The sequence below is a fragment of the Bubalus bubalis genome, chromosome 4 (assembly GCF_019923935.1).
Source record: "Bubalus bubalis isolate 160015118507 breed Murrah chromosome 4, NDDB_SH_1, whole genome shotgun sequence".
NCBI lineage: Eukaryota > Metazoa > Chordata > Mammalia > Artiodactyla > Bovidae > Bubalus > Bubalus bubalis.
In genome coordinates, this window is record NC_059160.1 from 112221774 (window position 1) to 112292323 (window position 70550).

A 70550-nucleotide genomic window follows, 5' to 3' on the forward strand; every position below is an offset into this window, starting at 1 on the left:
AAAAGCTGGCTTATACAACATACAAAAAACTGAGATCATGGCATCGGGCACCATCACTTCATGGCAAATAGATGGGGAAAAAAATGGAAAGTGTTTGATTTTATTTTCTTGGGCTTCAAAATCACTGCAGGCATTGATTGCAGCCACAAAATTTAAAGATGTTCACTCCTTAGAAGAAAAGCTATGACAAACCTAGACAGCATGCTAAAAAGCAGGGACATCACTTTGCCAACAAAGGTCTGTATAGACAAAGCTATGGCTTTTCTAATTGTCATGTACAGATATGAAAGTTTTACTTTAAAGAAGGCTAAGTGCCAAATAATTAATGCTTTCAAATTGTGACGCTGAAGAAGATTCTTAAGAGTCCCCTGGAGAGCAAGGAGATCAAACCAGTCAATCCTAAAGGAAATCAACCCTGAATATTCATTGGAAGGACTGATACTGAAGCTGAAGTTCCAATACTTTGACCACCTGATGATGCAAAGAGCTGACTCATTGGAAAAGATTCTGATTCTGGGAAAGATTGAAGGCAGGAGGAGAAGGGGACGACCAAGAATGAGATGGTTGGATGACATCACCAACTCAATGGACATGAGTTTTAGCAATCTCTGAGAGATTGTAAAGGACAGGTAGATCTGGCATGCTGCAGTCCGTGGGGTCACAAAGAGTTGGACATGATTTAGCAACTGAAAAACAACAGCGATATATATATATCCCTTCTCTAACCTTGATGGCTATCAATTACACTGGCTTACATGGATTATCTCAACTAGTTATGAGTTAAGTTGAAATTTATATGCCTACAAAATTATAGATTCCAAGTCCTGAAATGATTTTCTAAAGAACAAAGCAATAGACATAATAAGTCTCTTGAGAGAATAAACAGGTGATTATTACTTCAGAATATATATTGCTGCCACCTTTCATTTTACTTGGCTTCTGGTTACAGCTTCTTGAAAAACTTTTTCACAAAAGAGAAAATTCACCTTTTTAGTTACCAAAATTTAATAAAATGAAAGGATACATGCCAGAACATTTTGACGATCCATAAAACTTTAGGACACAATGGAACACTTCCAGATCAACAAAAAGTATAACACAAGTTGGGTTTATTCCATGCCAAATAAAACCTGTCACTTGCCATCTGCCCCTCTAAGGATTAGCTCACCGGCCACTGCAGTCACTGACCTTCAACAGCCCCCTAAAGGAGTTCAGGGTGGATATCAGGTATGAGGCACTTTTTGCTCAGGGAAAAACTGGCAGAATGGGCCTTCAGATAGTTAAATATCTGGAGAAGATTTCATGAGTCCAAATTCCTGAATCTACTCCTATCTAGAAAAGCACTAAATCATTAATGGAGACACGACTCACAGCAAGCCTCTGCCAAAAGGTGTGCTTGACCACATGTAAGCCCCTTCACTAAACTCAGATATATTACTGACCTTTCCCTTGCCTCTTCTGAGCAGTTCCTCAAAGCGATCTCTTCATTTTGACTCAAATAAATCTTAACTCTCAACTCTCACATTGTGCATTTTACTTTTCAGTTGACACCCAGAAATACAAGGTTAGCTTAGCATTGGGGAATCAATTAATGTTATTTACCATATTTACAGAATAGAAGGGAAAAAACTATGACCATCTCAATCAGTGTAGAAAAAACACTTGAAAATTTAATACTAATTCATGATTAAAATTTCCCACTAAGAGTAGAAGATAATCCCTTTAAATTGATAGAGTATTTAAAAAAAAATTAGACCTAGCATCTTGCTTAATAAGGAAAAACAAAAAATATTTTTCCCCAAGGTGGGAACACCAGAAGACAAGAACAGCCACTTACTACTGCATTAATCTTTGTACTGAAAGTCCTAGCGAGTGCAGTAAACCAAGAAAAAAATATGTACTAAAAAGAAAAAAGTAAATTATCTTTTCCTAGAGGATATTTTTGTACTTATAGAACATCCTTAGGAATCTACAAAAAGCTACTAGAACGAATAAATTATTTTAGTAGGTAGCAGGTAAAAAATGAGTTTTTTGTTTGTATAAATCAGCAATATTTGGAAAATGAAATTTTAAAATTACCATTGACACATATACAAGCAGCCCATGCAGCTCAATACCAGAAAAATAAACGACCCAATCAAAAATTGGGCCAGAGAACTAAACAGACAGTTCTCCAAAGAAGACATACAGATGGCTAACAAACACATGAAAAGATGTGCTCAACATCACTCATTATCAGAGAAATGCAAATCAAAACCACAATGAGGTACCATCTCACTCCAGTCAGAATGGCTGTTATCCAAAAGTCTACAAGCAATAAATGCTGGAGAGGCTGTGGAGAAAAGGGAACCCTCTTACACTGTTGGTGGGAATGCAAACTGGTACAGCCACTATGGAGAACAGTGTGGAGATTCCTTAAAAAACTGTAAATAGAACTGCCACACGACCCAGCAATCCCACTGCTGGGCATACACACCAAGGAAAACAGAATTGAAAGAGACACGTGTACCCCAATGTTCATCGCAGCACTGTTTATAATAGCCAGGACATGGAAGCAACCTAGATGTCCATCAGCAGATGAATGGATAAGAAAGCAGTGGAACATATACACAATGGAATATTACTCAACTATTAAAAAGAATGCATTTTAATCAGTTGTAATGAAGTGGATGAAACTGAAGCCTATTATACAGAGTGAAGTAAGTCAGAAAGAAAAACACCAATACAGTATATTGATACATATATATGGAATTTAGAAAGATGGTGATGATGACCCTACTTGCAAGACAGCAAAAGAGACACAGATATAGAGAACAGACTTTTGGACTCTGTGGGAGAAGGTGAAGGTGGGATGAGTTGAGAGAATAGCATTGAAACATGTAAATTACCATATATGAAACAGATCACCAGTCCAGGTTCAAGACATGAAACAGGGCACTCAAAGCTGGTACACTGGGACAACCCAGAGGGATGGGATGGGGAGGGGGCTTCGGGATAGGGGACACTTGTACACCTATGGCTGATTCATGTCAATGTATGGCAAAAACCACCACAATATTGTAAAGTAATTAGCCTCCAATTAAAATAAATAAATTTTTTTAAAAACTTACAGTAAAAAAAAATACCAATGTCAAAGCACCCAAAATATTAAATACCAAGGGGAACATTTAACAAATTATGTGAGGGGGATACACATTAATAAATACAAAGCATCGGTGACAGAACTAGAGAAGACCTAAGTAAACAGAGGGAGGGGCTTCCCTGGTGACTCAGTGATAAGGAATCTGCCTATTAAGCAAGAGACGTGGTTTCGATCCCTGGGTCAGGAAGATCCCCTGGAAAAGGAAGTGGCAACCCACTCCAGTATCCTTACCTGGAAAATCCCATGGACAGAGCAGCCTGGACTATAGTCCACAGAATTGCAAAGAGTTGAACACAACTGAAGCGACTTAGAAGATAAAGAGCCAAAAACATGTTAAAGTCTGGCCAGAATTAGAAGACTTATATTACTAATTTTCAAAACTTACTGTAGAGCTAAAGTTCTCAAGACTGAGTGGTGTTCATGTAAAGAAGATGTGTAGATGATCAACAAAGAGGTCAGAAATAGAAAGGCACAAATACTCTACTGAGGATGAAAAGTAATTCAGTGAGTCTTCTTTCAACACGTTATGAAGAAGAGTTATATATTCACAAGGAAAAAAATGACCATTAACCATAATTTCAACTCGTACACAAAAATTAACTGAAATGGGTTATAGATTAAAAAAAAAACTATAACTATAAAATTATCAGAAGGAAACATAAAAAAATATTTGCAACCTAGAAGATAAATAAATATTTCTAAGGATACAAAAGCACTTCCTACAAAGAAAACAAAGCAAAAAAATAAAATAAAATAAACAGTCTCATGAATAACAAACTGTTAGAACTTGTACTCAAACTTACTCTGACTCCCAAAATTAAGTCTGCAATATTATACACATTTTCTCTGGTTTTTCTCTTTCTTATTCTTTTTTTCTGTTTCACATGAACTTCAGGACATGCAGAAGACAGGCTATTCTTCATTAGAATAAATAATGACAAAATTTTTTCACTTCTCAAAAAGCCTTCTGATTTCTTTGGATTTCTAGTGAAGGTTTATTTTTATTTGAGTTTCCCATAAATGCTGAACACAGAATTGTTGCCAAATATTTGTGTAAAATAAAATCAGCTTCTCATAATGAGAACTACTTACGAGGACTTACTGTCTACATTCCAAGTGCAATTCCATATGTTCTCTGGGTATTAACTCACTTAAATCCATGAGTTTAGATGTTTTTAACACCTCATTTTTACAGATGAGAAAACATGGAGTACAGAGTGGTAATTTACCCAAGCAGGTTCACAATTTAATGAGACTCCCCAACAGAATTTGAATTCAGGCATTCTAAAACCCACAGTCATACACTCAACCATCCACAGTGCACAGCGTATGTATTTTACAGCCCATTGTTCCCCACACTTAAACAAACAAAACAATAATCAGGAAGTCTTGTTAAAACACATCTTTTGGCCCACCACCAGAGACATTTTAGCTCAGGGAATTTGCATTTCTCACAAAAAAAAAAAAAAAAAAAAAAGAGTTTCAGGTGGAGCTGATCCTTCTAATCTTCATGCCAAACAATAAACAATGTTTGAGGGCAGGGGTGCAGTTAAAATCATTTCACTAAAGATCTTTGCATTTCCCTGGTGGCTCAGATGGTAAAGAATCCGCCTGCAAATGCAGGAGTCCTGGGTTTGATCCCAGGGTTGGGAACATCACTGGGTGAAGGGAAAAAGCTACATCAGTCCAGTGTGGTACCTTCAGTTCATTTGCTCAGTCGTGTCTGACTCTTTGACCCCATGGGCTGCAGCACGCCAGGCTTCCCTGTCTATCACCAACTCCCGGAGATTCTCAAACTCATATCCATCAAGTCGCTAATGCCATCCAACCATCTCATCCTCTGTCATCCCCTTCTCCTCCCACCTTCAATCTTTCCCAGTATCAGGGTCTTTTCCAGTGAGTCAGTTCTTCATATCAGGTGGCCAAAGTATTGGAGTTTCAGCTTCAGCATCAGTCCTTCGAATAAATATTCAGGACTGATCTCCTTTAGGATGGACTTGTTGGATCTCCCTGCAGTCCAAGGGACACTCAAGAGTGATAAATAAAATGGAGCTGTAATACTGAAAGAAAAAAAAGTGATATTCAAAAGCATCAGTTCTTTGGCACTTAGCTTTCTTTATGGTCCAACTCTCACATCCATACATGACTACTGAAAAAACCACAGCTTTGACTAGACAGACCATTATCAGCAAAGTAATGTCTCTGCTTTTTAATATGCTGTCTAGGTTGGTTATAACTTTTCTTCCAAGGAGTAAGCGTCTTTTAATTTCAGGGCTGCCGTCATTATCTGCAGTGATTTTGGAGCCCAGAAGAATAAAGTCTGTCACTGTTTCCACTGTTTCTGCATCCATTTGCCATGAAGTGATGGGACTGGATGCCATGATCTTCATTTTCTGAATGTTGAGCTTTAAGCCAACTTTTTCACTCTCCTCTTTCACTTTCATCAAGAGGTTCTTTAGTTTTTTGTCACTTTCTGCCATAAGGGTGGTGTCATCTGCATATCTGAGGTTATTTATATTTCTCCTGGAAATCTTGATTCCACCTTGTGCTTTGTCCAGCCCAGCATTTCTCATGATGTACTCTGTGTATAAGTTAAATAAGCAGGGTGACAATGTACAGCCTTGACATACTTCTTTTCCTATTTGTAATCAGTCTGTTGTTCCATGTCCAGTTCGAACTGTTGCTTCCTGACCTGCATACAGATTTCTCAGGAGGCAGGCCAGGTGGTCTGGTATTTCCATCTCTTGAAGAATTTTCTACAGTTTATTGTTATCCACACATCCAAAGGCTTTGGCATAGTCAAAAAAGCAGAAACAGGTGTTTTTCTGGAACTCTCTTGCTTTTGCGATGATCCAGCAGATGTTGGCAATTTGATCTCTGGTTCCTCTGCCTTTTCTAAAACCAGCTTGAACATCTGGAAGTTCATGGTTCACGTATTGCTGAAGCCTGGTTTGGAGAATTTGGGGCATTACTTTACTAGTGTCTGAGATGAGTGCAATCATGTGGTAGTTTGAACAATCTTTGGCATTGCCTTTCTTTGAGATTGGAATGAAAACTGACCTTTTCCAGTCCTGTGACTGTTCCTGAGTTTTCCAAATTTGCTGACATATTGAGTGCAGCACTTTCACAGCATCAACTTTTAGGATTTGAAGTGGCTCAATTGGAATTCCATCACCTCCACTAGCTTTGTTCAAATGTGTATATCTTTCCTTTTCCCCTTTGCCTTTAGCCTCTCTTCTTTTCTGAGCTATTTGTAAGCCCTCCTCAGCCAATCACTTTGTCTTTTTGCATTTCTATTTCTTGGGGATGTTCTTGATCACTGCCTCCTGTACAAAGTCACAAACCTCTGTGCATAGTTCTTCAGGCACTCTCTCTTTTAAATCTAATCCTTTGAATCTATTTGTCACTTCCACTATATAATCATAAGGGATTTGATTTAGGTCATACCTGAATGGTCTAGTGAGTGGTGTAAGATGGTGGAGTAGAAGGAGGTACGCTCATTTTCTCCTGCAAGAACTCCAAAACTGCAAGTCACTGCTGAACTACCATCGACTGGAGAATGTTGGATCCCACAAACAAAAAGATACCCCATGTTCATGGGCAAAGGAGACACCCCAGGAGGATGGAATAAGGGGTGAAACCATGTTTGGAATCAAACCCCATACCTGCCAGAGATGCTCAGAGGGCTCAAACAAACCTTGTGCACACCAGGACCCAGAGACCCCACAGAGACTGAGCCAGAACTGTGTTTGAGTGTCTCCTGTGGCGCTATGGGTCAGCAGTGGACTGCTGCAGGGGCAGGGGCTCTGAGTGCAGTACACGTAGGTATGGCATAAGCCCTCTTAGAGGAGGTTGCCATTAACCCACTATAGAGCCACCAGAACTTACACAGGACTGGGGAAACAGACTCTTGAAGGGCACAAACAACCTTGTGCACCAGGACCCAGGAGCAAGGAGCAGTGACCCCACAAGAGCCTGACCCAGACTTGCCCATTAGTGTCCAGGAGTCTCTGGCAGAGGAGTGGATTGGCAGTGGCCTGCTGCAGAGTTGGGGCACTGAGTCCGGCAGTGTGAGCATGGAGCTTTTGAAGGAGATCTCTTTTATCCTCATTACTTCCACCATATTTTGGCCTCAGATCAAACAACAGAGAGAGAACACTGCCCCCATCTATCAACAGAAAATTGGATTAATGATTTACCGAGCATTTCCTAGCCCATTAGAACAAGACCCAGTTTCCCCTGAGTCAGGCTCTCCCATCAGGAAGCTTCTGTAAGCCTTTTATCCTTCTCCAGCAGAGGGCAGACAGAATGAAAACCACAATCACAGAAAACTAACCAATCAGATCACATGGACCACATCCTTGTCTAACTAAAAGAAACTATGAGCCATGCCATGCAGGGCCACCCAAGATGGACGGGTCATGGTGGAGATTTCTGACAAAATGTGGTCCACTGGAGAAGGGAATGGCAAACCACTTCAGTATTCTTGCCTTGAGAAACCCATGAACAGCATGAAAAGGCAAAAAGACAGGACACTGAAAGATGAATTCCCCAGGTCAGTAGGTGCCCAATATGCTACTGGAGATCATTGAAGAAATAACTCCAGAAAGAATGAAGAGACGGAGCCAAAGCAAAAACAACACCCAGTTGTGGATGTGACTGGTGATGGAAGAAAGATCCAATGCTGTAAAGAGCAATATTGCATAGGAACCTGGAATGTTAGGTCCATGAATCAAGGTAAATTGGAAGTGGTCAAACAGGAGATGGCAAGAGTGAACATCAACATTTTAGGAATCAGTGAACTAAAATGGCCTGGAATGGGTGAATTTAACTCAGATGACCATTGCATCTACTAATTTGGGCAAGAATCCCTTGGAAAAAGTGGAGCAGCCATCATAGTCAACAATAGAGTCCGAAATGCAGTATTTGGATACAATCTCAAAAATGATAGAATGATCTCTGTTCATTTCCAAGGCAAACCATTCAACATCACAGTAATCCAAGTCTATGCAGTAGATGCTGAAGAAGCTGAAGTTGAACGGTTCTATCAAGACCTATGAGACCTTCTAGAACTAACACCCAAAAAAGATGTCCTTTTCATTACAGGGGACTGAAATGCAAAAGTAGGAAGTCAAGAGATAACCTGGAGTAACATGCAAATTTGGCCTTGAAATACAAAACAAAGCAGGTCAAAGTTTAATGGAGTTTTGCCGGAGAATGCACTGGTCACAGCAAACACCCTCTTCCAACAACACAAGAGGAGACACTATACATCTACATCAGCAGATGGTCAATACGGAAATCAGATTGATTATATTCTTTGCAGCCAAAGATGGAGAACCTCTATACAGTCAGCAAAAACAAGACCAGGAGCTGACTGTGGCTCAGACCATGAACTCCTCATTGCAAAATGCAGTCCAGTGCAGTACACTGTCACCTCTTCAAGACAGTAAGATGGAATGAACCCCTTTAAATGTTATGGTTTGATGAAAATCTTTGCGCAATCAACATGGTTTAACACTTAGAGACAACCAAAACACGGTTTATGTAGTAACTTAAAAAGCATTTGTTGCCTTTCAAAATGCAGAGAAAAACTGCATAATAGGATGACGTTGCTCATGACCATTCCACAGTGAAAAGGAAGGTAAGAAGACAGTAAGCATCCACGCTTCTGAAATCTGTTGGGCTTGGGGCTAAATTCTGTCCCCCATTAGCTTGAGATATAAACTTATGAACTAATATTTCAGTCAGGACTTAATTCAGTTCAGGAAACAAGAAGAGCATTTTATCTTAGAAGCTTCTCACGCATACTTCTGTTTCTAAAAGGGGAAGTTAATTTGGGAGAAGCATGCAAATCTTAGCTCCCAGGATAGAGTGGGAGAGACTGCTCAGAACAAAAGCCTGAGCATTCCATTAAGTGAGGTTCTCAGACCCAGGCTATCTGCGAAAAGACAGTTGCTTGAACTTAAGCACCAGTTAAAGATGTTACAGGCTTTAGTCACTTTTCTTTCCCAATAACATTCTACTTGTGTATTTAAAAAGTAGATCAACTGAATATTTTATATAAGGGGGCAGGGAGAAAGTATATGCTTTGGGTCCTTTAACTTAAAAAGCAAATATTGGGGGAAATAATTTTCAAATAACCTCTTTACCAAGTCTCAGCTGCATTTGTCCTAAAATGGTCAACTGTCAGACTCCCTGCTGTAAACTATTCTTGAGAACTTAAAGGGTCATGCCTTAAAGATATAATTTTCTGGTATCTTTTGTCTTTTTCTTACTGCCATGTCTTGGCACATAGTAATTTCTTAGAAGTTTAAAAGTTTGTTCATTGCTATTTCCATCTTGAGGAAGAACTTCACTCGAGACCCATATTTCCCATATTTGCAGGTACAGTGAAAAATATTTGTTGATGTTTCTCTGGTTAAAATTAAACAAAAAATGGGGGGCTGAGAAAAGAACACACAAGCATTAATCCATGCCAGTCATACCATATTTCTAGTATGAATTATTAAAATATTGTTAGTTATTAAACCTGAGGAATAGGCTCTTGCTCTGGAAAACACAATGTAGGCATATACCAAATGCTCATAAGTTATATTAATGAATATTCATTAATACAAGTGCATATCTTATAAGAAGCCTATGGAAAAGTTCATGATAATAGTCAAAGGAACTTAGTGCAGCTCTGGACCTAGAGGCTGTCTGCCAAAGGTCTTCTTCCACTTGATAGCTTAGACAATTCAGAATGTGCCCAGATGAGTCCTTCCACAATCCACTGCCAAGCCCAGGAGTTGCTGTAACACTTCTAGGTTAAATCTGTTTTATTTGTCTCCTGTTACCTAGCGTGGAAGCACTAATTGCAAAGGAGAATAAGCCTACTTAGGAAATTATTTGTGCTTACCACTATGTCTTAATCGTCTTCAAACTGCTATACTAGAAGATGCATTTTGAATCTTTACATCTAGGACTCCAGCAAATATTTGTTTTGAGGACTCCTGCAATATTCAGCACAAACTCTTATGGGGAATTCACTGAAGAGGTTTATATCAAAGTGGGAAAGGTTTTAATATGGATTTTGGAGGCCTCCCTGCTTTAAACCATGGTTTAAAACATAAATAAATAAACAGCCACATTGGTCTATCCATAGGGTTTCCCTGGTGGCTCAGGAGTGAAGAATCTGCCGGCAATGGAGGAGACATGGGTTCCATCCCTGAGTCAGGAAGATCCCCTGCAGAAGGAAATGGCAACACATTCCAGAATCCTTGCCTGGGAAATCTCATGGACAGAGGAGCCTGGGGTCTATAGTCCCCGAGATCACAAAGACACAGACATGACTTATCAACTAAACAACAACAACAATCTATTCAATAAATTTCAAAAATGACTTAAATGAGTATTTCTTGCATAAGTGTCAGAGAAGAAAATGATAAGAAGTATCTAGAGGTGTTGAAGAAACACATCTTACCTGTTCAAGACAGAAGGTTTTTCTCAGGAATCAACTATTAATCTCAGTCTTTCTAAATTACTGTGGATGAGCTAAGGGGGAGACAGGTGGAAAAGATAAAGCAGTAGTAATCCAGCCATATTGCCTGGATTATAATCCAGTCTTTGATTGTAAAGATCAGGGAGAAAGATGCAGTATAAAGAGTTTGAGAAATGGGATAAAAGTCCGTGACTAATGTGGAAAAAGCAAAGGAAGAGAAAAGCATGAGAGGAGGCTGATAGACACTGGAGCGGGCAGAGCTTTGTCAGAGATACCGAGGATTTCAGACGATACTCTAAGAGATAGGGGATCATTGAGGGTTTTAAGCAAGGCAATGCTATTACAGCATCTACCTCTTTAAGAAAATCTCCCTCCATGCTGTATGGAGAATTGGTTGGAGGGGCAAGGGAGGAAGCAGAGACCAGGAAAGAGACTCTTCCTTAGTCCAGGGAGAAGATAATGGAACTGTGCACCAATTTAGTGGGAGTGGAAATGTACAAAAACATTTATTTGTAGAGGAAAAATAGATGGAATTGGAGAATAAGGAAGAATGAGATTTCAAGGATAATTCCTGTATTTCTGGCTTAAAAAGCAGTGAGTCAGAGAAGTAATAACCTGGACCAAGCCTAGGGTTTATGCATTTATTCAACAAATACATATTGAATACTTGCTATATGCCAAGCACCATTCTAGGTGATTGGATCTGAAATAGAGACATGTATCTGGAATAATAATGCCTGATACTTATGACTCTTTAATGTGTCCCAAGCAGTGTAAAAAGGCAAAATGTCTGTCTGAGGAGGCCGCGCAAATAACTGTGAAAAGAAGAGAAGTGAAAAGCAAAGGAGAGAAGGGAAGATATAAGCATCTGAATGCAGAGTTCCAAAGAATAGCAAGGAGAGATAAGAAAGCCTTCCTTAGCGATCAATGCAAAGAAATAGAGGAAAACAACAGAATGGGAAAGACTAGAGATCTCCTCAAGATAATTAGAGATACAAAGGGAATATTTCATGCAAAGATGAACCCAATAAAGGACAGAAATGATATGGACCTAACAGAAGCAGAAGATATTAAGAAGAGGTGGCAAGAATACACAGAAGAACTGTACAAAAAAAGATCTTCATGACCCAGATAATCACTCACCTATAGCCAGACATCCTGGCATATGAAGTCAAGTGGGCCTTAGTAAGCATCACTATAACAAAGCTAGTGCAGTTGATGGAAATCCAATTTAGCTATTTCAAATCCTAAAAGATGATGCCATGAAAGTGCTGCAATCAACATGCCAGCAAATTTGGAAAACTCAGCAGTGGCCACAGGACTGGAAAAGGTTAGTTTTCATTCCAATCCCAAAGAAAGGCAATGCCAAAGAATGCTCAAACTACCACACAATTGCACTCATCTCACATGCTAGTAAAGTAATGCTCAAAATTCTCCAAGCCAGGCTTCAGCAATATGTGAACCAAGAACTTCCAGCTGTTCAAGCTGCTTTTATTTTTTTTTTTCTTTTTTTCTTTTTTTAAATTTTATTTTATTTCTAAACTTTACATAATTGTATTAGTTTTGCCAAATATCAAAATGAATCCACCACAGGTATACATGTGTTCAAGCTGCTTTTAGAAAAGGCAGAGGAACCAGAGATCAAATTGCCGACGACTGCTGGATCATTGAAAAAGCAAGAGAGTTCCAGAAAAACATCTGTTTCTGCTTTATTGACTATGCCAAAGCGTAGTCAATAAAGCATATTGTGACTGTGTGGATCACAATAAACTGGAAAATTCTTCAAGAGATGCGAATACCAGACCGCCTGACCTGCCTCTTGATAAACCTGTATGCAGGTCAGGAAGCAACAGTTAGAACTGGACATGGAAAATCAGACTGGTTCCAAATAGGAAAAGGAGTACATCAAGGCTGTATATTGTCACCCTGCTAATTTAACTTATATGCAGAGTACATCATGAAAAATGTAGGGCTGGAAGAAACACAAACTGGAATCAAGATCGCCAGGAGAAATATCAATAATCTCAGATATGCAGCTGACACCACCCTTATGGCAGAAAGTGAAGAAGAACTAAAGAGCCTCTTGATGAAAGTGAAAGAGGAGAGTGAAAAATTTGGCTTAAAGCTCAACATTCAGAAAACTAAGATCATGGCATTTGGTAACATCACTTCATGGCAAATAGATGGGGAAACAGTGGAAACAGTGGCTGAATTTATTTGGGGGGGCTCCAAAATCACTGCAGATGGTGATTGCAGCCATGAAATTAAAAGACGCTTACTCCTTGGAAGAAAAGTTATGACCAACCTAGACAGCATATTAAAAGCAGAGACATTACTTTGTCAGCAGAGGTCCATTTAGTCAAGGCTATGGTTTTTCCAGTAGTCATGTATGGATGTAAGAGTGGGACTATAAAGAAAGCTGAGCACAGAAGAGTCGATGCTTTTGAACTATGGTGTTGGAGAAGACTCTTGAGAGTCTCTTGGACTGCAAGGAGATCCATCCAGTCCATCCTAAGGGAGATCAGTCCTGGGTGTTCATTGGAAGGACTGATGTTGAAGCTAAAACTCCAACACTTTAGCCACCTGATGTAAAGAGCTGACTCATTGGAAAAGACCCTGATGCTGGGAAAGATTGAGGGCAGGAGGAAAAGGTGACGACAGAGGACGAGATGGTTGGATGGCATCACTGACTCAAGACATGAGTTTGGGTGAACTCTAGGAGTTGGTGATGGACAGGGAGGTCTGACGTGCTGAGGTTCATGGGGTCGCAAAGAGTTGGACAAAACTGAGCGGCTGAACTGAACTGAAGCACTGTAATTATTGATAGTGTGTGTGTGTGTGTGTGTGTGTGTGTGTGTGTGTATGTGCCATTGCTCAGTTTTGTCCGACTCTTTTTGATCCCATGGACTGTAGCCCACCAGGCTCCTCTGTCCATGGGATTCTCCAGGCAGGAATACTGGAGTGGGTTGCCATTTTCTTCTCCAGGCAGTCTTCCCAACCTAGAGACTGAACCCATGTCTCCTGCATTGTCAGGTGGGGTCTTTACCACTGAGCCATCAGGGAAGCCTATATATATTTACAAACACACACACACACCCACACACATGATTATAAATTCACTTAACCCTTAATAAGTGTTATATAATAGAAACTATTTTGCAGGTGAGAAAAATGAGACATAAAAAACTTAAGAAACACGTAGTAAGTAGTAAAATCAGAACGCTACCTAAGCACTCTGGCTCCAGTGTACACACCTTAAACGCTGCACTATACCACAGGACAGAACGTACCAGCACACACGTATGTTTTGAGCCATTAGATGTGGCAAACACTGTTCTGTGCTCTCCAGGTCTAGGTCAAGTAGGAAGAGTTAGTAAGTGTCACGGTTGACACACCTATGGAGACACACTTGCATAACCTCTCAACAATAATGGAATTTCATTAGGCAAATATTTAACTTTTGTAATTTCACTGTATATGATTGACACTAAAAGAGAGGGAGGAAAAACAATACCAAATTCAATAGTGTGGAAGATTTTGGCGCTGTTCCCATCAGTAGAGATTATCCCTGGGGATAGAATGAAGCGAGAATGATGCATCTCCTGGAAACTCAGTCTCGGTTCCCAACTGCCTTCCCCAAATGTGCACCTCTCCCCTAAGACAGTGTGACTCTTGTGTTAAAACCCATGTTCCCTCTCCTCAAAAACAACCACCTCATCAGTTGCACATATAGAGGGACCAAGGCTGCTTACATGACCTCTATACTAAGTAATCATATGTATATTAGCACTATGACACCTCCTTAAGTGACAAGTTGCCAGATTTTATTGTTGCTCCTATTTGTATGGCAGATTTTAATCTTTTTCTTGTTATTTTCTACACTTGGAATGGTAGCATTATGTGCATCCCCCGCTCCCCCCACCCCACCCACTGCCACCTTGCATGTATCTTTCTTTCCTGGTGGAAGACATGTAATATCTTCTACTGGCATCAACTTGATGCTTGGCCATGTGACTTGCTTGGGCCAGTGGAACATGAGCAGGAGGGAAAGTTTCCTTAACTGAACAGAAACTTAAAGAGCCATCAGTTTTCCCTTTGCACCTCACTATCTACAGCAAAATGAGCTACCTCAATGGCTTAGCGGATAAAGAATCTGCCTGCAACGCAGGAGACACAGGAGATACAGGTTCAATTCCTGGGTCAGGAAGATCCCCTGGAGGAGTAAATGGCAACCCACTCCAGTATTCTTGCCTGAAATATCCCCAGGACAGAGGAGCCTGGTGGGCAACAGTCCATGGGGTCACAAAGAGTTGGACACGACTGAGTGACTAAGCACAGTCTACAGCAAGAATCGGACGTCCTGAGAGGAGCACCCACGCAGGCTGGATTGCAGAATGAAGAGGGCATGTGCAGCAAACCTGCAAGTAAATCTAGCCAATGAACACAAGAAAGAAACAAATCTTGAGTTTAAGCTCCTAAAACTTAGGGACTGGTTATTACTGCAGGGCAACATAGTCCAGGTTGATTAATACTAAAATCCATGACTACTATTGCCTGAATTGGAATATGTGAGAATTCCCCTTGAAATTCTACCTTTAGAACCTAATCTACACAAAGTACAACTCCAGGTACTCATCAGAGTTTCTATTATCCCTCTTAACTACGGATGGTTTCAGATCTCGTGACTTAGATGACTAATGGAAGACCTATCATTTGATTACCAGCTCCAGTCATTTGTACTTCCTTCCCCCTTCCTGATCTTCTGCCTAGAGAGCCAGCAGCTTTTTAAGTTTTACTGTGAAACGTTTTCTGAGGAAAAGGAAAGAGCAGCAATTACACACACACACACACACACACACACACACACACACTTCTTGTCCATTTGTTCTCCCTGATCTTCAAGATATCTTCATGAATATCCTGTTCTCACTTTTATAGACAAATGCCTGGCTGCTTACCAGATTTCTTAGATTGGAAATCTGATTTATGCTTGTATTTTGCCAGGGGTAATGGATGTTTTCTTCATGAAGCCTGTGCTAATACACCACAGACACCTTCATAAACTCAAGGTTCTTACAGAAACTGCTGGGATTTGCTAAGTTTTAGTCTTAGTTAGTGTTAGACACTCAGTCATGTCTGACTCTTTGAGACCCAATGGACTGTAGCCTACCAGGCCCCTCTGTCCATGGGATTCTCCAGGCAAGATACTGGAGTAGATAGCCATTCCCTTTTCCGGGGGATCTTCCCAACCCAGGGATTGAATCTGGGTCTCCTGAACTGCAGGTGGATTCTTTATGGTCTGAGCCACCAGGGAAGCACAACTTTTAGCTTTAACACTAACTTCAGCCTTTGTCACTAACTAAATCTCTCTCTCTCTCTCTCTCTCTCTCTCACACACACACACAAACACACACACACACACACACACACACACAAAGCAAGTCCACAGGCCACTTAACATTCAATATTTCTAAATGTTCTCCTTTGTATATGATGTCTAGTGGTCAACTCCAGTGGAGCATGGGTGGACGAATTCAGACCGTAGCACCTGACAGAAGGTGCTGACAGAAGGTGTTGACAGACGTGCGATCAGGGCAGCCCCCAGAGAGCCTTGGTCCACACCCAGTCAGCGTGAACAGCCTGAGGCATGAGAAGAGCACGACAGAGTGAAGAGACCGCGGGATCTTTTTCCTGGTGACTTATAACGTACTGTAACAAGATGGCGAGTTGATGGGGCTGGGCACCAATAGTCTCCTCAGCCCTCGATTTTCCTACCACACATCAAGTCACGTGAAGAAACAGCCCAGTAGGTTTACCTAAGGAAGGAGGGAATATATCCCTAACAGTACTTATGATCTGAAATTTAAGAACCAGTCCTAGGGAAATAATCCCAAATGAAATTTTATCATTTGACGTGAGCTCTGACAAACAGATTTTTGTTCATCACTTTTCTGGATATTGAAGGGAAAGAAAAGCGACTCTTTTCCTTAGCACTTTTCCCTGTATTTGTATGCCAATCTTGCTCATGAGCTGGGTTTTTTTTTCCCCTTAAAATTTAAACACTCTTTTCCTCCTACCCAGCGGATAGAATGCCAAGTGCTATTCTCCGATCAGCTATTGATGTGGTGCCATCTGCTACCTATGAAGCACGATTTCAAGGAAAGCAATGGTGTGGCATTTCTTAGCTTAAATTGTTCCAGGCAACCCTTTCTTCCAAAGTGCTAGACACAAACCTGTTTGTTCCCTGTCTGCCACCAGAACTTGTTTATGATTTTGTATTATTTATAATTTATACTTAAATGAATTCATAAAATGTAATGGAAATTTGCATTTGAGTTGATAGCTTGCACAGAAGGTTTTTAAACCATTATTTTCCCCAATAAGGAGGTTCTCATGGACATGCCAGTCAACCAAATGAGCTTTCTATAAAACATCACTCCCCGTAAGTTTTCTCTTCTTATTTAAGCAATGTTAACCCCTTATAGCAAAGAGTTGACTCATTGGAAAAGACCCTGATGCTGGGAGGGATTGGGGGCAGGAGAAGAAGGGGATGACAGAGGATGAGATGGCTGGATGGCATCACTGACTCGATGGACATGAGTTTGAGTGAACTCTGCGAGTTGGTGATGGACAGGGAGGCCTGGCATGCTGTGATTCATGGGGTCTCAAAGAGTCGGACATGACTGAGCAACTGAACTGAACTGAACCCCTTATACCCTCCTTGGGTTAAAAAAAAAAAAAGAAGACGACGTCAGTGAAGAAAATCTACATAATTCTTCAATTTGAACTTTACCATTATTAAACTGCTGGTCAAATAGAAGTTTGATGTAATGGTATCACAAGAATCATAATTACACTCATTTTAAACATAGAGCAATAAATTAACTGAACATGTGCTGTTTTTTCACATGATGCAATGTTTGAATTTCTACTTTCCTACATCTATGGCTTTTCCCTTCTCTGTTTACATAACCATGCATTAAATATACGTTCTCTAATTACATATTCTTTTGTTTTCAAGAAATATAAATGTATGAAGCTAAATAAAGAAAATATGGAGTTATTTTTATCATCATGAGCATTGTAGTTTATTAGTCACTCAGAAATTAAAATCAGTGTACCACTGTATATAATTAGGACCAGGACAAGGAAGTCAAGGATTAAGATGACTCTTTCTTTCTCTCGGGTCATAGTGTCTACCACACGTATATATTGAGTAACCTCTATGATCCAGGCACTGTCTAGGCAGCAGAAATGAGAAATTGTCTTTGCCCTCTTGACACAGTTTCTTGGAGGTCACGGACATTAATTAATTATTTAAAATATTTTTTAAATAGTAATATTGTACAAAGAAGAAATATTAGATGCAGAAACCAGCTGATTTTGAGAGGATAGCAAAAACTTCTTAGAAGTGAAGTTGAGATTGAAATTTTAAGAAAAAACAGAAGGCAACCAAATAAGTTGATGCTATGAAGTTTCAATTAGTATAATTGTGTATTATCTAAACCCATTCTCTTTATACATCTGCTTTATCCTTCTGTCTATGCAATTTATTTTGCCTATGTATAAGTTTTGCAGAGACCCAAAATATAGATGATTTCAAATCCAGTAATTACATAACCCTTAGGCTGTTACATGGAGAAGGCAATGGCACCCCACTCCAGCACTCTTGCCTGGAAAATCCCATGGATGGAGGAACCTGGTGGGCCGCAGTCCATGGGGTCGCTAAGAGTCAGACAAGACTCAGCGACTTCACTTTTACTTTTCACTTTCATGCATTGGAGAAGGAAATGGCAACCCACTCCAGTGTTCTTGCCTGGAGAATCCCAGGGATGGGGAAGCCTCGTGGGCTGCCGTCTATGGGGTCGCACAGAGTTGGACACAACTGAAGGGACTTAGCAGCAGCAGCAGTAGGCTGTTACAGGTAGCCTATGGTCTCTGTTGTTAAACTGGAGAATCGGACTGACGTAGCCTCATCCATGGAGGGTTTGGATAACATTTGGTGCTCCCACTGGTGGAGTCAGCCTCTGGAGGGGGAATAAAGCAAAGAGTGTCAGGTCTTGAAGTAAATGGCTGTGGTTGTGGTCAGAAAGGATATGCAAGAAGGAAAGTAGAGTGTTGCAGGTAAACTAATTGCCAGGTCTGGAATACAAACACTTTTATGTGCATATGCATATGCCCTGCTTCACGGGTGTACTCTCTGCTGTTTCTCACTGCTGGTAATCAGCTGTACACACCCTAATCCGGCTTCCTGTATGATGGCTGTATAGCAGGGGCAGGAGCTGAGGAGTAGCCAGAGTCAGTAGCCAATTGTTGAAATGAATCTGACTTCCTTGGGAAAGGAATTCATGACCTTGACTTGCTGTGGTCTCTTCTCCTCTATGAATTACTATTTCTGCTTTTAAAAATTGTTGAATGCAATATGACTTGGATTTTCACAGTAAAAATTTCTCTATCAATAGTAAATTTTTGAGTTCTAGAATCAGGCCCCAATTTGAATCCAATTACTAAAGTTACATAACGTGGCTAAACCATAGGATTCTTCATTCATAAAATTGAGATAATACCTGTGTACCAACTAAGAGTTCTGGGGAATAGTATTAAATAGACTATCCAAAATACAGTGACTTAAATGATATTTGGCAAAACCAATACAATTATGTAAAGTTTAAAAATAAAATAAAATTTAAAAAAAGAAAAAAAAAAAGAGGGAAAAAAAAAAAAAACACATATGGGGAGAAGGCAATGGCAACTCACTCCAGTACTCTTGCCTGGAAAATCCTATGGGCAGAGGAGCCTGGTAATGCTGCAGTCCATGGGGTCGCTAAGAGTTGGACACGACTGAGCGACTTCACTTTCACTTTTCACTTTCATGCATTGGAAAAGGAAATGGCAACCCACTCCAGAGTTCTTGCCTGGAGAATCCCAGGGACGGGGGAGCCTGGTGGGCTGCCATCTATGGGGTTGCACAGAGTCGGACATGACTGAAGTGACTTAGCAGCAGCAGCAGCAAACACATATGGATTAATCTATCTCATTAAAAAGGTACAGATGCAAGAATTACAAACTTATGGTAGGGGGAGCTTCAGGAAGTTATCTAGAACCTAAGACCTTTCTGGCTTTTTGCTCCCCCTTGCTCAGCACAGGCTTCCTTCCTCAAGCTCCCATAGTCCATGCTGGCTGCTGAGTCATTAGGCATCACACCTGTGTTCCAGAAAGTAAAAAAGGCAAGGTGAAGGTAGAGGGTGGGCTCAAAAGGAAGCTCCTGACAGCCTAATATCCACACGATAGTTTTGTGCACCTCTCACTGGACAGAACTCAGTCCAAGGGCCTTGTGAAGCTACCATGTGGGCTTGGAAATGGAATCTTTTAGCAAACACTTTATCACTTCAGCTAAAGTTTGGGTAGAAGAGAGGAAAAGAAAAATTAGACTGGTAAGTAACCCACAGTCTCTGCCACGATGTCCCACACAGGATCATAGACAAATTCCATGAGTTAACCCATGTTAACTTCTTAGCACTGAGTCTGATCCACTGTCAGCATCCAGAAGCTACCATTATTACTATTAGTCAATTACTAGGGACATTGGATTCTACTATTTAAAATTCATTACAAAGGAAATTACCTATAATTCTGGAGTATGTAGATTCCTTTATTCTATTTGGTACTGATAGAATTTTAAAGGAAATGAGTTTTAAAAGTCATAAACAAAATGTATAGAAAAAGCAGTTCAAGCCAGTAGTTAAAAATTATACCTTGAAAAGCTTATATGTCAACAAAAATTTATTAAATTGAAGATCCCAACCTGAGACACTGAAGAAAGTTAAATACATGGGGGAAGAAAATGGTTTCCTTGAATTCAAGAATAATTTTCATAAAAAACTGAAAAGAAACAATAATGGACTGTGGGCTCCTTCTCATGCTTCACAGATTTTCACACAGTTCAGCACAAGGGCTTGTGTGGGTGGAGAACGAGGGGAAGCAGCCATGCTCCTGTTCTTCTCAGATGCCTCTAGTCTCTGCTAGCTGGCTTTTTTTTTTCCTGTTTTCGCCAGCTTTTCCTTTTTTCTCTCACTACATCTCCATTTCTTTTCTCCTTTTCTCTGCATTTTCCTCTAGGACTCTTCTGTCCTGCAACTTGGCAATGTGTTTGCAGTTTGATGCAAATCATAACCGATAAACTTGATTCCTTTTTAGAGGCTGCATCATCCTGAATCACTGTTCCAGGCAAAAGATATTGCCAGGTTGTCCCAATGCTAATTTTCTCTTCTCAGTGCTCTCTCATAACTAAAATGGAAACATTCTGCGAGGAGCACAGTAGCAAAATGACTTCAATATCACATCGGCCAAGGCAGGTGCCACCTTACAGGAAGTGGGCTAGCTGCCATCAGCCTCAACTTCCCTACAACTGGTATAATAATGGTATATGTTACATAGGGACTTCTTTAAGGGTTAAACATGGTAATGTATGTAACTTAATAGCCCAATAAGAAAGGTGGAGCCAATGTTAGCTCTGATAATGACAATAATGAAACTAGATACAGAAAAGCCACAGCCAAGCTTCCAGTATCTATAAAATATTGTTGTTAAATAATTATCTTACTATCTTATTTTTCCAGTTGAGCTATTTCAAATCCTAAAAGATGATGCTGTTAAAGAGCTGCACTCAGTATGCCAACGAATTTGGAAAACTCAGCACTGGCCACAGGACTGGAAAAGGTCAGTTTCCATTCCAGTTCCAAAGAAAGGCAATGTCAAAGAATATTCAAACTACCGCATGATTGCACTCATCTCACGCACTAGCAAAGTAATGCTCAAAATTCTCCAAGCCAGTCTTTAGCAATACGTGAACTGTGAACTTCCAGATGTTCAAGCTGGATTTAGAAAAGGTAGAAGAACCAGAGATCAAATTGCCAACATCCGCTGGATCATCAAAAAAGCAAGAGAGTTCCAGAAAAACATCGACTTCTGTTTTATTGACTATGCCAAAGCCTTTGACTGTGTGGATCACAACAAACCATGGAAAATTCTTAAAGAAATGCAAATACCAGACCCCTTACCTGCCTCCTGAGAAATCTGTATGCAGGTCAAGAGGCAACAGTGAGAACAGGACATGGAACAACTGACTGGTTCCAAATTGGGAAAGAAGTATGTCAAGGCTGTACATTGTCACCTTGCTAATTTAACTTATATGCAGAGGACATTATGCAAAATGCCAGGCTGGATGAAGCACAACCTGGAATCAAGATTGTAGGGAGAAATATCAATAACCTCAGATACACAAATGACACCACCCTTATTGTCAGAAAGCAAAGAACTAAAGTGTTTCTTGATGAAGGTGAAAGAGGAGAGTGAAAAAGTTGGCTTAAAACTCAACATTCAGAAAACAAAGATCATGGCATCTGGTCCCATCACTTCATGGAAAATAGATGGGTAAACAATGGAAACAATGACAGAATATTTTGGGGGCTCCAAAAGGACTGCAGATGGTGACTGTAGCCATGAAATTAAAAGATGCTTGCTCCTTGGAAGAAAAGTTATAACCAATCCAGACAGCATATTAAAAAGCAGAGATATTACTTTGCTGACAAACGTCCAGCTAGTCAAAGCTATGGTTTTTCCAGTAGTCATGTATGGATGTGAGAGTTGGACCATAAAGAAAGCTGAGCACTGAAAAATTGATGCTTTTGAACTGTGGTGTTGGAGAAGACTTTTGAGAGTCCCTTGGACTGCAAGAAGATCCAAAAAGTCCATCCTAAAGGAGATCAGTCCTGAATATTCATTCAAAGGACTGATGCTAAAGCTGAAACTCCAATACTTTGGCCACCTGATATGAAGAACTGACTCACTGGAAAAGACCCTGATGTTGGGAAAGTTTGAAGGTGGGAGGAGAAGGGGATGACAGAGGATGAGATGGTTGGATGGCATCACCGACTCAATGGACATGAGTTTGAGCAAGTGCGGGGAGTTGGTGATGGACAGGGAAGCCTGGCGTGCTGCAGTCCGTGGGGTTATAAAGAGTCAGACATAACTAACTGACTGAACTGATCTTATTTTTATCTTCTAATTATCTCACTATCTTACTATAAGTTCTGTCCACATGGAGCAAAATAAATAAAGAAAACATCAGAAACAAATATGTCATCTTTGATTCACCTATTGGGTACCTGTTATTGCCTGATGGAATACTACAAATTGGCCAAAGTCTGTCCTTGTGGCTACAGTCTGATAGCCAATACTGTTACACATTTTCTGTATATGAATTACAATGTCTTAGTCTCAGCCTTCTACCATTTGGTAACTCAGAAATATATCATCTCTAAATTTTTTCTTGTATCTTAAAATTATTTATTATTCATCATTCTCCAGACAGAATAATCCAGACTTTATAAAGTACTATACACAGTATCAGTCCTCATAGATATACCTTTAGTCTAATTAGAGTGGGTATGTTTGTTCTTTGCCTGACTATATGAAATAAATGCTCCCACTCATTCTCTTCCTTCTGAAGCACATATTATTGTTTTTCTGTCTAATAGTCCTTTTCCCAAGGTACTGACATATCTTGACAGACTTTCCCTATCTCTGTCAAAAGCATAAGTTCTTAAACTGTTTGGATGGAAGGATGTTTGTGAAAATCTGATGAAAAGGATAGATGTTTTACCTGAAAAAAATGCACACGTGTTCCTATGGATTGACTATGTCCTCTCCTAACTTCATACGTTAAAATCTTAAACCCCATGGTGATGGTATTAGGAAGTGGGGCCTTTGGGAGGTGATTAGGTCATGGGGGTGGAGCCCTCATACATGAATTAGTGCCCTCATAAAAGAGACCTGAGAGAGCTCCCTAGAGTCTCCCACTACATACTGCTGAGTCACTTCAGTGTGTCCGACTCTGTGCGACCCCATAGGTGGCAGCCCAGCAGGCTGCTCCGTCTCTGGGATTCTCCAGGCAAGAACACTGGAGTGGGTTGCCATTTCCTTCTCCAATGCATGAAAGTGAAAAGTGAAAGTGAAGTTGCTCAGTCGTGTTTGACCCTCAGCGACCCCATGGACTGTAGCCTTCCAGGCTCCTCCATCCATGGGATTTTCCAGGCAAGAGTGCTGGAGTGGGGTGCCATTGCCTTCCCCACTACATAAGGATAAAACAATAAAAGGGCCTGGAAGCAGGTCTTCACCAGACCATGCTGGAACCCTGATCTCAAGACTTCCAGACTTCAGAATGGTGAAAACTAATATTTTTTGTTTATAAGTCACAGAGTTTATGGTCTTTTATCATAGCAACCCAAACAAACTAATTGCCAACTAGCTCTTCTCCCTTCTTTTTGGCTTTTTTTTTTCTCTCTCCAGAAGGTAAGCCTTTCAAAAACTGCCTCCTCAAATCCTGCATACTTTTAAATTCCTTTCTTTCATCTATGCTCTGATCTACCCGGCACATTTAGTATTTCCAGACTTCTTAAAGGCTTAGTCTTTCTGGCGGCAGGTTTGAGTTAACTCTAAGCCAATTCTAGCTCTCACCTTCTCTCTCCCAGAATCGTTCCAGCCTCTCTTTGCTTACTGCAAGGTCTTGCTTTAGGAGGTGCTAGAAGGCAATGGCACCCCACTCCAGTACACTTGCCTGGAAAATCCCATGGATGGAGGAGCCTAGTAGGCTGCTGTCCACAGGGTCACTAAGAGTTGGACATGACTGAGCGACTTCACTTTCACTTTTCACTTTCATGCATTGGAGAAGGAAATGGCAACCCACTCCAGTGTTCTTGCCTGGAGAATCCCAGGGATGGGGGAGCCTTGTGGGCTGCCATCTATGGGGTTGCACAGAGTCGGACACAACTGAAGCAACTTAGCAGCAGCAGCAGCAGATGAGAGACCTCAGGTTGGATTTTGCTTGTTCAGAATTCTGTCTTAGAATTTGTATGAATTTTATTATTCCCTGTCTCTAAATTAGGCTGAGCATATTGATTTTTCCTCCTTGTTGATCCACATTGTTTGTGGAAGAAATACTAAGAAATATGGACATAAGCAGCCACCATTGTCCTCAACTATCTGGGATTCCTCAGAGATAATTCTGGTAGCAGTGTGAGAAAAGGCTAAAAGGTGGAAAGACTCATTAGAAAGCTATTTTAATAATGTAAATAAAATATGAAGGCCATAATTAACTCTGCAGATGAAGACGATATGGTGGGTTCAGTTGATACTGGGAATTTGTAAGTGTCAAGCAGTGGAAGGAGGGAAGGGTGACCCCTATGTTTCCGACTTAGCCATTGAATATCATTACGGTAGGACCATTCGGAAATAAAGAAAATAGGATGGGGGCTGATTTGGGCAGATAGAAAATGCATGTAGAAGGAATTTAATGAATTCAATTTCAGAACTAGGAATTTGGGATATCTTACATCCAGTTGGATTTTCTCACTAGGGATTTAGAAATAGAGAGCACAAAAAATACTGTAACTAAAGATAGCAACCTGGGAGTCCACAACATAAAGCTGATGGGAAAAGCTCTGTTCACATGTGGGACTTTTCAAGGAAAAGGGAGTAGAAAAGAGAAGAGGAAAGGATGTCAAGATAAAAGCGTCAGTTTGATTGATGGCGTAGGCAAAGGAAGAGACTTGGCAAAGAGAAACCAATGACACAGGAGGAAAATGGAAGAGGCCCATTTTGGAAGCTGATGGTGAAATCAACTCCTTAATGGAAGAGTTTGTCCGCCTTCTCAATATGGAACAGAAAATAAAGAAGGAAGTAAAGGTATGGACATCAGGTTGCTTTGAGGACTTAAGATCTTTTGAAGTTTTTAGGTTTAGGAGGTCATTGATAATGTGTGCAAAGCATAGTTCTTAGAAGTTGGTGAGGACGAATATCAGATTACAGTGGGTTGAGGGATGAGTGAGAGGTAAAGAATTGCAGACATAAAGTATAGACCTCTTAAATCTATAGTGCCTCATCCATTTCAATAACTTAAAAACACAATAATAGCAGTAGTGAAAATATACCTAATAATACTCTCATAACATTTAGCACTCCTTATCTGTGGCACTTCTGACTATGTGTATCTTCCTTCTTTCTCATTTTAAATGGAAAGTTCCTTTATGTAAAGGAACATATCTAAATTGTGTTTGTATTTTGCAGTAGTGAGCAAGTATGATGAATTAGTAAGCATCTGTTAGCCCAATGAATGAGCCAATGAAAGACTTAAAAAGCCAAGGCTTACCTTCCAAATCCTTGGCATGATACTCAGCCCCTGTTTTCAGGTGCCACTTCCTATTAGAATATTTAGCCTCCAATTTGAAACAATGAAGAGATTCTGACTCTTATTTTGTGAGATTGAATGTCAGTCCCTGGCAACCACAGCAGAGGAGCCATTAGGGTGCATGGAAGACTCTGACAACCAGCTGGGATCTGTAAAGGGCCATTCTCACAGGCTTCCTCCAAAGTGGGTTTCAGATCCTAATTTATTTCACCATTTATCTGTCCTTGCATAAGTAAAGAAATATTTTTCATATGTAACTACCCACAGGGGCTTTTTAATTTTATTACTGCTCTCTATAGTGCTGCCCAAGCAAATATTCTTTGAGCTTATTTTGATTACTAACACAGTTTGCATTTTTTGATTTCCAAGCCCACCTCAAAGTGAGACTCCAGCAGGGACCTCCAGATCTTCTCCACATTGGCTCTGTTTTGAAAGGCTTTGATTGATATAGGTTTCAGAGAACACACCACTGAGCATGAATAGGAAAGCAACAGCATTTACACAGAGAAAAGAAGAGAAAACAACCCAGAGCAAATGTGCCAGAGCTTAGTTTTTAAGGAAAAAGAACCAAAGGACAAACGTGGATCAAAATATCCAATGCATGATTTCATACACTTTTGGCTGTAACCCCAGGTAGGCCTTCCAATGTAGGCCAACAGTTTTTTTTGAAAACTAAATGAAGATGTACATCAGAAAAGTTTTCTGTTACAGTGTAATCCAAATATCTGAACATATTTAATTTTTCCAGCTGGCTATGGTGACTATATGAATATTTGCATGAAATTGGCTTGAACTCCTTAAATTCCCAATAATTATTTGGGTAGAGATGTGATAGGCAAGCCCATGTTTCTCTGTGTCATTTCAGCTTAATTCTTACTCTCGGTCACAAGTGATATCTCCTACATGTTTGTTCTACACCCCATTGGTCCATTGAAATCACACATAGATACCTTTATTCTCTCAAAAGCCTCCAATCCAAGGTGATGTGTATTTCAGATCTAACTTAAGAGTTTAGAGATAACAAGGAAAGAGGTAGGATTACTTAGCTGCACAGCAGGACAAATGACTTAACATTGACAATTAGACACGTCTCTTTTTGAACTGACCTAGGGAATTTGTGATGGCCATTTTTCCTAGTAGGATTTTAACCTTGCACGATGTCACTGTCCATCTTTCTCCTCAAACCAAGCTCACTTATCTATAGCTGCCACCAAGGTTAAGATCATTTCTGTTGCAGAAGTGTTTCGCTAACTCTCTGTTTTATCACAAACCATTTGCTCATGCCCAAAGAGCCTGATCCTCATATTTATGACTGAACATGACTCTTCTCTCCCTAGGAGGAGTTCTGTGCCAGACCTCAAAATGATACAACCTTTTTCTTCCTCTACTATTTCAAACTAAAGCTTGCCTTGTTGGGCTCTCTGTGACAGAAATTGTGTACGTGCATCATCACAGTCTCATAAAAAACAAAGATACAGAGGATGTATTTTACTTCCTTGCCCTTTCCCCAAAATTACTTATCCCAATTCTCCCCATCTTGAGCTTTTCTCTCTTTCAGGAGATCCAACAAAATAGTTAAAGAAGGAAAAATAGTTTTGAGAGCCTTCTCTTGCATTACCCATCCCCAAACTTGGTTCATTATATCCAGAGTGTTTATTATGTCCCTAGGATGGGTAATTTTATGTATCAACTTGCCAAGGCCAATAATATTTGGTCAAACACAATTCTGGATGTGTCTGTGAGGGTGTCTTTGAATGACATTAACATTTGAATCAGTAGTCTTAGTAAAGCAAATTGCAGTACATGGGATGACTAGTTCAATTACACCAGCCACCAGGACAACCTCATGACAGTGCTGTAATTCTTTTTAAACTTTTCTCTTTAGTCGTACCTAAATCATACATACACATTCAAAAATGTTTCTAGTCTATATTTTCATAATTTAAAGAGCTGGCGTCCCCAGAATGTCTGTTTTCACCTAAAAGCATTAAAAATTCCTGCAATACAGTTGGGCCCCTGGAGAAGGGAAAGTCTACCCACTCCAGTATTCTGGCGCGGAGAATCCCATGGACTGTATAGTCCATGGGCTCGCAAAGAGTCAGACACAACTGAGTGCCTTTCACTTTCACTTTTCACAGTTGAGAATTTCTCCACTGCTTCATCTCCCCTAAGTAATGCACCACGGACGTTCCCTTTACAGCATGATCAACTCTGGGTTTCATGGCCCACTGCATTCCGTTTTTGAACATTTGATTTACAAAGATCCTAGGGACTGAAAAAGGGACTGGGAGAGGGAAGAAAAGGGGAGGGAAGTAGGGCCTATATGAGCCTATTTAAATAAATGTCAGCAAAGTCTCTGAGCGCCGGTGGGTATCACCTGGATAAGTCAGGCAGCAGTTTTTGATGAAAACTCCCTTGGCTTTGACAAGAAGTGCTAATGAGACTCCCCAGAATCAGGAACACAATGAGCTTGCCCAAGTGCTGCCGAGGCCCACATGCCTTGGCTAGCCTCCCTCTCTGCTTCCTGGCACAGGAGACTGAGAGCTTTCAGCAGTCCCTGGTGCTGACTCTGATTTCTGATGCTCACTGCCAGTCTGGAAGACAAACACTGAAACTTGTCTCTTCTTTTGCACTCCTGCCACAACAGTCTTATTCTCCGGGCAATGTGCATACTCTGACTGATTAGGGGAAGAATTGGTTCAAGGAGGTTCACATTCAATATTCCACTGTACTACCTCACTGAATAAAACACCTACACTTCCTATTGCATATATTCCCCAGTAGCTGGGAGCAAGCAAATGACCAAATAAGTGAAACGAAGCAAATATAAAAGCAGGAGAGTTGCCACATAGGTCTGTGTAATTAAGGAGATCTTTAAAAATGGAGAGGGGAGTAGAAATCTGTAAACTTTATGCTCTTCAATTATTTGGTTATTTCTACCTCCTCCTCCCCAAACATGTCTCTGTTCTCTATAGACAAATCCACAGATAATCTTCGATGGCTTTTGCTACAGGGTCTAACCCTCAGGATCTTTTTAGGAGAGTTTCCACTTTGTCCAGTAAATAGTCAAAAAAAAAAAAAAAAAAAAATCTGGTGTGAGTAGGCTACAAACCACTTATCTAGTAGTCCTTTTAGTCTTACCCTCAAGTTTCCCACAGAGCTTTGTTTACCATTTGGCAGGGAGACATGTGCCTGTTAGGGCAGATGGGATAAAGCTGCAGGGTAGTGGGAAAACAACAACAGCAGCTGGACACTGGGAGAGTAAGGAGGCTTGCAAGTGGTTTGCTGGTCAATACAGATATCAACCATCACAAGAACTGCTAGCCTACAATCTGTAGTTTGGTGTCCTAAAGATTGGGTATTTTGCAGTTTCAATGTGGATATGACTCATTCAATAATAATGCAGCAACATTTTTCAATATCTACTATGGTCCCAGCCTCTATTCCAGATACTGGAGCTCATATTTTAGCATTTGCAGACCCATATAGAGTGACTCTAGTGTCGTGATGCTTCTGTCCTGCACTAATGTGGATGAGGCCATCTAGTTATGCAAGCATTGCTCCCTAGGACTCAGCGATCCTGGATTCTACTTCATGAACTTCCATTCCAACAGGTCTATCGTTTGTTCAGGGCATAAACACCCAGATTTCTCCTGTGTAAAATGTGGATGTTAGTTTGGCACCTTAACACTTAAGCCCTTGTAAAGAGTAAATACAAAAATGCTTTAAAATACTCAAGGGAAAATAGACTCAAATGAAAATGTATAGGTACAATCAAGAAATACAGGAAAATAAACAAGAGAATGAAAATGACATAAAGAAAGAAATTAAAAGGAATCAGAAGGAGAGCAGTGGAACGGAAGACAGGCAAAGAAAGAATAACAAAAGTATGATCAGAGTCACTGGGGAAAAAAAAAAAAAAAACACACACACAGTGGACCAGAGATAATATTCAACACTCTGATCTCAGAAAACTCTCCAGAAATATAAAATGAGACCCAGTTGTACACACTGAAAGAAATTAAAAAATTACCTGGACAAGTTAAACCACATCAATCAATTCTGAGACATATCCTAGATAAAACTATTGGATTTCAAAGAGGAAGATCTTCATCAAGACATGCAGGCAAAATGCCATATAAAGATGTCTGGCTCTAGGTGACTAATCACACCATCGTGATTATCTGGGCCATGGAGATCTTTTTTGTACAGTTCTCCTGTGTATCTTGCCACCTCTTCTTAATATCTTCTGCTTCTGTTAGGTCCATACCATTTCTGTCCTTTATCGAGCCCATCTTTGCATGAAATGTTCCCTTGGTATCTCTAATTTTCTTGAAGAGATCTCTAGTCTTTCCCATTCTGTTGTTTTCCTCTATTTCTTTGCATTGATCCCTGAGGAAGGCTGTCTTATCTCTTGCTATTCTTTGGAACCCTGCATTCAGATGCTTATATCTTTCCTTTTCTCCTTTGCTTTTCACTTCTCTTCTTTTCACAGTTATTTGACTGTGTGGGTCACAATAAACTGTGAAAAATTCTTCAAGAGATGGGAATACCAGACCACCTGACCTGCCTCTTGAGAAACCTATATGCAGGTCAGGAAGCAACAGTTAGAACTGGACATGGAAAAACAGACTGGTTCCAAATAGGAAAAGGAGTACGTCAAGGCTGTATATTGTCACCCTGCTTATTTAACTTCTATGCAGAGTACATCATGAGAAATGCTGGGCTAGAAGAAGCACAAGCTGGAATCAAGATTGCTGAGAGAAATATCAATAACCTCAGATATGCAGATGACACCACCCTTATGGCAGAAAGTGAAAAAGAACTAAAAAGCCTCTTGATGAAAGTGAAAGAGGAGAGTAAAAAAGTTGGCTTAAAGTTCAACATTCAGAAAACTAAGATCATGGCATCTGGTCCCATCACTTCATGGGAAATTGATGGGGAAACAGTGGAAACAGTGTCAGACTTTATTTTGGGGGGCTCCAAAATCACTGCAGATGGTGATTGCAGCCATGAAATTAAAAGACGCTTACTCCTTGGAAGAAAAGTTATGACCAACCGAGATAGCGTATTCAAAAGCAGAGACATTACTTTGCCAAAAAAGGTCCATCTAGTCAAGGCTATGGTTTTTCCAATGGTCATGTATGGATGTGAGAGTTGGACTGTGAAGACAGCTGAGCACCAAAGAATTGATGCTTTTGAACTGTGGTGTTGGAAAAGACTCTTGAGAGTCCCTTGGAATGCAAGGAGATCCAACCAGTCCATTCTAAAGGAGATCAGCCCTGGGTGTTCTTTGGAAGGACTGATGCTAAAGCTGAAACTCCAGTACTTTGGCCACCTCATGCTAAGAGTTGACTCATTGGAAAAGACTCTGATGCTGGGAGGGATTGGGGGCAGGAGAAGGGGACGACAGAGGATGAGATGGCTGGATGGCATCACTGACTCGATGGACTTGAGTTTGAGTGAACTCTGGGAGTTGGTGATGGACAGGGAGGCCTGGCATGCTGCAATTCATGGGGTTGCAAAGAGTCGGACACCACAGAATGACTGAACTGAACTGAACTGAGGTTGGTTATAACTTTTCTTCCAAGGAGTAAGTGTCTTTTAATTTCATGGCTGTAGTCATCATCTGCAATGATTTTGGAGCCCCCCAAAATAAAGTCTGCCATTCTTTCTATTGTTTCACCATCTATATACCATGAAGTGATAGGATCAGATGCCATGATTCTAGTTTTCTGAATGTTGAGTTTTAAGCCAACTTTTCCACTCTCCTCTTTCACTTTCATCAAGAGGTTCTTTAGTTTTTTGTCACTTTCTGCCATAAGGATGGTATAATCTGAATATCTGAGGTTATTGATTTTCTCCTGGCAATTTTGATTCCAGCTTGTGCTTCATCCCGCTGGCATTTTTCATGATGTACTCTAAATATAAATTAAATAAGCAGGGTGACAATATACAGCCTTGATGTACTCCTTTCCTGATTTGAAACCCGTCTGTAATTTCATGTCCGGTTGTAACTCTTACTTCTTGACTTGCATACAGATTTCTCAGGAGGCAACTCAGCTAGTCTGGTATTCCCATATCTTTAAGAATTTTCCAGTTTGCTGTGATCCACACAGTCAAAGGCTTTGGTGTAATCAATAAAGCAGAAATAGATGTTTTCCTGGAACCCTCTTGCTTTATTGATGATCCAGCATATGTTGGCAATTTGATCTCTGGTTCCTCTGCCTTTTCTAAATCCAGCTTGAACATCTGGAAGTTCACGGTTCATATACTGTTTAAGCCTGGCTTGGAGAATTTTGAGCATTACTTTACTAGCGTGTGAGATGCGTGCAATTGTGCAGTAGTCTGAGCATTCTTTGGTATTACTTTTCCTTGGGATTGGAATGAAAACTGCCCTTTTCCAGTCCTGTGTCCACTGCTGAGTTTTCCAAATTTGCTGGCATAATGAGTGCAGCACTTTCACAGCATCATCTTTTTTTATATATATATTTTATTTTTTAACTTTACAATATTGTATTGGTTTTGCCATATATCAAAATGAATCCATCACAGGTATATACGTGTTCCCTATCCTGAACCCTCCTCCCTCCCCATACCATCCCTCTGGGTCGTCCCAGTGCACCAGCCCCAAGCATTCAGTATCGTGCATCGAACCTGGACTGGTTACTCGCATCATCTTTTAGGATGCGAAATAGCTCAACTGGAACTCCATCACCTCCACTAGCTTTGTTTATATTGATGCTTCTTAAGCCCCACTTGACTTCTCATACCAGGATGTCTGGCTCTAGGTGAGTGATCACACCATCATGGTTATCTGGGACATGAAGGTCTTCTTTGTATAGTTATTCTGTGTATTCTTGCCACCTCTTCTTAATATCTTCCACTTCCGTTAGGTCAATACCATTTCTGTCCTTTATTGTTACCATCCTTGCATGAAATGTTCCCTTGGTATGCCTAATTTTCTTGAAGAGATCTCTTCTTTCCCATTCTATTGTTTTCCTTTATTTCTTTGCATTGATCACTGAGGAAGGCTTTCGTATCCCTCTATTCTTTGGAACTCTGTACTCAAATGAGTGTATTTTTCCTTTTCTCCTTTGCCTTTTGTATCTTTTCTTCTTTTAGCTATTTGTAAGGCCTCCTTGGACAATGATTTTGCCTTTTTGCATTTCTTTTTCTTGGGGATGGTCTTGATCATTGCTTCCTGTAAAATGTTATGAATGTCCATCCATGGTTCTAATCCCATGAATCTATTTGTCACTCCCATTGTATAATCATAATGGATTTGATTTAGGTCATACCTGAATGGTCTAGTGGCTTTCCCTACTTTCTTCAATTTAAGTCTGAATTTGGCAATATGGAGATCATGATCTGAGCCACAGTCAGCTCCTGGTCTTATTTGCTGACTTCATCTGTCTTTGGCTGCAGCTTCTCCATCTTTGGCTGCAAAAAATATAATCAATCTGATTTCAATATTGACCATATGGTGATGTCCATGTGTAGAGACTTCTCTTGTGTTGTTGGAAGAGGGTGTTTGCTATGACCAGTGCCTTCTCTTGCCAAAACTCTGTTAGCCTTTGACCTGTTTTGTTTTATACTCCAAGGCCAAAATTTGTCTGTTACCCCAGACATCTCTGACATTTGCTTTCCAGTCTCCCATAATGAAAAGGACATCTTTTTTGGGGTGTTAGTTCTAGAAGGTCTCATAGGTCTTCATAGAACCATTCAACTCAGCTTCTTCAGCTTTACTGCTTGGGGCATAGACTTGGATTACCATGATATTGAATGGTTTGTCTTGGGAATGAACAGAGATCATTCTGTCGTTTTTGAGATTGCATCCAAGTACTGCATTTCGGACTCTTTTGTTGACTATGATGGCTGATCCATTTCTTCCAAGGGATTCTTGCCCACATTTGTAGATGTAGTGATCATCTGAGTTAAATTCACCCATTCCAGGATATTTTAGTTCACTGATTCCTAAAATGTCGATGTGCACTCTTGCCATCTCCTGTTCGATCACTTCCAATTTACCTTGATTCATGGACCTAACATTCCAGGTTCCTATGCAATATTGTTCTTTACAGCATTGGACCTTGCTTCCATCACCAGTCACATCCACAACTGGGTGTTGTTTTTGCTTTGGCTCCGTCTCTTCATTCTTTCTGGAGTTATTTCTTCAATGATCTCCAGTAGCATATTGGGCACCTACTGACCTGGGGAATTCATCTTTCAGTGTCCTGTCTTTTTGCCTTTTCATGCTGTTCATGGGTTTCTCAAGGCAAGAATACTGAAGTGGTTTGCCATTCCCTTCTCCAGTGGACCATATTTTGTCAGAACTCTCCACCATGACACGTCCATCTTGGGTGGCCCTGCATGGCATGGTTCATAGTTTCCTTTAGTTAGACAAGGCTGTGGTCCATGTGATCAGATTGGTTAGTTTTCTGTGATTGTGGTTTTCATTCTGTCTGCCCTGTGCTGGGGAAGGATGAAAGACTTACACAAGCTTCCTGATGGGAGAGACTGACTGAGGGGAAATTGGATCTTGTTCTGATGGGCAGGGCCATGCTCAGTAAATCATTAATTTTCTGCTGATGGGTGGGGCTGTGTTCCCTCTCTGTTGTTTGATCTGAGGCCAAACTATGGTGGAGGTTATGAAGGCCTCCTTCAAAAGGCCCCATGGATACACTGTTACACTCAGTGCCCCTAACCCTGAAGCAGGCCACCCCTGACCCACGCCTCCACTGGAGACTCTTGGACATTTACTGGCAAGTCTGGGTCAATCTCTTGTGGGGTCACTGCTCCTTTCTCCTGGATCCTGGTGCACAAGGTTTTGTTTGTGCCCTTCAAGAGTCTGTTTCCCCAGTCCTGTGTAAGTTCTGGCTGCTCTATGGTGGGGTTAATGGCAACCTCCTCCAAGTAGGCTTATGCCATACCCAGGCCCACTGCACCCAGAGCCCCTGGCCCTGCAGCAGTCCACGGCTAACCCATACCTCCACAGGGGACACTCAAACATAGTTCTGGCTCAGTCTCTGTGGGGTCTCTGGGTCCTGGTGTGCACAAGGTTTGTTTGAGCCCTCCAAGTGTCTCTGGCAGGTAGGAGGTTTGATTCTAAACGTGATTTCGCCCCTCCTACCATCTTCCTGGGGCTTCTCCTTTGCCCTTGGATGTGGGTTATCTTTTTGGTGGGATCCAACATTTCCCTATTGATGGCTGTTCAGTCGCGAGTTGTAATTTTGGAGTTCTCATAGGAGAAAATGGGGCTTCCCTGATAGCTCAGTTGGTAAAGAATCCACCTGCAATGCAGGAGACTCCGGTCTGATTCCTGGGTTGGGACTATCTTCTAGAGAATGGAATTAGATATCTACTCCAGAATTTTGGCCTGGAGAACTCCACAGACTGTATAGTCCATGGGGTCACAATGAGTCGGACAGAACTGAGTGACTTTCACTTTCAATATACAAGAACTTAAGAAATTCTGTATATATCCGTCCTTTTTGAGAAATATCCCAGTGTACTATTTAGCAAACTAAGGTCCAAGGTCCTGTTTGGTAAGTTACAGTCACTCACTCATAGTGCCTGTGGTTACCTTCATACTATGATAGAGGTGTGACCAAAACAGTGTGTGGTCTCCTGTTCTACATAGCCCCAAGATTTTACTATCTGGTGCCTTACAGAAAAAGTTTGCTGACCTCTGCCGAGCAGAGCACGAGCTCTATCCAACCAAGTAACGGTGAGGAAAACTTTGGCATAAGGACTGAATGTAAGCACTTTAAAATGTAGAAATATACATATAAGACTAAAGCAATGTCAGAGGTGAGAGTGGAATACTAATACCCTGTTGTTATATATCATGATAAATTAGAAATATTGCAGTTGACAATGGGAAGAGAGGAGGGGAAAAGAGGGAAATATAAAAAGTTCCTCGTTGCATAGGCAAAATGCGGGTGCTAAAGAAAATGAAAGTTGATAAGCTAGGTGGTAAAAGGTTAAAAAAAGAACATTCGAAAGAGTAGCATTAGACAAAACAACAGACCTTCCTGTATAGTCCCCCATTTTTTAAATAAAAGAGCAAACTATACATGCGACTTAAAAAGAAAGAATCTCATAAGGCAACATATGTAATGAGTAAATAATATGTGCCACATAGAGACCAAACATACCAGTCACATAAATAACTGTGGGTGGACTTAATTCACTGTGTTAGTTAGCAGGGCTGCCGTAACAAAATACCACAGACTAGGTGACTTAGACATCAGAAATTTACTTTCTCGTTGTCCTGGAGGTTAGAAATCCAAGATGAAGGGGTCAGGAGGTTTGGTTTATTTTGACCTTTGCTTGCAGGTGGCTGCCTTCTCTCTATATTTTCACATAGTCTTTCCTCTGCACATGCATCCCTGATATCTTTCTTTGTGTCCTAATCTTTTCTTATGAAGACACTGTCAGATTAGCTGAGGACCCACTCTTACAGGCACATTTTAACTTAATCTTTCCTTAAAGGCCTTATATTCATATTCATCCCCATTCTATATAATGTAGTTTAGGGCTTCAATAAGAACTTTGTGTGTGTACTAAGTCACTTCAGTTGTGTCTGACTCTCTGCAACCCCGTGGACTGTAGACTACTAGGCTCCTCTGTCTATGAGATTCATCAGGCACAGATACTGGAGTGGGTTGCCCTTACCTCCTCCAAGGGATCTTCCTGACCCAGGGATTGAACAGGGCATCTCTTAGGTTTCCTGTAAAGGCAGGCAGGTTTTTTACCACTAGCGCCACCTGGGAAGCCCTAATATGAATTTTGGAGGAGCACAATTCATCCTAAAATGTTCATCTAGTAAAGAAAAAAGATTTTCTGTTTGGTTTTAAAAAATAAAACCCCATTATTGACCTCATTCAAGTATGAAAGTTGAACCAGACACATTTTTAGAAGAAATAGAAAAAAATCCTTAAAACAAACTAATAAAAAAGCCCCATGCCTGAAAGTTTTTACAGAGGAATTTTACAAATTTCCAAAGACCATATAGTCTTAGTACTCTAAAGTTATTACAGAGTACTGAAAAGGAAGAAAAGCTTCCTAATTTCCTTTATGAAACAAGATTTTCATCTAATTTAAACCAGAAAGAGTACAAAGGAAGAACATTAAAGACTAATTGCACCCATAAATACTGGTGAAAAAATTTTAAACAAAATATTAGTAAGCAAAATACAGCACCATATTAAGAAAATAATGTACCATGACCAAGTAGGATTTGTTCCCCAAATGTAAGATTAGTTTAACACTAGGAGATCTATTAATATCACACATCATACTATTAAATCTAAGGGGAATATTATGATTAATTTCAAAAGTGCTGAAAATACCTTGGACAAAAATTTAACAACCATTATTGCTTAAAAAAAAAAAACTCAAGAAAATAAGAATTGAGACATATATATTTTCTTAACATATGTGTATATGTATATACCTTACTCTTTAAATAGTTATCTTATTTAAAGGGTAGATACTTCATTACTTCATGCATTTCCACTATCCCTTTTACTTGTTGATATTTTACTAGGATATTAGTCAAATTAGACAAGAGAAGTAAACAAGAGAATAAAAACCGATACAGGAGCAATATTATCTTCATTTGTAAATGGTATGATAGTATACTGGAAAATCACCAGGGAATCAATGATAAATTAACTCAAATAATCAAATAACTCAGTGAAATAACAAACTATAGCATTAACATAGGAAAAACAAAAGTCTTCATATAAACATGTAATAAATGGTTAAAGGTCATAAAAGTAGAGAAAAACCCATTTAAAATCTTATTTTTAAAAAAGATAGCATACTTGGGAATAGATTTGACATAAAATGTATAAAATCTCTAAGAGGAAAATGGTAAAACAATTCAAAAGTCACAAAAATAGACTTGAAATAACATTATTTTTCTTGGATAGAAAATCTCAACATAAAGATGTCAGGTCTCCCTCAGTTAATATATAAAATCAATATAACTCCAATAAAAATGCAAACAAGCTTTTTTGTAGTTAGAAAAATCACTATTAAAGTTCATATGGGAAAACAAACATACCAGAATAGCATGAAAAAATGGCTAAAGAAAACTTTTGAGGTAAGAACTAGCCCTAGTAGGTATTAAAACATACCGTTCAGTGTCTCTGGCAGTAAAAGCACAGTGCTGGTGCCTTGAGAGATAAGACGGTTAGTGGATGAGAAGAGAAAGTCCATAACTGGATGCAAGTGTACATGGAAGCTGACTATCTGACAAAGACAGCATTCTAAATTCCTGGGTAAAGATGGAGGGTTTTTAAATAAATGGTGATGGGTCAACCAAGGAGTCATTTGGGGGGGAAAAAGATAAAATTAAACCATATCTCACACCATAAACAAGAATAAACTCCAAATGGATTAGGAACCAAAATGGAAAAAAACCCACAATGATAAGAGAAAACACAGATGAATTCCTTTAACTTTACAGAGAAAGGTTTTTTAAACTATGACTCAGAATTCAGAGACAATAACAAAAAGGTAAGTTCGACAATATTTTTTAATTTTCATGAAAAAAAAATCACAATAAACAAAGTCTAAAGGGAACTAGGCTACAGTCCATGGGGTCGCAAAGAGTCAGACACAACTGAGCGACTTCACTTTTTCTTTTTAAGTAACATAAGGACCTTTATCTCAGCATGTCTTCTTACTATATTGGTTATTCAGTGATTTCTTTAGCCAGAATAGTAACCTAACAAACACATTACATTTGAGATAAATTTATGAAAAGTCATCTCTAAAAGTAAAAAAAAAAATACATATGAAAATAAAGTTATTTTACTAGGAACAGCATGTGCTTAGTATTTCCAGAGTATTTGTGCTTCGGGGTTTTATTGACTTATAGTATGACTTCCAAGAATGCAATCTGAGCAAGGCAGGGAATAATGGCCCTCTATAAAGAAAGCTGAGCACCAAAGAATTGATGCTTTTGAACTGTGGTGTTGGACAAGACTCTTGAGAGTCCCTTGGACTGCAAGGAGTTCCAACCAGTCCGTTCTAAAGGAGATCAGTCCTGGGTGTTCATTGGAAGGACTGATGCTGAAGCTGAAACTCCAGTACTTTGCCCACCTGATGTGAAGAGCTGACTCATTTGAAAAGACCCTGATGCTGAGAAAGATTGAGGGCAGGAGGAGAAGGGGACAACAGAGGATGAGATGGTTGGATGGCATCACCGATTCAATGGACCTGAGTTTGGGTGGACTCCAGGAGTTGGTGATGGACAGGGAGGCCTGGCGTGCTGAGGTTCATGGGGTTGCAAAGAGTCATACACCACTGAGCAACTGAACTGAACTGATAAGTCTTCTTAAATAAAGAAAAAATGTTTAATCTCACTCATAAAGAGAATTGCAAATTAAGATAATGCTAAGATGTCATTTTTGATCTGTTAGAGACTGGAAAAGTTTTAAAATACAACAGGACATTCTGTCAGTGAAACTATTGGGGAATAGACACTCTTATACATTGCTGATAGAAATGAAAATAGATATATAGCCCTTCTAAAATGAAATTAGCACTGCCTAACACAAGGATATAGCACATATCGCTCAGACCAACAATCATACATTTAGGAATCTACCCTCAAAATACACTTCCAATAATACAGAAATACATATGCATAAGGTCATTCATTGTAGCATTGTTTGTAATTACTTAATATGGAAACAACCTAAATGTTCATACATAGGAAAGCAGTTGAGTAAACTCTAGCATATCTTATAGAACGGAATCCTACTCAACTGTAATAAAAGAATTAATAATAAGTTCATGACCTGATATAGAATGCTTTCAAAAACATACTGCTAAGTGAAAAAAACAAGGCACAAAACAGTATGCAAACTTTACTTAAGAAAAGGAAAATAAGAAAAAACATATATACCTGTTCATTTGTGCAAACCAAATACTGGGAGGATAAACCAGAAATGAAAACAATGAATTACCTATAAGGACTGGTAAAAGACTGTTGTGAGAAGTGGGAACACAGTAGCAGGGACAGGAGAGAATGATGTTTCTCTGCATACATAGAGAAGCATGTACTTTTGTGTGTGTGTGTGTGTGTGTGTGTGTGTAGCTCTGACCCAAAGACCCATAGTAATGTTTTACATACTCAAAATAGAAAACAACAAAAAACAATAAAACCAGCCAAAACAGGTAAGAAACCAAAATAGAACACAAACACTGACAAATGAACATTAAATGCATTACAATTGAATAGTAACCACATTCATTCATTCATTTGCGGTAGGGAAGAGAAAAATAAACTTAGATAACTGGAAAACAGTGTCTAAACCAGATATGAAGGAGCTAAGTCGCTTCAGTCGTGTCTGACTCTGTGTGACCCCATGGACTGCAGCCCACCAGCCTTCTCGGTCCATGGGATTCTCCAGGCAAGAGTACTGGAGTGGGTCAACATTCCCTTTTCCAGGGGGTCTTCAGATACAGAAGACCAAAAAACTGTACATAAGTGTTGTTATCTAGCTGATAAAATCTTTCTCACAGGGGTATAAGTGAGTTCAAAAACTGTTTAAATGTATACTAGATTAGAACCAAATCGGTAAATGTATAATAGATAGTGAGAGTCTAGTTTCTCTCTGTTGGAGTAAGATGCTCAAAAGAAGAAAAGGAAGAAAGCTAAAAATGAACACTTGTTATGAGACTGGAATTCAATATTGCAGTGAAAATTTATGGTTCTAATACAAATATATGGAGTGTGTGCATTCTCAGTCAAGTCTGACTCTTTGCAACTCCATGAACTGTAGCTCACCCGGCAACTCTGTCCATAGCATTTTCCAGGCAAGAATACTGGAATGGCGGTGCCATTTCCTCTAGCAGGGAATCTTCCTGCCTCGGATATCAAATCAGTCTCTCTTGTGTCTCTTGAAATGGCAGGCAGATTCTTTACCACTGGTACCACCTATGAAGGCCCACTCTTCCCAGTACTTTTGTGGTATTTGGAAGATAAGGCCTATGCTGTATATATTCCCCTGTGCCACCTACACTGAGAATTTTTGATTACTCATAAATATTTGTAGACAAGCCACAAATCTTATTTGGTGAAATAATTTTGGTTTGGTGAGTCTAGTCAAGCAAAGATATTGGATGGTTCCTATGTTTAATTTCCTGTTTTCTCTGATAACACATCTTTCTGTGGTGAAAGCAGAAGAACAGGATATTTATTTATCTATTTCTACTGAGCATAATTTCTACCGAGCATAGTTCACATTGCTCTCAACATGCAGTCTAGAGTTGCCTAAAATCCTTTCCCTGGATCATAACAGTCCTTTGAAACCTATAATTTTCTAAGTATTGGTTTTGAATTCATGGATATTTAGCCAAATTAAAGTTTTATCTATTAAACATGATCATAATTGATTAACTTTTGGAATAACAAATTGGGGAGAGTCCTCCTTAGATTATAATTGAGATAAAAAGTTAATTATTGTAGGGGAGGAAAATTTGCCACCCCAAAATGCATCTCTCTTTGGCACATTAATTATTTTAAGCTGATTATTTTTTAGGAAATAGAAGATATGAGAAAAATTCTGAAAACCAAGTAGGAGTTACCTTTTTGCAAGAAATATCTATGCTGCTAAGTCACTTCAGTCGTGCCCGACTCTGTGTGACCCCATAGACGGCAGCCCACCAGGGTCCCCCGTCCCTGGGATTCTCCAGGCAAGAGCATTGGAGTGGGTTGCCATTTCCTTCTCCAATGCAGGAAAGTGAAAAGTGAAAGTGAAGTCGCTCTGTCGTGTCCGACTCCTAGCGACCCCATGGACTGCAGCCCACCAGGCTCCTCCGTCCGTGGGATTTGCCAGGCAAGAGTACTAGAGTGGGGTGCCATTGCCTTCTCTGAAGAAATATCTATACATAATGGCAATCTCCATCTGTAAGGGTGTCTCCCTTACTTTACCAGAAAGAGGAAGATGACCACATGTCTAGAAATTCTTATGAATGGAGAAGTGAAGTGAAAGTCACTCAGCTGTGTTCAACTCTTTGCAACCCCATGGACTACAGAGTCGATGGAATTCTCCAGGCCAGAATACTAGAGTGAATAGCCTTTCCCTTCTCCAAGGGATCTTCCCAACCAGGAATCAAACACAGGTCTCCTGCATTGCAGGCTAATTCTTTACCAGTTGAGCCACCAGGGAAGCCCGTGAACAGAGAAGGTAAGGACTTAAATCTGCACAACAAACTTATTCTTGTTTACTGTGTTTTCCCCACTGTCACATCCTCTCTTATCTTCAGCTGAGGATAGTATTTAAAGTGAGGGTTGTGGCCATTTGAGTGATTTTTTTTTTTTGGTTTTCCTGGGTTTCTTCCATGTATCCATGTTACTAAACTTTGTTTGATTTTCTCCTGTTAATCTGCATCATATCAATTTAATTCTTAGACCAGCCAGAAGAATCTAGAGTGTTAGAGGAAAATTTCTTCTTCCTTGACACTCTGCTCTGATTTCTCTATGAATCATTAGTCAACTAATCCCTTTTTTTTTTCTTTTTTCTTGGGCTCCAATATCACTACAGATGGTGACTGCAGCCATGATATTAAAAGAAACATGTTTCCTGGAAGAAAAGTATAACAAACCTAGATGGTGTATTAAAAAGCAAAGACATCACTTAGCTGACAAAGGTCTGTATGGCCAAAGCTATGCCTTTTCTAGTAGTCATGTATGGATGTGAGAGCTGGACCATAAAGAAAACTGAGCATCAAGGAATTGGTGCTTTTGAACTGTGATGCAGGAGAAGACTCTTGAGAGTCCCTCAGACTGCAAGGAGATCAAATGAGTCAATCCTAAAGGAAATCAGTCCTGAATATTCATAGGAAGGACTGATGCTGAAGCTGAAGCTCCAGTATTTTGGCCACCTGATGCGAAGAGCCAACTCATTGGAAAAGACCCTGATGCTGGGAAAGACTGAGGGCATGAGGAGAGGTGGGTGACAGAGAATGAGATGGTTGGATTGCATCACTGACTCGATGGACATGAGTTTGAGCAAGCTACAGGAGTTCATGAAAGACAGGGAAGCCTGGTGTGCTGTAGTCCATGGGGTCACAAAGAGTCAGACATGACTGAGTGACTGAACAAGACAAGACAAATTCCTTGTTTCTAGTCAGTATACAGGTTAGACCCCATCTGTTTTACAGTCATTATTGCTATTCACCAAATAAGAGAGAAATAAACTTTTGTGCTAATACTCTAAAATTTTGCAGTACTGTTGACTAAAATGATCCACAATGTGCAAGTTGCTGGTTAAGCTTTATTGAGGGCAAAATGAGGACACAGCCCGGGAGACAGCAGCTCATACAGCTCTGAGAGACTGCTCCGAAGAGGCAGTGGGGGAAGCTCAATATACCAGGTTTTGGTGGAGGGGGATTCTGTGCAATCAAGCACTTACTTTACAAAAGTTTTTCTGCTAGATATGAGGAGCTAATGTCACCATGAAGGGATTTAGTGATTTTCTAAATATGAAGAGATGCAAGGATTGGGATCATGAAATCACCAGTCCCACCAGTTTCCCTGGAACACAGAGTGCCTCTCACTCTCACCCTGAATTCCCCTCGGGGGTGCTGAAGGTGGGCAGCTGCAGCAGGGCAGGGTTCAATCTCTGCAGAGGCAGATGGCAAATGCCCATGTGGTTGTTGTTCAGTTGCTGGTAAAGGTTCTTGGCAAGTGCCAATCTGAAGTTGACAGTACTTATTACTGGAGCAAAACTTAGCCTATCTTAATTGGTACACTATTGGACCAACACGATTAAGTATGGTGAACACAATGATTTTCCACCCAGGATCTGAAGGTCTGATGGCAGAAAAGAAGACTAAAGAAACACCTACATCCTGGATGAAAGACACAATCAATCATTATTCACTCAACAAATATTTGAGAACCTACTAGGTAGCACTCAGAATAGTGGAGGGCATAAGGGAAGTTGTGGCCCTGGGTTTACTGAGCCTATGTAAAATGTGATAAAGAAACCTATGATGGTGCTAAGGTGTGAAGTGGTTATGGTGCTAAGAAAACGGGGAAATTAGAACTGGCCAGGGAACTCAAGAAAGGCTACTGGAGGAGGAGGACTTTATCCGAGATACGAGTAGTGAAAATGAATTAACAAGATAGGAAGATGTGAGAAGCGTTCTGAACACAAAGTCAGCCCTTGGAAAGCCCTAGGATAGAAAAGAAGTTAAGGAGCAGGAGGAATATAAGGTCAGTATGATTGAAATGAGTAGGACCTGTGGGGCCCTCCTGGGTACAAAGCCTTTCTTGTCCCAGATTTCTTCTTGGCAGAATAAAGGCCGTAGCCTCCTAGACTTTCCTAAACACCAAAGAGCAGATTCAAACAGTTGTTAATGAGAGAAGGAAGGGCATGCAGAAACAAAGGAGGAGCAATCAAAAACCAGCAGTGATAAAGCAGCATCCTAGTTCCTCCTCAGGGGATATACACAACAGTATCTTAGTTCTTCTGCAGGAACAAAGACCCTCCCCATCCAGGTGAAGGGTGGTCACTTCAGGCTGAGCACAAGATTCCTAGAGCACTGCCAAGTTACTTCATCACCAACCAACCAGAAGAAAGTCACGTACCCTGCAGACTTCACCCCAAATTTTGCCTATAAAATCTCCCAGAAAACCATCAAGGAATTCAGGGATTTTGAGCACATGCCACCCACTCACCTTGCTTGACCCTGCCATGAAACTCTGCTCCAAACTCTGCCATTTTGGTTTATTTGGCCTCACGACACACGCCAGGCACATGAACTTATGTTTGGTAACAGATATACAACATATTTAAGGGCATGTAAGAGTTCATTCAGGGCTACCCAGGTGGCACAGTGGTAAAGAATCTGCCTGTCAATGCAGGAGACACAGGAGATGAGTGTTTGTTTGATCCCTGTGTTGGGAAGATCCCCTGGAGTAGGAAATGTCAACACACTTCAGTATTCTTGTCTGGAAAATTCCATGGACAGGAGCCCACATGGAGTTGCAAACAGCTGGACATGACTGGACATGCACACAAGTAGTACAGGAGTTCATCTGACTGATAAGCAAAGTTCAAGGTGGGGACAAATAGTTTAGGATGATTTGGGGTTAATTATCAGGAGTTATAAGTTGTCCTATGATAATTTTATGCTGGGTAATTGTGGGACATTGGAAGGTTGTTAAGAAGGGAGTGACAAGAGCTTATGTTTATTCTAAAAAAATCAAATAAAATCACAGAATGATATTTAGATAATGTATTAGAGAGGGGCTAGGGAGAGGAGTGGTCTTTTCTAAATCCATCTTGTCTACAAGCAGATAACTCAGTGCTACTGTGTCTTCTTAAGGAGAGAGAGATAAAAGGTCAATAACATGAGAAATGGGAATTCATTCTTATAATAAACACAAACAAAACTTATTAGGAAAAAAGTGATGTGATTATAGGCTTCTAAGCCTGTGTTGCATTAAAATAAAAAGTCATTTTGCTATAATAAATAAATATAATTGTAACAATGATTTGAGCTCACATGGGAGCTGAGGAACTAATTATTTTCACCTTCTAAAGTGCCTATTGCTGTTTATCAAGTCTGTAAGATAAATGCTTTAATTCATTATAGTTACAAAAATCCCCTTGCAGTAACTTCTTTATCACTGTACTTACAAAATGAATTGATTTTCTAACACTTTCTAACTTTTTTCAATTAGCACATACTCACATTTGCACTTTATTAAATTCAGCTTTCCTTCAGGTAAAGTATATTATCAACTTATCAGCCCCCAAAAGTGTGGATTCCAGAATCAATCAAAATTTGAAAATTTAATTTCCTCCCTTATGAATAGAGTCCACCTTTTCTCACCTTCTGTACAAGGCTCACTGCTTTTATTAAACCAGACTAGTAACTCTGCCCTCAGAAGGTTTAGCTGTATTCTAAGAACTGAAAAATTAAATTGCAGGTTGGTACAAAAGCTCAGTATATCATGAAGAAGATGATTGGAGAAAATTTTTTTCAAAAAGATTAAACTCTCCAGGTATGAATTTTCCTTAGTGTGAATTTGTCTCCTCTTCTTCAGAACACACATTTGAGTAAGATAATTTGTAATACTATGTGCCAATCAAGAAATAAATTTCCATGAACTTCCCTGGTGGTCCAGTGGTCAAGAATCTGCCTTTCAATGCAGGGGACAAATATTTGATCCCTGGTTGGGGAATCAAAATCCTACATGCTGCGGGGCAACTAAGCCTGGATGCCACAACTAGAGAGTCTGCATGTTGCAACCAAGACACAGCATAGCCAAAAATAAATAAATAAGTGAATATAAAAAAAGAAACAAAATTCTACCCTTTATAATGCTCAGAATATCAAGTATCTATATATATTTCTGTTCTTATTACCTTATTTAAGCACCTCCTAGAAGAGGATGAAGTGGCATTTAGGACATGGGAGGAAGAAGCAGAGGATGTAATGGGAATTTTAACTGCATCAGAGATTAGAATAGATCTAAGGTGCTCTATTATACAAATAGCTCTTAGACACCCCTAAATATTAGCCTGGACAAAGAATAGCTGTCTCTTCCTAATATTTTCTCCTTCAGTACAGAGTAACTGAGATTTGATTTATGGGGTGACTGTTTTTAACCACTTCTGAGGTTTCTCAGTGAAAGCTGTCACTACCCATATGAAGTCTAACCCCTTAGCTTAAGTAAATTTTAAACAGCTTTCTTCTTAACTATTGGCTTATTATATTGCCTTTCTTAGGGCATTTACTTTATCCTTTCTCTGGCACTTGGAGATGTAAATCGTCTACAATCCAGATTTTATTTTCCCTCTGGTATCTATAGAGACTCATTCCTTTGAAATGAAATAATCAAGAAAGATGGAGCCTCACATGAAAAGACGTTCAACATCTTTACTGCTGCTGCTGCTGCTAAGTCGCTTCAGTTGTGTCTGACTCTGTGTGACCCCATAGATGGCAGCCCACCAGGCTCCCCCGTCCCCGGGATTCTCCAAGCAAGAACACCGGAGTGGGTTGCCATTTCCTTCTCCAAACATCTTTACTACAGCAATGCAAATCACCTCATACCAGTCAGAATGGCCATCATTAAAAAGTCTACAAATAACAAATGTTGGAGAAAGTGCGGAAAAAAGGGAATTCTCCTACACTGTTGGTGGAAATCTGAACTGGGGCAGCCACTGTGGAAAACAGTATGGAGGCTACTGGGATCCAGCAGTCCTACTCCTGGACATATATCTGGACAAAACTATAATTTGAAAAGCTACATTTGCCCCTATTTTCATAGCAGTGCTATTTACAATAGCTAAGACATAGAAATAACCTAAATGTCCATCAACAGATGGATAAAGACGATATGGTATATAGACACAGTGGAATACTACTGAGCCATAAAAAATAATGAGATAATGCCATTTGCAGCAACATGCATGGATTAACTTAATATAATCATTATATTAAAGAATGAAGTAAAGTATGACACAAGTGAAGTAAGTCAGAAAGAGAAAGACAAATATCATATAATATCACTTATATGTGGAATCTAAAATGTACTACATATGAGCTCATCTACAAAACTGAAACAGACTCACTGATACAAAAAGCAGAATTTTGGTTGCCAAGGTGGAGTAGGGGAGAGGGCTGGGTGTGGGAGGTTGGGGTTAGCAGATGCAAACTACTGTGAACAGAATGGACAAATGACAAGGTCCTACTGTACAGCACAGGGGCTATATTCAGTACCCTGTGATAAGCCATAATGGAGAAGAATAGGAAAAAGAATGTATATATGCATGTATACATATATGGAAGTTGCTCAGTCGTGTGCGACTCTTTTTTCTGACCCCATGAACTATAAAGTCCATGGAATTCTGCAGGCCAGAATATTGGAGTGGGTAGCCTTTCCCTTCTCCAGGGGATCTTCCCAACCCAGGGATCAAACCCAGGTCTCCCACGTTGCGGCAGATTCTTTACCAGCTGAGCCACCAGGGAAGCCCATATATCTGTGTGTGTGTATATATACATATATATATATATATATATATGTATATATACACACATATACACACATATAACTGAATCACTTTGCTATACAGCACAACTTACCACAAGACTGCAAGTCAACTCTACTTTAATCACTTTTTTTAAAGAAAGGTGGAGCCTCAATCTCCCAGTCTCTGTGAGAGTATCAGAGCCTACCTTCATGATCAGCACCAATTAGCAACCTCAGATGGCTTAATCTCATAAATGAACCCACCAAAAGTCCTCCTGTACTTACCCCCAGTTCATCGCAGCTTTATCACTTTTTGTATCAGTGAAATTTGGTTCATTTTCTCTCTTCCTGTAACAGTCTTCATTCCTACTGTAATGGTCTTGAATAAAGTTGTCCTTTCCTGTAACATTAGGAAGAGTTTTACTTGGACAAGTCACATGCTGATGGCCTCCTCTAACGCAGAGGTTCAGGGCACTGTTTGAGCATAGTTTAATGGTTAACGGTAACATTGTACAGGAGACAGGGATCAAGACCATCCCCACGGAAAAGAAATGCAAAAAAGCAAAATGGCTGTCTGGGGAGGTCTTACAAATAGCTGTGAAAAGAAGAGAAGCGAAAAGCAAAGGAGAAAAGGAAAGATATAAGCATCTGAATGCAGAGGTCCAAAGAAGAGCAAGGAGAGATAAGAAAGCCTTCCTCAGTGATCAGTGCAAAGAAATAGAGGAAAACAATAGAATGGGAAAGACTAGAGATCTCTTCAACAAAATTAGAGATACCAAGGGAACATTTCATGCAAAGACGGGCTCAATAAAGGACAGAAATGGTATGGACCTAACAGAAGAGGTAGATATTAAGAAGAGGTGGCAGGAATACACAGAAGGACTGTACAAAAAATATCTTCACGACCCAGATAATCACGATGGTGTGATCACTGACCTAGAGCCAGACGTCCTGGAATGTGAAGTCAAGTGGGCCTTAGAAAGCATCACTACAAACAAAGCTAGTGGAGGTGATGGAATTCCAGTTGAGTTCTTTCAAATCCTGAAAGATGATGCTGTGAAAGTGCTGCACTAAATATGCCAGCACATTTGGAAAACTCAGCAGTGGCCACAGGACTGGAAAAGGTCAGTTTTCATTCCAATCCCAAAGAAAGGCAATGCCAAAGAATGTTCAAACTACCGCACAATTGCACTCATCTCACACGCTAGTAAAGTAATGCTCAAAATTCTCCAAGCCAGGCTTCAGCAATATGTGAATTGTGAACTTCCAGATGTTCAAGCTGGTTTTAGAAAAGGCAGAGGAACCAGAGATCAAATTGCCAACATCCACTGGATCATGGAAAAAGCAAGAGAGTTCCACGAAAACATCTATTTCTGCTTTATTGACTATGCCAAAGCTTTGACTGTGGAAAATTCTTGAAGAGATGGGAATATCAGACCACCTGACCTGCCTCTTGAGAAACCTGTATGCAGGTCAGGAAGCAACAGTTAGAACTGGACATGGAACAACAGACTGGTTCCAAATAGGAAAAGGAGTATGTCAAGGCTGAATATTGTCACCCTGCTTATTTAACTTCTATGCAGAGTACATCATGAGAAACGCTGGACTGGAAGAAACACAAGCTGGATCAAGATTGCCGGGAGAAATATCAATAACCTCAGATATGCAGATGACACCACCCTTATGGCAGAATGTGAAGACGAACTAAAAAGCCTCTTGATGAAAGTAAAAGAGGAGAGTGAAAAAGTTGGCTTAAAGCTCAACGTTCAGAAAACTAAGATCATGGCATCTGGTCCCATCACTTCATGGGAAATAGATGGGGAAACAGTGGAAACAGTGTCAGACTTTATTTTTGGGGGCTCCAAAATCACTGCAGATGGTGATTGTAGCCATGAAATTAAAAGATGCTTACTTCTTGGAAGGAAAGTTATGACCAACCTAGACAGCATATTGAAAAGCAGAGACAGTACTTTGCCAACAAAGGTCCGTCTACTCAAGGCTATGATTTTTCCAGTGGTCATGTATGGATGTGAGAGTTGGACTGTGAAGAAAGCTGAGCACCGAAGAATTGATGCTTTTGAACTGTGGTGTTGGAGAAGACTCTTGAGAGTCCCTTGGACTGCAAGGAGATCCAGCCAGTCCATTCTGAAGGAGATCAACCCTGGGATTTCTTTGGAAAGAATGATGCTAAAGCTGAAACTCCAGTACTTTGGCCACCTCATGGGAAGAGTTGACTCATTGGAAAAGACTCTGATGCTGTGAGGGATTGTGTGCAGGAGAAGGGGACGACAGAGGATGAGATGGCTGGATGGCATCACTGACTCAATGGACATGAGTCTGGGTGAACTCCAGGAGTTGTTGATGGACAGGGAGGCCTGGCGTGCTGCGTTTCATGGGGTCGCAAAGAGTTGGACACGGCTGAGCGACTGATCTGAACTGAACTGAACTGAGGAATAACAGCATTTCAAGACTGGAGGATTTGAGCGTGTGTGTGTACGTCAGCTGGGTGAGCAAGGGCACGTCTTTCTCTTGATCTCACCATCTCATCTCAGTGCTCCAGTAGATGACTCCCTGTTCCAATCCCTCCCCCACAAGAGAAGAAGAGTGAATTGTTTACTCATCAACCTTGGAATTTAAAACATCTGTTTGACTATGGGCAGAACAGTTTGAGAGAAAGTAAGCACTATATGTTTATTAAATTAATCAACTGAAAAATAAATAAGTTTCAAAGTTGGGCAAGGAGCATTTTGGGAAAAAAAGAATCTGCCGGCAATGCAGGAGACCTGAGTTCGACCCCTGGATCCAGATGATCCCCTGGAAAAGGGAATGGCAACCCACTCCGTGTTCTTGCCTGGAGAATTCCATGGACAGAGGAGACTGACGGGCTACAGTCCATGGGGTCACAAAGAGTCAGACAGGACTGAGCCACTAACAGTTCCACTTCAAGATTTTGTCAGTTCAGTGCTTAAAACCTGAAGGTATTAAAATTATCAAATCTGTTTAAAATATTTAAGGGGATTTAATTAACACTATTGCTCAAGGAACTGATTATCTGAGAGCTTAAACCATTAGACTTGAGCAAATCAAATTTAATTAAAAAATAAGTAAGGGAGTAAAGGTGACTGTTGGTTTTCAAGTAGAATTTATTAGATGTATAAATGACAAGATAAATTTTGTGAAAAATAGGTTAAAGACCTAAGGAAAACATGATTTTTTAATTTGGAACTCTAATAAATTGATTGTCAATTTAACTACAAAATGTAGAAGTATATTCATTGCCAAAAGGCATTCTAAGAACTCACATTAACTATTAAAATAGTTTACTGATATACCTAGCCTTTCAGATATTGTTTTGAAAAGCATGACCACAGATGTGAATGCCACTAAAAGGTTAATAAAAGGACTCTGAACATTAATTATGGTGACCTTATCTGTACAAACTCTTTTGGACCGTTTATTAAAAGCAATCAACATTCTAAAAGATATGGCCCTTCAAAATAAATCTTCTTTAACCTAAAATATCAATAAAGGTACTATTTGGTGGTTTTAATTGATGTTTATTTTTGCAAGCATAGTGTTAAAAAACAAGACAACGGGCGAAAAATGGAGTTGCTTATGCTAAGGCTAAGGTCACCAAACTGCCAAACTGAGACTTGACTTAATTAGAGTTTCTGTTCTCTCAGAAATGGAATCTTAAACCAGTCAATTAGGAATCACCTGATCAGCAGTAGTTAGGTAAGCTGCTGGATAGATCCTCTGCTATTCCATAAAGCAGGGTTCTCCAGCCACCCCACCTCCCCTGGTTCGGAACCAAGCCATACAGCAGGAGATGAGCAGCAGGTGCAACCAAAACCGTCCCCCTCCCCACCGCACACCCTATCCCCTCGAAAAATTATCTTCCATGAAATTAGTCCCTGGTGCCAAATGGTTGGAGGACCTCTGCCCTAAAGGTACAGGACCTTGCAATAACCAACCTGATTTTTCTTTTGGTATAACATTCTTATTCCCACGTCCTTCTGCCTATAAAAGTTTTTCATTTTGAATGGCTCATCAGAGCTCCTTTCTGTCTGTCAGATTGCATGCTGTCCAATTCACAAATCATTGAACAAAAAATAGGTCCTTAAATTGTCTCAGTTGAATTTTTTTTTAAACAATATCAAATTTCAATAGATCCTTCACTCCCAGTGACCCAATTCTACACATGGGTAGAATTTTATTTAATGTTGTTGAACTAGTCACTTAAGTCTGGGACAAAATGGAGTTGGCAATGTAGGTGCCTTAAAAAGAAGGAAACTTAACTTGACCTAACATAAGTTGGCCAATGCAGGTGCCTGAAAGAGAAGGAAACTTAAGTTTACCTAACATAAGTTGCAGGAATTTACAGAACTTCTCAGAAATCCACAGAGGATGCGAGCCAGTGTCCAAATGCAAAGTCTGTGTACCTCATCTCTGGATTTCCTTACTCCCCTGACTCAGCTACCTGCATCCCAATGAGGACAGAGAGCTCGAGGCAACCAATCAGCTAAAAAAGTTCTACGTGTATCCCATAAAAACTCCTCAGTCTGTGAGCAACTCAGAGCTGTTCCTGTAGCCTTGAATTTCTCAGCTTGCAGGCTGAAGCTTTTGCAATAAATTCGTCTTTCTGCTTTTTTTCACTCCATGTGCAGAGTTTGGCTGTTGACAATATTTTATGGTATATGAGACATCTTTGTCCTAGAAACAAGCATGATCCAATTGTGCCTATTTAGAGCATTTCCACATAACTTTACCATTTAAAATTATTATGGAGATAGAAGGCATTAGATAAGTACCTGAACCTAATCCACTGTTGCTATTCTAGTTATGAGTGTTGAGACACACATACAAAATCATATTATTTAAAAAACGGAAATCAGACTGCTAATACCTTACAAGGCACAGTCCCGGTGACTCAGTTGATAAAGAGCCCGCCTGCACTGCGGGAGACCTGGCTTTGGTCCCTGGGTTGGGAAGATCCCCTGGAGGAGGCATGGCAACCCACTCCAGTATTCTGGCCTGGGGAATCCCCATGGAGAGAGGCGCCTGGTGGGCTATGGTCCATGGGGTTGCAAAGAGTTGGACACAACTGAGCGACTAAGTACACACAAGATCTTATTTCTCTTCATTTCTTACTGGGGCCAGGGGTCCGTAAAGAATCAGGTGTATTTGCTCTAACTCTTACAGAATTGCTAAGAACTTGAATGTGATGCACACGTATTTTATATAACTAAATGTCTGTTATCACCGATGTGAATTCCCCAGTCATAAAATTGTTCTTATGGGAAATATGACACATTTCAAGGAGCCCTGATTTATTCTTTGAGTTTCAAGAGATAATTTTGTGAGAAAATGGGAACTTCCTGCTTTCAGACCTATGAAAGCAGGCCCTGTTCCCTCTTCGAATAAACACATCACAAAGATCACATTACCATCTGAATGGATGTCACCAATGGGAAGTCAGCAACACTTAATAAAAAAGCTAATTGCAAAACCTTTGAGAGGAAAAGCCTGGTGAGACTTCTCAGAAGGCCAAATGAAAAATAGATGTCGGTTTAAGTGTAATTAAAGAAAGAGAAATAAACTAAGCAAGGATGGAGAATATAGGAACGTGGGGCGGTGACAAGGCAGAGCAGAAGGAGACGACGGAAGACTTTTTCAAGTGGATCTGGGGGAGGAGAGGAGGCAAAGAGGAAGCAAGAGCAGTGACACTGGCATTGGTATTTACTAAGGGCAGTTTGGCTTCCCCATCAATAACAGAAAGCAGTTCTCAAGGCCACTGTCCGGCCCAGGAAAAAAGGACCAGAGAAAACAGCACGGCCCAAGGCCAGCCTGTTTTACCCAGCAAGGACTGACCTAGTTCTGTGAACTGTTGGAAAGGACTGCATGGACAACGCTGAGGGAGAAATTCAGCACTTTTCATTTTTCATCCAGTTCAAATCAAAACCAGGACACAATCAACATAACAAAAGGTATGCCGATACCTTAATATAATTCTATTGCATTCATCAAAAGCCTTTCTCTCTTTAGAAGCCTATTCTCTGCAAGCAGTTAGATGTCTCACAGAGCTAATGAAATGCATCATGAAAGAAGCTCTAGTATTCATGGGCATTTGCAAAAGTATAGGCATGGCCACCTACTGGATATGCTGTGAAGTGCAAGGAGAGGTTCCTTATTTAAAAATACCTCCCTCCTGGGCTCAGTACTGTGCACAAAAAGGTACCCCCAGCTGGGTCATTCAGACTAAGGAATTCTTTTCTGTGAAGTCAGGTGAAAAGGTAAGTTTGTTAACTGAAAGGAAAACTAGACTTCTTTTACAGGCATGATTCTCATCTCTAATAGCATTGTAGATGGTAACTTGGGGTATCTCCCCAGCTTTTCTTCTTTGTAAAGTACCCCAATTAAAATGAGTTGGCCTGAGAGAAATATTTATCTGGGGAGATCCTGTCATTCTAATCATAGCTTGCTGGGCAACCAAGGATACATGATTCAAGCTGGGCCAGTCAGGATCTTTTGCTCAAGAATTTAAACTTGGATACACAGAAATTAGGAGTTGCAAATTTAGATGAATGAACTCTCTCTTAGGATTTTTGCTTCTCAAATCTCAGTCATGCAGGTAGACTTTTAAAGGAGGAAAATATTTTGGAATCTTGGTAATATCATAATAATTTTTATATGACAATCTTGGATAAGCATAAATGTATTTGCATGTATAGCCACTATCTCTTTACAAGGTCAAAGGTAATTATAAATACAAACAAAATTATAATAATCAATAACAGTTAAATGAAGATAAATTTCATATGTAGAGAATGCTGTTTTGCTTAAAGTATATCACTGACTGCTCAACGTGTTATGTTGAAAAACCGATTTTCCCATGACTAGACTTTCAGTCAGTATGTTTGACACTATAAGCTGATACAACATTCATCTCAAGTGCCCACTGCTTACGCAGACACTTTGTTCTTTAATCAACAGCCTTCAGTCTTTAAAGTAGCACTGCTTGGTTGGAACTCCCCTATAAATATCCAAATTCAAGGTTTTAAATCATGAACAGAAATCAGTTAGCAATATTTGGTTTTAAAATAGTTTTCCAAATGATCCAGAATGTGGGTGTGTTTTTTTTTAAATAATCATCATGCCAAATAAAATCCAAATAAATATCACAAAATGTATCCCTATTTTCCTGTCTTTGCAGGTTCCAATTTGAGGCTCATTGCTCTAGAGAAACGCTAATTAAACTTTCTTCAATAATGCAAATGTTCTATATCTGCTCTATCCAATACAATAGTCCCATGCGGCTATAGGGTTACTTTAAATGTAGCTAATGTGATTGGTCAATTGAATATTAAATTTTATTTAATTTTAACTAATTCAAATTTAAATAGTCACATCTGGCTAGCAGCTACTGTAATGTCCAGGAGAACAGTACTCTTTTTGAACCTCTGTCAAATGCTGGCTTTCCAAATATTACCAAAACAACTTATTATATAACAAAAATTACCCACAGAATCTGGGGTCTTCCCAGGTGGCACTAATGGTAGAGAACTCACTTGCCAACGTAGGGCACTTAAGAGACGCAGGTTTGATCCCTGGGTCAGGAAGATCCCCTGGAGGAGAGCACAGCAACCCACTCCAGTATTCTTGCCTGGAGAATCCCATGGACAGAGGAGCCTGGAGGGCTACAGTCCATAGGGTCGCGTGGAGTCAGACATGACTGAAGTGACTTGGCACGTACCCACAGAATTTAGTAATTTAAAACAACAAACACTCTTGCGGTTCAGTTTCCATGGACCAGGAATTGGGGGGCAGCTTAGCTGGGTGGTTCTAGTTCAAGGCCTCGTGGAGCTGTAGTTATGTTTGTGGGGGCTGCAGGCATCTGGAAGCTCAGCTGGGCTGAAGGATTAACTCTAAAATGGCTCACTCACAGTTTGTTGGCAGAAAGCCTTGTTTCACAGCCAATGGGCTCCTCCTAGGGCTGCTTGCTGTATTCTCACTCATGACAGCTGGGTTTCTCTAGAGTATGCAGTCCAAGAGAGCAGGCTGAAGTGCTTTCTGTGACCTACTCTCTAAATCCAAATTCCTCACTTTCTCTTCAATCTATTTGTTAGAAGCAAACCACCACATTCAGTAGAAGCTCAACTGAAAGGGAAGTGGGCTCCAACTCTTGAAGGAAAAAGTATCAAAGAATCTGTATGCATAATTTAAATCCACTGTAGACAATTTATTTAAAGCAATGGAACTAATAGTGGAAAAGCCTGCATTTGAATTTGTTTTGAGAAATGGAAATATTTCCTGCAATATCAGTAAACAAGGATGTCACGTGATCAGCAACTGCAGCCTTGCAATGTGAGCCAGTCAGATCAGATCAAATCAGTCGCTCGGTCGTGTCCGACTCTTTGTGGAAGTGAGAAATAGATTTAAGGGCCTAGATCTGATAGATAGAGTGCCTGATGAACTATGGAATGAGGTTCATGACATCCTACAGGAGACAGGGATCAATACCATTCCCATAGAAAAGAAATGCAAAAAAGCAAAATGGCTGTCTGAGGAGGCCTTACAAATAGCTGTGAAAAGAAGAGAAGTGAAAAGCAACGGAGAAAAGGAAAGATATAAACATCTGAATGCAGAGTTCCAAAGAATAGCAAGAAGAGATAAGAAGCCTTCTTCAGCGATCAATGCAAAGAAATAGAGGAAAACAATAGAATGGGAAAGACTAGGGATCTCTTCAAGAAAATTAGAGATACCAAAGGAACATTTCATGCAAAGATGGGCTCGATAAAGGACAGAAATGGTATGGACCTAACAGAAACAGAAGATATTAAGAAGAGATGGCAAGAATACACAGAAGAACTGTACAAAAAAGAGCTTCATGACCAAGATAATCACGATGGTGTGATCACTGACCTAGAGCCAGACATCCTGGAATGTGAAGTCAAGTGGGCCTTAAAAAGCATCACTACGAACAAAGCTAGTGGAGGTGATGGAATTCCAGTTGAGCTATTTCAAACCCTGAAAGATAATGCTGTGAAAGTGCTGCACACAATATGCCAGCAAATTTGGAAAACTCAGCAGTGGCCACAGGACTGGAAAAGGTCAGTTTTCATTCCAATCCCAAAGAAAGGCAATGCCAAAGAATGCTCAAACTACCGCACAATTGCACTCATCTCACACGCTATTAAACTTGTGCTCAAAATTCTCCAAGCCAGGCTTCAGCAATATGTGAACTGTGAACTTCCTGATGTTCAAGCTGGTTTTAGAAAAGGCAGAGGAACCAGAGATCAAATTGCCAACATCCGCTGGATCATAGAAAAAGCAAGAGAGTTCCAGAAAAACATCTGTTTCTGCTTTGTTGACTATGCCAAAGCCTTTGACTGTGTGGATCACAATAAACTGTGGAAAATTCTGAAAGAGATGGGAATACCAGACCACCTGATCTGTCTCTTGAGAAATCTGTATGCAGGTCAGGAAGCAACAGTTAGAACTGGACATGGAACAACAGACTGGTTCCAAATAGGAAAAGGAGTTCGTCAAGGCTGTATATTGTCACCCTGCTTATTTAACTTATATGCAGAGTACATCATGAGAAACTCTGGGCTGGAAGAAACACAGCTGGAATCAAGATTGCTGGGAGAAATATCAATAACCTCAGATATGCAGATGACACCACCCTTATGGCAGAAAGTGAAGAGGAACTCAAAAGCCTCTTGATATAAGTGAAAGAGGAGAGGTAAAAAGTTGGCTTAAAGCTCAATATTCAGAAAATGAAGATCATGGTATCCGGTCCCACCACTTCATGGGAAATAGATGGGGAAACAGTGGAAACAGTGTCAGACTTTATTTTTCTGGGCTCCAAAATCACTACAGATGGTGACTGCAGCCATGAAATTCAAAGACGCTTACTCCTTGGAAGGAAAGTTATGACCAACCGAGATAGCATATTCAAAAGCAGAGACATTACTTTGCCAACAAAGGTCCGTCTAGTCAAGGCTATGGTTTTTCCTGTGGTCATGTATGGATGTGAGAGTCGGACTGTGAAGAAGGCTGAGCACCAAAGAATTGATGCTTTTGAACTGTGGTGTTGGAGAAGACTCTTGAGAGTCCCTTGGACTGCAAGGAGATCCAACCAGTCCATTCTGAAGGAGATCAGCCCTGTGATTTCTTTGGAAGGAATGATGCTGAAGCTGAAACTCCAGTACTTTGGCCACCTCATGCTAAGTGTTGACTCATTGGAAAAGACTCTGATGCTGGGAGGGATTGGGGGCAGGATGAGAAGGGGACGACAGAGGATGAGATGGCTGGATGGCATCACTGACTCGATGGATGTGAGTCTGAGTGAACTCCGGGAGTTGGTGATGGACAGGGAGGCCTGGCGTGCTGCAATTCATGAGGAAATGAGGGAAGAAAAGAATAACTGTCCTAGCAGCCCTCAGACTGCAGCCCCTCCCTACTCTGAGCCCTGAGGAAACTCTGAATGTGCGAATACAAGATCCTGACCCCAGAGAGCTGAGGTGCACATCAAAGGGATGATTTCAGGGAGTCCAGATTCTGGGAGCTTCCCATATGTAAAAAAAAGTGCCAAATTCCTTAAATTGGAGTATCTGGTTTTCTTTAATTAACAGTAATCTTTTGATGTTCTGGACTATTCCCTTTGTTGCAAAATCCCTATATATCCTAGCTCCCCTCTTGCCTCCTCTGAGCACTGTTTCAGATCTTGAGATGGTGTCTCACAGGCTGCAGTCCTCATCTTGCCTCACATAAAGCACTCATGTTGTGCGTTTCTTCCCGACAGTTTCAATCTTTGCCTGGACCCGATGTTTTAGTCACAGCTCTCTACTGTCTAGAGCACCCATACATTTGAACACATGATCTCTTGGGAGTACATTTAGAAACCAAATGCAAGTATCTAGCTCAATTTTTGTTGATTTCAAAGGTATTTAAAAAACTTGTTAGTTCCTGAATGCTATATTATAATTTGGTATTTTTTTAAAGTCCTATATATAAGTCAAGTATATAGACTTATGTCTATAACTTTATGTCTATAAGTCAAATAATTAGACTTATGTTTACAAAAAAGGTACTAGAATCAATGTGGCATTTGGAATCCCAGAATCCACTGGGATTGGATTGTTGTATTGAATAACCAATTAAACTGCCCTTCCAGTGGTCTCAGAGCGATCCCAACCTCCTCTTTGCTGGTCCTGTGTATAGTCTTATTTCAACTGTGTCCACATGGTTAGGCTAGGGAATTTCAGCATCAAAGAAGCACAGTACAAGTGATGTTTCCAACTTTTGCCTAATCTCTCAAAGAACAAAAAAGAGGAACCGTGTACACAATCAATAAGAATTCTTACTAAAATCCCCACTCTTTTTCTATTCTCTAATATCACGGAACACTCCCAAGCCTCTCATTCTGACAGAACTCTTTGCTCTATGCCCTTCTATGCCTTGCTTTCTCCCCTTCTCCCACTCCACCTACAATATGTTGCTTTCACAAGAGCCTTTCTTTGAGTCAGTATCCCCGGAATATATTAGCTATTCTTTCCTCATTATTGTTGAAAAGTTTGGCAGTAAAGCGGCCAAGTTTGCTCCTGTCTTTTCTCTCACAGACTCAACACCACAACCCAAAGCACTAAAGATCTTAAAAGCAGAAGAGACAGCAAAACAATATAGTTATCTGCAACCTACCTTGGAGTAGGCGTAGCAACCTACCATCATGCAGTAGGCGAGACACAAGTTTATAAACGTTTTCTCTGCCAGGCTAGGCACAGCTGAGACAGCCACACTTAATGGTGATTGGAAAAACCACGCACACCCTTTCTTTTCCATTTAAATATGAAACATTTAGCAGGAAAATAAGTTAGTAGAGAGAACAGAAGCAAAGAGATGAAGAGCTATATGGCCGTAAGCCTTGCATAAACATTAGACCTGAGGCAGAAAGAAGCAAAATAGTTTTAAAATAAAGTCTAATTAACTGAGACAACTCAAGTGTGCCTCTCCCTGGCAACCCAGAGGAATCTAATATACATATTTAAAGGGATAAAAATTGTGTTCGTTATCGCCCCACAAGTTTCACTTGGGGTTTCTTATTTCTTTTTTTAACCTCAATGTTAGTCTCAACACGGATTGTTAGAGTAATCGTGATGGTTAATATATCCTGCACTGTTACTATGTATCAGGAACGGTGCTAAATATACTAATACATCACCATTATTATCTCCATTTCTACATCAAAATTTTAAGCAGAGTACCTCCCAGGTGGCTCAGTCATAAAGAATCCACCTGCTAGTGCAGGAGACACAAGAGAGATGGGTTTGATCCCTGGGTTGGGAAGATCCCCTTGAGGAGAAAATGGCAACTGACTCCAGTATTCTTGCTGGAAAATTCCCTGGACAGAAAAGCCTGGCAGGGTACAGTCCATGGGGGTTACAAAGAGTTGGACGTGACTGAGTGACTGAGGATGCACATACCTAAAAATAATTAACCCCCCAAGTCATACAGGTGGGAAGTGGCAGAAGTGGGATTTGAGTCTAGATACTCTGGCTCCAAAGGCTGACTTCTAGCCATGGTAGTCTTTTGTTATCCTACATGAGATTCCCTGGATGCCAAAGGATAATTTCTAAATGTCTTATCCTGACAAGTAGCACCTTCACTATTTAGCCAACAACCTTTAACTTCAACTCCATCACTTCAATCCTTATCACCTCCAGACTCTCCTCCCACAGTCACCCAAAGCATGCACCAGCAGGCTCTGCACCACCTTCCTGCACTTCTGTGCTTCCTGAAACCAGAAAGCCTAACTGAGAGAGGGTAAGATCACAGAGAAACCAGTGCACGAGAAGCATCGGGTCTCCCAACGGCCACGGTTTCAGACATCTGAATTCTGAGGCTGTAGAATCCAACTTTGATGAACAATGCGATCTTTCACACTATATTATAAGTGTTTATTTAGACTCTCAGCTGAAGAACAAGGAAAATGAAATTTAGTCCTGAGCTGTGTGAACATGGTCTGACTCTTGGATGATTTATTTTTTATGACAGATTCCATTTTCTGCTGCTGGCATGATTACACGGGAATACATTTGTCCACTGAGAGTACATTTGTGGCTTTTGCATGGGTTAACTCAGTGGTAGCATTTAATTTGTGCACTATTATTCACTTACCAGACCAAAAGACGGTGCATGCTCAGAATTACTAAGTTTATTCAAATGTTATTACAGGAATCAGTCTTGAGAGGCAAAGGGACATCAGTGCCAGCTTGAGATTCTCTCGTTATCTTCAAAGTGCAGACATCATCGAGATGAGTTTCCTGGATAAATCTAGGTTTGAAGACGTATCAGTATATACTCTGTTAGGAAGGCTGTATTGCAGCATTGTTCGCTCTGTAATGCAGTTGTTGAAAACAGATACGTAGAGTGAAAGTGGGTGGATGTACGTGAACGGGGACTAGGGAATGCTCTTCTGAAAGAGGCTGTCGTTTGTCAAGTCTAGCCAATTATAATGATGGAATGAGGTCTAAATTGCTGGACATTCTCATTTTGAGAGAAACCATATTTCTGGATGTCTGTATGAATACCCTGATGTTTAAATGTTGGCAAGTAGGTAGTAGTAATAGTTGTAAGTAGTAGCAGGTAAGTAGGTAAGTAGTAAGTGGTAGGCGTAATTCTAAGTATGAGCTTCCATGTCTCATCCTATCCCTTTTGAATGTAAATGGGATCTGTTAATATGACGAGGTATTTGTTCCATGACTTTCATGTTATGGGGCAAAATGTTGATTATCTAAATTGATCTAATCAATGACATAGCATCAGAGGGGGAAAGCAGGAGAAATTGTAGATATGATAGGCATTTGCTGGCTTTGGTGCTACAATATAGAAGGCCATGACCAAGATCCAGTAAGCCTGCAGAAGCTGAGAGTGGTCCCAGCAGAGAGAAGGAACTTTAGTCCCACAACCACAAGGAACTGAATTTAGCCAATAACCTGAATGGGCTTAGATGCAAATTCTTCCTCAGATCTTTCCACGAAGAGCTCATCTTAGTCAACACTTTCATCTTGGTCTTGTGAGACCCTGAGCAGAGAGTGCAACTGAGCCCAGTCTGACTTATGACTCACAGACTCTGAGATAATAAACAGATGTTGAAGGAGGAAACAGACAGAGCTGGACTCCATCTTAGGCCAGGCTGAGAACATTAGGCTTACACGTATGGTCACCCTCCCAATGGACTCTGAATTTTGTGCCTGGTGTCTATAGAAATGGCATACCAATGGAAAACCAGACCCCCGGATAAAGGAGCCTCAAGACTTGTACTTGGACTCTCTGTTGCCTAAAAGAATATGCTAATTATCTCTGTAACAGAACAAAGTGGTAAATTCCATTATGTTTATCAGGATACGACCACAGGCCTATTGATAAATATCCACTGTTTATCAAGTCTTGTGACACATGAATCATGGATTAACTTTGATCATATCTCTCTTTCACCTTGTCTAGACTAGTTTCAAGGAATTTGGGGAGATGGGCTTGAGGTTTGCAAGTACACTTACTTATATAAGGTTTTCACAAAAACTGGTCGGGGTCCTTGGCTAAGAGGAGACTCTGCCTTGGGGCCACCGGTGTAACAAACTGCATCTGAGTGAGTTTGTTGCCAGGAACGCGTGGCTACAACAATGTGACTTTAGGTTACTAACTATGTGGATATTTGTTACCCAGCAACAGAAAACTTAATACAGTAAGCAATTAAAAATTTTTAAAAGTTGTTGGTAGATCACTTAGTACAAATCAGTCAAGGAAGTATTAGTTTGCAGCTTGGTTTTAACTAGGGCTTCCCAGGTGGCACTGGTAGATAAGAGCCTGCCTGCCAATGCAGGAGACATAAGAGACACAGTTTTTATCCCTGGGTCAGGAAGATCCCTTTGAGGAGGGCACGGCAACCTACTTCAGCATTCTTGCCTGGAGAATTCCATGAACAGAGGAGCCTGGCGGGCTACACTCCATAGGGTCACGAAGACTTGGACACGACTAAAGCAACTTGGCAGGCATGCATGTTATAAATGAGGTGAATGAATTCAGATGGAAGCATTTTTCCATCTTCCAAGGTAACAGACTATTCAATGTACTTCTTATGGTCATCACTTAAAAGCATCCTTAAAAAAATGTTTTGATTTGAAATGCAAATAAAAATTATCCACATTTTGGCTAATGGATGAAAGCATAAGGTGATGAAGTACATAAGTGCATTGATTTATCAGCTTTGAGGATGTTTTCTGCATTTGTTACTTTGAGATCATTGAGGTCAATCAAGAAGAAGGAAAATTTCTGTTACTTTTTTCCTAAAAACAAACTGGGAATGATTATTTTCTTAAAACACTTACTGAATGCACCACAGATGTGCTTCATTTATCCTTGATTTTGGGCATATCTTTAAGACAAGTGGCAACAAAATTTGCATTCCCAAATGGTCTCTAGCTTGAATAGCAAACAGTACATACAGGTAAGTTCAGAAATTCCATATGAGGTAGTTTCTTTTGTGTAAACAAATTTTGGAAGATTATTCCAAGTGGGCCTGGAAATATATTTATGCTCATTTCATGTTCCCAATAATAGCATTCTTTGGCTAAAGTAGTTTTTCAATATACAAATGATTAATTAGCAAATATCTTTTCTTGCAGGCCTTACAAGACTCTACTTATCTATTCAGCATCTTTAACTGAACATCTATTATGTTTAAGGCACTATATCATTAACAGAATTCTAAGAACAAAGACAACTAAAAAGACATGATAGCTGGCTGGCTTCAAGTTCCTTACTATCTTCCTTTTCATATTCAATCTTTCTCTTATAGTTAGAAGTGGGCACGTATGGATTCTGTTAAAGATGCTATCAATATTTCCTAACTACTGCTGTTCACCATCACACAGGTAAGTAACAATTTGAAGACAGTTGGACCCTTTCGATTGCAAGTGGAGAAGTTGGGGAACTTCAACATCCTCCCAAAATCTCCTCCCAGTGCTTACAGAGGCCCTGCCCAGGGGTGCTTACATGTAAATGCTGCTGAGCTGGATCTGCACACAAGCAGATCTGAGAGCCTTCTGCCCTCCTTGGCGGATAAATGTGACAGATGCGTGTATTACCGTTCACACAAGCACTCCCCATTTGGGCACGTTCAAATCCGGGGTAGAGCTTTTAAGGGCAGGTTAGAGCCCTGGGGTAAACCTGAGCGAACCCTGGCTAATCATTTTTCCGCATGAATTTTACACACACCTTGTTCAGACTCTGACTCAGCCCCATCACCCTAAGCCTCCTTTCCAGAATGCCAGGCCATTGTTTGTACAAGGCCCTTACCTCGGGGGGTGGGGCTGGAGAGAGAGTCCATCAGCAGCTCTTTCCAGGTGAAATTTCTATTCCCTGTGGCCTAAGGCCAAAATGTGAGGAGAGGAGAAATGCAATCCTTTCATTAGCACTTACTATGTATTTAAAATCAGCCATCTGCATACTCAATAGAGCCAATGGATAATGGATGTTCAATAGATAAAGCAAATGTCTTATCTTTAGGGGCTACAGATGACTTTTAACACCTGTTTAGAAATGCTAAGGCATATGTAAAACATAATAATCACAGTATCTCTGTTGTTTCTTTTGGAATTTTCCAATTAGTGTCCCAGACATATTAAATAGGACATCCATTAAACTCTCCCCTATGAACAGTAAGTAGTGTTGATTCTGGTATTCCACTTTTTTTCAGTTCGGGTCCCTTGTTCTATATGAAGAGAAATGCAAAGTTACTTAATACATATTTTTGTATATCTTCTAAAAATTGGTTACCGCTACTCCCTAGAGAGATCTCTACGATATTGTTAACATAATATGCTAGAAGTTACAATTGTTTGGCCACAAAATCTTGTTCTTTTCTCTTCGAATTAACATGATAACAATTTAAAATTATTTACAATAAATGGTAATGGTTTAAAATTGTTTATTTTCCTATGACATGTTCAAACTCCTATTCCATTTTTGCCTTAGTAATGTTGAGACTTGATTTGCAACTTGACCTTTCTTTGAAATTAATAGTCACAGAGTAACTGGCTTCCGGCGGTATCAATATTTGCCTGGCTGGTAAAATGTTTTCCTCTGTTTGCACACGATCCACTTTCTAGTTCTCTGGAGGTCCTGGATATTTTCTGCAAATCATTCTGTGAAAAGGAAATTTCCAGAGCATACTGCAAATCCATGGTGTCCCGCAAGGAATCATGCAGGAATCGCTCTCATGTAGTTAATACGCCAGCTGGCTCACTGGAAAACTTTCCTCTACTTCTGTTTTTTTGCTAATGGCATATAGAAATTTTGTTTCCAAGTTTGCAATTTAGATAACATTAGCATCAAGTATAATTTTATTTGATAACCCATTCATTTTACTTAAACCCTAAAGTGTGTTTGGGGTATTAATCATTTCCAGTTTCTGAGTGTGCCCAATTATAAGACATCCTTTTTTCAAGCTAGCTAATAAAGCTCTTGGTTGGTACTGAAAAAGCAAACAGCTAAAGGGCATACTATTTTTAAAAAAGGCTAATTACTTACTGTGTTATATTAACAAGGGGATGTCTTACAGTGTGCTCTCTATGGTCAGCCCTGTGGCTTCTGCAGATGAACTAAATTTCTAGTACCAAATCTTTAAAAAAATGTATAGTCAAGGAAATGTGAAGTTTCAGATCTTGGAAAGAAATAGTCACTGAATTTTAATATATAAGAGAAAGAAAGAAAAAAGCATTAGAGAAATAACTTTATAGGTTTGGGGGTTTCTGGAAAGGCAGACAAACAATTAGAATGTTTGGTAAACAGTGAACATTGGCAAAACCAGTAGGTGGCCAGCCCCCAGGGATATTTTATACAGATCAGGACATGCACGGCTGTAACCTGTTTCTTATATCTCTTGGTTAATATGTTTGTCCATTTTAGTGTGTTTGTTATTCTACTACCTCCAATCTTAAAAAATATTCTTTTTATATTTACATATGTTAATATTATTTTCAGGTTTGAATTGAAGTTCTGATCTAGCTCTGGGAGTCATTTTGCTACTTAAAATGTCTTTACCTGCTCATTCTTCTTCTTTTTAATCTAGAGAAGAGAATTTTTTCCTGTGGAAAAAGAATTTTTGTCTCTCTCTGAGGAGAGGTCCTTTTTTATCCAAGTGTAGGATGAGTAGACAATTTTTGTCCTGGGATTTAGAAAACATATGGAGATACGTATATGTAAAGATATAAATACATGTAAGTATATACATATAATTATTATATAATTACTATATGTATACACACATATGCATGTACATATGTACATATGTGTGTATATTATATGAGATGAGATGTCCAAATGAGAAATGAACATACTGCGATCTGAGAAAGCTGGTTGCTGGCTGAGGCTAAGGTTGGGCCGTCTTATTCAGGAGTGGCCACTGTCCACTTGTGTCCACTTGCAGGCTGTATAGCAATTTAGGAACTCACTTTTTAACTTTAATGTTAATTGTCTAAAATTTAACTTTAAAACTGGTACTCAGTTCATGTTAACTATGTTTGGAACAGCTTACCTAAGTGGATCTTCTTAACTAAGTTTTTGAAATCTGAGTATAGATGAAGTTCTTCTGATGAATATTTAGACTCCAAATTGAACAACACAGGGTGGATTTCAAACAGTACAGAAAAAGAGAGAAAATGCAAACTGTTAAAGATTTTATTAAAACATATTTCAGCTTCTTTTATGTTGAAACAATATTTTGATATGTTGAGATAAGAAAGCATGTACGTTATTATAATTAATTTTACCTGTTTCTTTTTACTTTTCGTAATAATGCTACTAGACAGTTTAAAATGGTATGTGAGGCTCCTGTTATATTTCTAGTCGAAGGGCTGTAATTGTCTAAAGAGTATGAAGTCTCACGCACGGGCAGAGTCCAGGTCAATTTCCTTCCCATGAGAAAGCACTGCTACTGGCAGACTCTGTGAAGCGGCCAAACTGGAAGACTTTGCTCCAGCCACCATGAGCCTGACTTCAGCTGCTCATTGTGTTCACTCTTGGCCTCAGAAGTTCAACCTGTACCAGGTTTCTGGGCAGCGCTGCCCCAACACTGTCTGAGTCTCTAGCCCCTCAATTGGCCAAAGAGCCTGCCCCGTCCCTGCATGCCCCCGTACCCTGGGTAAGAGCTGGCCTAGAGATGGCAAGCTTACCAGGAGAGCCATTTGCCTGGGACTAGACAGCAGGCCCTCAAAGAGATACTGATGTTAGGCACGCCATCATTCTCCCACGTTCAAAGGGTCTATAGGGAATTTGGTCCAGCTTCTTCACCTTGAATATCATCCTCTACAACCAACTTATACTCAGCTGCCTCCATTCAGAACACCAAGTCAGAACTAAACCAGACTCAGCACAATTACCAAAGATACCTACAAGCACCCAGGCATTCTTAAGCAGGCTATGACTGGACTTCTAGACTTTCCACTATGTCTTGTGAATATGGTTCTCTAGGAACTGACAGATACACATGATTTGTATCACATATGATGTACAGAGTGACTCCATTATCCGATGCCATCTATAGGGGATAAAAATCTAGATTACCACTGACCATGGAGTACTTAATTTTTCCTAGGAAAAAAAAAAGTCACAAAATGAGATTAGGATATAGATTTTCTGACTTGGAATTCAATGGTTTTACATTATACTCCTCCTTTATAAGTGTCCCATTAAACAGGCTTAAATATGTTGGTTAAAAACTAAAGCCAATGAAGTATAAAGATGTTCACCACAGTGCTTACTCTCTCTTCTGTTTTCTCTATTTGGTCAAGATCTTTCTTGTGGGAGAACTATCCCAAGGTGAAATTCACAGCACTTCTCATTTCTTTGCTCAGGATTCCCATTTTGATCTTTCCAGGCTCCACCTGTCTTCTAGGCTCTAGCATTAGATTTCCAACTGCTTGGTATATTTTATCTCTTCCTCTAAAAAATCCATATATTTAAATTGCACTATATAACTAAACCATCTTCAAAGGACTTGAAAAGCAGAAAGAGAAAAGAAAATTTGGTCGAAAGTACGTAGTACATTACATCTAAAGGGGGGAAAAATTCCAGGCATGAAGCAGAACTTTGTACTGGAGGACACAAACCCTCAGGTTTCTGTCCTCCTCCTGTGACCACTAAGCGGCACGCTCATTATTCATCTGTCTTCTCGGGGAGCTCCACCTGTGAAAGTGGCTCTTCTCAAATTAAATATTTTTATTTAGCATAAGCTTACGTTCAGCTGCTGTCTCCATGTTCAGAAATATTTTTATTTAGTAAATATTTATTGAGCATGCACTATATTCTAGGCCCTAAAACTGAACATAAGTGAGATCACAGTGTGTGTGTGTGTGTATCAGTCATGTCTTGACTCTTTGCAAGCCCATGGACTGTAGCCTGCCAGGCTCCTCTGTCCATGGAATTTAATTTTCCAGGCAAGAATACTGGAGTGGGTTGCAATTTCCTCCTCCAGAGGTATATATATATATATATATATATATATATGTGTGTGTGTGTGTGTGTGTGTGTATATATAATTTGATTTTATATATAAAGGCAAATAATTCAGAGTCTTGTCTGACCTTGTCTGAGGGATCCGAAAGGCTTGTCTAAGGCGTTTGAGAATATCTAAGGCCCTTGGGGTAAGAGGACCCACTCCAGTGTTCTTGCCTGGAGAATCCCGTGGACAGGGGAGCCTGGTGGGCTATGGTCCGTGGGGTGGCAAAGAGCCGGACACAACTGAGCACACAGCACTGGGATAGAGGAAGTAAATGACAGTAAAAGAAATGCTCTTCTAAACCTGGGCTCAGACAAAATATTGTTGCTTGATGAACTCCGTAATCTTCTTTGAATAAATTAGAATGGTGATAAACGTTTAGTAGTGTTCAATATTTGCTTAATTAGTTATGGGATTAATATTTGATTTGGGAAACCCTCCACTTACCCATCCACCTGGCAGTTAAGCTGGGAATCTTTAAGTATTTTGTAATCTAACCTACATTTTTAATAAATGTCTCTCTACTAGAAGAGCAACCTTTAAATTGGCCTACCAGAGGGTTGTTGTTGTGTTTTTTTTTTTTTTCCCAAGATTATACTAAAGTGTTGACACATGCTCGTAGCTAAATTGTCTGGAAAGTTGTTGTTAATGTTTCAACAATTACTTCTTGGTTCTAAAACTAGGGTAATGTAGAGAACAGAATCAAAATGGGGGCAGTGAACAAGGTAAAAAAGGAAATCAAGGGATAAGCGAAATCCAGGTTGAGCAAAGAACTGTCATTTGATATTTGAACCTTATTCCTAAAAACAAAATGCAGAAGAGATGAGGGAGGTGGGTGATCAAATTTCATAAAGATCAATCTTTCTATAGTAGTGTTAGCCAATAGGAATAGAAATATCAAGTGAGTCACAAATACGAGCAGTATATTTAATTGTAAAATTTGTAGTAGCCACATTAAAAAAAGAAAAATGATCAGGTGAATTTTAATACTACAGTTAATATAATCCAATATACTGAAACTATTTTCATCTCAACCTGTAATCACTACAAAAATTACTCAGTTGTACACCAACTTCAACTCTATCATGCTATAATAGAACACTGGCAAACTTTAAAAATTCCAGTGATAAATAAAAGGTTCATGAATGTCTTTACAATTTTATAGAAAGGAACTTGAGAACTTTTTATTTTCCTTTAATGAGATTCTACTTCAGAGTGTGCTATGTTTAAATTTATAAATATGTTTTCTAGCAGAAGAACTCCTGGATAACTAACAGATAATGTATACTTGATGTGCAGAAGAGAGATTTCAATGATTATGTATCCAGATCATCTCCTCTGAACTAAAAAGTAATATTAATTCAGTAATGTAATATTGAGTGGACATGAGTTTGAGCAAGGTCTGGGAGTTGGTGATGGACGGGGAAGTGTGGCGTGCTGCAGTCCATGGGGTTGTAAAGGGTCGGACACGACTGAAAGACTGATCTGATCTGAATGCAATATTTTAGTTATTAGTTTGTCCTACCCCCAAAGCAAAACACAACTGAAACTTTTTAAACATCTTAACTGATCAAAGACACAGATTTGGACATAGATTTATTTCTTATAAAAGAGTTTTTTCTTTTAACATGAACGTCCACAAGTCTGAAATAAAGGTATGTGAATTTCTCCAAATTTAAAACATAACCCACTGGTATTGTTGACTCTATCAGTGTCAGAATCTCCTTTGGATACTATTAATTGGGCTTCTCATTGATCATTCTCTTAGAGAACTTAGGTACCCATGAAAATAAGAAGCAGAAACCCAACAGTTGTGGCCTGAGTCTCAGTGATGCCTAAGAAAGTTGCCTGGCACATATTAGGCATGTAATAAATATTTGTTGAACAATATTAATAATAATAGCTAACATATAGCACTTAAGGTGTGACAAGCTTTTCCAAGTTCTTCATGATTTTAAAATATTCCATCTTCCCAAAATGCACTTGAAAGCATGCGCAAATTCACTAATTATCAGAGAAATGCGTAACAAAAGTACAATGAGATATCATCTCACACCAGTCAGAATGGCTATCATCCAAAAGTCTACACACAACCAGAAGATG

General features: G+C 39.9%; 1 long non-coding RNA gene across 1 annotated transcript; it reads right to left on the reverse strand.

Moving 5' to 3' along the window:
• Positions 1 to 18419: 18419 nt before the first annotated feature.
• Positions 18420 to 59901, reverse strand: LOC123333112. The gene is made up of 3 exons (XR_006550265.2): positions 59591 to 59901; positions 48173 to 48287; positions 18420 to 18652 (listed from the first exon to the last, which is right to left on the reverse strand). It is a non-coding gene; the product is annotated as an uncharacterized LOC123333112 (long non-coding RNA).
• Between the last annotated feature and the right edge of the window lie 10649 nt (positions 59902 to 70550).